The sequence below is a fragment of the Acanthopagrus latus genome, chromosome 11 (assembly GCF_904848185.1).
Source record: "Acanthopagrus latus isolate v.2019 chromosome 11, fAcaLat1.1, whole genome shotgun sequence".
In the NCBI taxonomy this organism is placed as follows: Eukaryota; Metazoa; Chordata; class Actinopteri; order Spariformes; family Sparidae; genus Acanthopagrus; species Acanthopagrus latus.
Window position 1 is genome coordinate 28,343,256 of NC_051049.1, and position 72,089 is coordinate 28,415,344.

The 72,089-nt window shown below is 42.9% G+C and overlaps 2 protein-coding genes and 1 long non-coding RNA gene across 3 annotated transcripts; 1 reads left to right on the forward strand and 2 right to left on the reverse strand.

Annotated features, from left to right (window-relative positions):
- Window positions 1-433: 433 nt before the first annotated feature.
- LOC119028851 lies at window positions 434-1,252 on the reverse strand. The gene is made up of 2 exons (XR_005077824.1): window positions 974-1,252; window positions 434-626 (listed from the first exon to the last, which is right to left on the reverse strand). It is a non-coding gene; the product is annotated as an uncharacterized LOC119028851 (long non-coding RNA).
- Window positions 1,253-15,996: 14,744 nt separating this feature from the next.
- On the forward strand, window positions 15,997-18,771 carry igfbp1a (insulin-like growth factor binding protein 1a). Its single transcript, XM_037114789.1, has 4 exons — window positions 15,997-16,535; window positions 16,683-16,852; window positions 17,152-17,280; window positions 17,601-18,771. Exons 1-4 carry the CDS (start codon window positions 16,154-16,156, stop codon window positions 17,709-17,711), a joined length of 792 nt encoding a protein of 263 aa, XP_036970684.1. The 5' UTR covers window positions 15,997-16,153; the 3' UTR covers window positions 17,712-18,771.
- Window positions 18,304-41,026, reverse strand: igfbp3 (insulin-like growth factor binding protein 3). The gene is made up of 4 exons (XM_037114790.1): window positions 40,454-41,026; window positions 36,227-36,471; window positions 33,487-33,606; window positions 18,304-22,528 (listed from the first exon to the last, which is right to left on the reverse strand). Exons 1-4 carry the CDS (start codon window positions 40,815-40,817, stop codon window positions 22,403-22,405), a joined length of 855 nt encoding a protein of 284 aa, XP_036970685.1. The 5' UTR covers window positions 40,818-41,026; the 3' UTR covers window positions 18,304-22,402.
- Between the last annotated feature and the right edge of the window lie 31,063 nt (window positions 41,027-72,089).

The following is a 72,089-nucleotide window of genomic DNA, read 5'->3' on the forward strand; positions in this document are numbered from 1 at the left end:
CCTACTGGAATTTGGACACTGGAGCGTGGGAGGAAGAACACAGCCCCGCTGCTTAAGTGCGTGTGTGCAACTTGTGCGTAAGTCTTGATATTTATTTGCATGCATGTGTGTATATCTCTGTCTGTATCCAATAAAGTGAGTGCATTTTTGTGTGTGGGTGAAGCCAAACAAGCGGTGAACTTGCAACACCAAACGTGGATTACGTCTGCAGCATGGACCTGAGAACAAACTTATATTTCATAACATTAAAACCCTGTGTAAACCCTTGTTATCCCCGATATCAGTGGCTGTTAAATGGTAGTCATCATCTTGTTGCTAATGCTCGCACTCCGTAGGCGCAAATGAGCAGCTGGGCATCGGACACTGTAATAAACAAGTGCTGGATCATATTTAGAATAAAGTGCGTCTGAAATGTCTTTAGCATCATCAATTGCGTTGGCTGATGAAGTCACACAAGCTAGCAAACATTCACTCAGACAGTTTCTTAACATTGGCTAGCGCAAACCAATACTAGCTTCAAAGAGCCACCCCACCACCACCACATTAGAATAGGGCTGAGATGTCACCACTGGGTTTACCTGTGCTCCACACAGACACCACGACCAATGGGCTAGATAAATAATAAACTAAGGAAAATATAAACACAGCAATTAAACACAGGAAGCTACAAAGACACTATGAATGAAAAATAATAAATGAAATGTCACTGTACAAACAATGTCCTATGTAAGTAAAAATCCTGACTGCTCCTTTAATTATGCTCAAGGTAGGGTGAGCAGACAGAGCAAAGCCGAGCAGCGTAGACAGAAGAGCGGAGATCACCAGCGAGCAGACGGCTCAGGGTTGGAGATAAACCACCTGCCGTGGTTTACAGCTTGGCCTACAAGCGCACTAAACACACTTGAATTATGAAAACAATTGCACTTGAATTATTAGGGGAAAGGTAAATTGAAATACATTCTGGAGATTTTACCTTATAATCCCAGTGGGGAAAACACGATCCGACACAGACAGCGTCTAAAACAACAACACCACGCCACTACGTGGAAACCAGGCTCCGTATAACAGGGAAGCACACCACATGTGATGAGGAAAACGCTCACCTACATTAGGTCATTTTAAATCATTCAAGTTTACATCATAAAAGTTTGACCATTTTTGATAAGGTCAGATATCTCAGCCATACTGGCAACATGAGCTGTGTCAGGGAGTTGGCATTTGGCTGTAAATATTTAGGAACAGCTAATCTCTATGTAAGAACCAGTTTATGTGGTGTTACCTGTTTTGATTTAGTGACCTAGAATGTTAAAACTCATGACCGTTTCATAAACTAACTGATAAACTCCGTGTAACATTCCTTTGTATCGCTTGTTTTGATGATTTGAAACGGTTGTTTTGTTGTGAAATCTTACAAGCTGTTCTAGATCTGTGATCTGGATCCAGATCAAGTTCCGAAGACAAACTATTTGCTCCACTCTCAGTCTCCCAGGACCATCTCACTGTCAGCCACAGAGCACAGTGTATAGTCGAAGAACATAAATCATCTGGACGGATTACATTTTATTAAGTCCATATGGACGTGCTGAGCTCTCAGATGCTTACAGTGTTGAAAGTGTTCTTCCAAAACATCTGGTATCAAAACAGAGCTTCTGCAAGGCTGTGAAACACAAAACAATTCTTAGAGGTCTTCAACAAGAGCCAAAAACAAAAACTCTGATTAGTCGAGAAAAAACATCCTCCCACAAGATTGTTTCTCAACACGGATTTCCCCACTGCAGGACTGTTATTCTGTGTCTGTGTGTTATGTTTTCCCTGCAAGCACATCAGCACAGCTACACACAGGGTCAATGAACTGAATGTTGTGTAAGAACAGCAGTGACCCTTACTAACCTCCTCCTGCTGCTCCTGCATGTTTGGTCTCTTCTGAATGTCCACGCAGATGGAATGTGACGAGCTGAGAGAAAACACCTTCAAACCTGTACAGAATGTCATAATAACCGCCAAAACAGAGCAGATCATGGTGACATGAGGTGAACTGATACATTCTGTGAAAAACAGACCAGGACAACAATACTTTGACCTACAGACTGACGTCTCTGCATACACACAGGACGTCGAACTGACAAAATCATTTTAAAACTGTTGACATCATGTTAAGTTTTTTCATATTTGTCTTTAAGGTTTCTGGCTTCATCTTCATACAATACAAGAACTGAAAATTACATTTGAAAAACATATACATCTGTCTGTCTCTCCTGAAACAGCATCTTGGTCACTCAGTATAATCAACTGACCTGAAAAATTAGTCAGGCGATCTGTAGATTACCAGAAACTGGGTCATATTTTTTTGTAATTAGAAAGACAGGTTTCCATTTAGTCTTGAAATGTTTTCAATGCCCTGATAAGTGTGGTGGGACAAAAAGGAGAAGTTGGGGTCAGAACAGCAGCTCAAGAGACAAGCTAGGAGGAGTTCCATGTTGTGGGTCCTGCTGAATAAATGGAAGTAACCTGAAATCCTGAAAAAAGAAACCTCAATCTGTTGGTATTTATTATGGGAAAACACGTAAGAAGCGGAGGGAAGGCAGCAGGAGTGTAAAAGTTTTGTTTTCAAAACTCGATTCGTGGGAAAATGACGACCGATGGTGGCGACGCGAATGTTCCCGGAGAACAGGCTCCCCAGCTTACAGTTAACCCTCCTAATCCAGCTCCAAGCGCAATGTTCACGATTCAACCTCCTGAAGCGTCCGACTTCTCAAAACCCCAGGCCTGGGAGAGATGGATCCAGAGGTCTGAAAGATTCAGATTGGCTAGTAACCTGCATCTTAGCTCTGAAGCCAAGCTTTATCCAACACACAGAGACAACAATACAGAGCAGTATAAGACTCATTTGAAACATATTTTGCAGCTGGATAGATATTTGACCTTGGAAAAGGCACTAAACATGGCAAGGCAGTTGGAAGTGATCAAAACACACCAAACAGAGGGAGAAGATGAAGATGAACTAGATGCACTGATGGCAAAACACAAAAAACAAAAGCAGCCCACACCAAAGACATCTTTTCAACATAAACAACTGGCAACAAAGTCAAACGCACCAACAGATCACCAGCAATGCTACAGGAGTGGAAATGCCCCTGCACATGAAAAATGGCAGTGCCCAGCCAAAGATGTGACATGCAACACATGTGGGGAAAGGGAACATTACAACAAAGTGTGTAATACACCTTTGTTTCTAGGCTCAGTGGATGTAGGCACAGACCCCTGGTACACAGATTTGACTATCAGAAGCCATAAAGTGAGGTTTAAGATAGACACAGGAGCTGATGTCTCAGCCATTCCAGCCCAGACATACTACACCATCGCTGATAGAGTCTCCCATCTAACTGAAACAGACAGACCACTGTTTGGCCCAGGTGGTACACCACTCTCTGTCAAAGGCAAATACACAGAGTCAAAAGGTAAGGGTGAGGAGGTGATTCAGGAAGATGAATATGTAATAAAAGACTTAAATAAAGGTTTGCTAAGCAGGCCAGCTAGTGTTTAACTGTTTAACCTGCCCTTCGGCAAAGCTTCAGCCCCAGAACATTTTCAGTGGAGGATGTCCATGATTTCTTGATGGGCTGCAGGGAGTAGTCTGCCACATGGTTGATGTTCTCGTGTGAGGTAAAGGCCAAGTTGAGCATGACACCATGCTTTATGCAGGGCTGCACAAGCTCTAGGAAACCGGTGTCACTCTAATAATGGAGTGAGCTGATCAGACACCAAGTCAAGTTCCTTGGCCACATCCTGTCTGCTGAGGGTCTGAAGCCAGACCCGGACAGCTGTAAGAGACATGAAAGAGCCTTCTAACACAGGTGAAGTCCAAAGCTTCCTTGGAATGGTTAACCAGCTGGGCCTGGCAGAGGAAGACAAACCACTGAGAGACCCTCTCTCCAAGAAAAATAAGTGGATCTGGAGCTGTGAACAACAAAATGCATTTGATCAGCTGAAAAATGACCTCACCTTACCTCCAGTGCTGACAGTCTACGACCCCAAGGAAGAGCTAAAACTGTCGGCGGATGCATCTTCATATGGACTCGGTGGAGGACAGTGGAGGCCGGCTGCATACGCATCACGTTCAGTGACAGAGACTGAACAGAGGTATGCTCAGGTGGAGAAAGAGGTGCTAGGATTAACATGGGGGTGTGAAAAGTTCAGAAACTTCCTTATTGGGAGACATTTTTTCCTAGAGACAGACCATAAGCCACATGTTAGCCTGTTAGGTCACCAGAAACAGAACTCTCTCCCAGAATCCAGCAATTTAGACTTAGACTCAGGTCTAGACTTAGGCTCATGAGGTACAGTTACTCTATCTCACACACACCTGGCAAAGATTTACATACTGCAGACACTCTCTCACGTGCACCTGTCACCACTAGCTCAAGTTTGTAAGACACAAACATCTATGTTGATGAGTTAATCCACAACTTGCCAGCCAGCTCAACATGGGGGATCAATTGAAAGAAGACAGTGTTTGCTCAGTAGTTATGTCATTTTGGCAGAAAGGTTGGCCTGACTCACAGGTCTGGTGAAAACCTACTGGTCAGAAAGAGCTGTACTTACTGTGCATGATGGACTGTTACTTAAAGGCTCCAGTCTTGTCATTCCCACAGCAATGCGCAGCTCTGTCTTAAAGGCTCTTCACAAGGGACATCAAGGGATGAAAAGATGCAGATAGCGGGCTGAGGAAACAGTGTGGTGGCCTGGCCAGAGCAGCCGACTGAATGAACTTATGACAAGCTGCGCCGCATGCATCCAAGAACAGACCAATCCTGTTGCAGAGAGAGCTATTTGTGGAGATTGCTAAGCTAACGCCAACACGTTCAGAGGGCGTGACTGTGCACCTGAAGTCTATTTTTTTCCAGACATGGCATCCTAGAACTGTTTTTCAGTGACAATGGCCCACAGTTTTCCAGCCATCAGTTCACAGACTTTTCATCAGCCTATGGATTCAAACATGTCACAAGCAGCCCAAGATTTGCTCAAATCAGCTACGGTTTCAGAGAAAGAAAGAGAGGGAAGATTAAAGACACAAAAGTATTCAACAAGAGACACCGTGTGAGGAATCTACGTCAGCTCACACCGGGACAGCCTGTGTGGTTTACTCATACCAAGACTCAACCGAGATTTCAGATTTCAACCCACTACACACCCCGTTCATATGTAGCAGACGGTCCCACAGGCACCATTAGGTGCAACAGGCATCATCTCGTCCCCATGCCGGAGCCTGTTCCTTGGGGTCAGACATCGTGCACACCCACTCAGCCAGTTGAGTCTGTCCGAAACACACCAATTCACTTTGAGCCCCCAAATCAGGCTCAAAAGACATTAACACCTGTCCCTACCAGGACTAGGTTTGGTAGAGTGGTGGTAAAACCTCTGAGACTAGACTTCACAAGTGGATGAACTGGGGAAAAGTTTTCTTCTGAAGAATGCTTGAGAGTTTAGTATAGTTAGATATAGATATAATTTGTCTCAGGCCCAATGTTTTTAAAAAAAAGGAGATGTGGTGGAATCGAAGATGTTATACATGTGCTTTTATTTCAAAGGACACGTTTGAGACAAAAGGTCGGGGTCAGAACAGCAGCTCAAGAGATAACCTAGGAGGAGTTCCATGTTGTGGGGTCCTGCTGAATAAATGGAAGCAACCTGAAAGTCGAGTCTGTTGGTATTTATTACAGGAAGACACAACAAGAAGCACAAACTAAATATATTAAGCTCCATCTTCTCTCTCAGTTGCTCTTTACAAACAGAGAAAATTCAGCAGGAAGCCAACACACACTGTGGATATTCTCACTGCTAAGGGGAGGACAAGAAGGTGTTTTCACCAGTTATAAATAACTTGATAATTGACCTGATGAATGTATTTTTCTTTATGGGAAATGTTGAAAACCTTGGTCTTAAAGTGAGACTTAAGTGAAGATTTTTTGTGTTTGATTTTGTTTTGTTTCATGGGATTTTCTCAACAACTTTTTATGAAGGTCTTGCTTGCAAAAGACATTTCAGGCTTGGCTTTGAGACTAAAACTAAAACAATTGAGAATGCATCAAAGGTCTCAAATCTAACACTTTGCCTCTGATAAGTTGAAATGTTGTGGGGTTTTTTTTCCATTTAGACTTATGTTCACTTTTGTGTTGTGTTCTCCTTGTTCTTGTGTGGGTTTTCTCTGAGTGCTCTGGCTTCTTCCACATACATCAAAAACATGTATATTGGGGCAGTTCTCTGGTCAGTGCTTCCCACCACTCCTGGGGGACGAGTAAATTGCAGAGATCAAGTTTAAATATGTTGCACTTAACGTGAAGGATAAAGTTTCATCTTTTTCCGTTAGAAAGTATTCTCTGAACATTAAAATGATACTGACTAGATGTCATAATGAGAGCAGACAAATGCAGGAGACTGCAGACAGGCAGATCAATTGAAGAACTTAATCCCAAGATCATGGGTACACAAGGAAGAGGCAAACACAATGAAATATCAGGAACAGAAAAGGACAACGACTAGGTCAGGAAATTCAACAGGATCAGGGAAACTCAGCAAGATCAGGGAAACTCAGTAAGATCAGGGAAACTCAGTAAGATCAGGGAAACTCAGTAAGATCAGGGAAACTCAGTAAGATCAGGGAAACTCAGCAAGATCAGGGAAACTCAGCAGGATTGGGTAAACTCTGCAGGATCAGGGAAACTCAGCAAGATCAGGGAAACTCAGTAAGATCAGGGAAACTCAGTAAGATCAGGGAAACTCAGTAGGATCAGGGAAACTCAGTAAGATCAGGGAAACTCAGTAGGATCGGGGACACTCAGCAGGATGAGGGAAAGTCAGAAGTATCAGGGAACCTCAACAGGAACTCTAGGAAAAGGTAAGGAACTGAAAGGCTAGAGAGGACACTGGAAACAGGGCTGGGTTAATGAAGGAGATGCAGTGCAGGTGTGGAGGAACAAAAGACACCACACAAACACACAAGACAACACAAACAACACACAACTTTTTTTCCTTTCTTTTTTCCCTCTCTTGGGCACAATGAAGTTGAAAGTGAACTGAGGCTGAGCCAAATAGAGTCTTAAGAGACTGTAGCACTTCCTCATTGTATACGATCCCTCAGTCTTTATTTACTTCACTGAGCTGTTTGATGAGGATGTTCTGCACACACTGTTTAATTGTAACTGAAGAAAGGGCCATCACACAGGTTTGATGGGAGGAAATGGGAGGAGGGTGATTAAAGTTTGGATGGAAAACTAATTTTTCTTGCTTGGGGAAATAATAATGGTAAATCCTACCAACACAGCTCCCCTGACCCATTCATGGGATTCTTTCCAGTTAACTTTGCCAAGTGCAACCCTCTGGCTCGGGACGTCCTCCTACTTCTCATTAGAGCCACGAGAGAGAGAGGGAAGCACTGCAACTAAACACACACACACACACACGCACACACTCAGAGAGAGAGAGGAGGAAACTAAACACAATGGATGATGGCGCATGGGAGCCTGGATTTCCTGGGTTTCCCACACACAAGTGTACAATCACAAGCTCACAAACATATACACTTATTTGCACATATACACACTGTCACACACACACACACACACACACACTTGAATCATCATACAACATGCCAAGATGCTGCGGTCTAATGAATAAATCCATGTGCTCATTCACTGCATTAAAGCAGTGAGAGTATCCCGAGACTCCTTCACCATGAATGACCCCGGCTCCGTTTCAATGTTTTTCTCCCAGACCTCGATCTATGATCAGCATTGCCTGTTTAATAAGACATGGATTATCCGATTAAGGAAATCTTGTGAGAGGGAGCGGAGAAGAAAAAGAACAACTTTGCTGGGGATTAGCGTCATTGTGCCTACTCACATCACATTCCTCGCTGCTGATTCTCAGCCCTGGGAGAGGACACTGGTTAACCAGATCACGCCACCGACGTGTCCTGGGACCAGAAACAGTGCTGGTTCACTCACAGGGACCACAGTTCCCATTTGCACCAGGACACCAACTTTAAATGATCCATATTACTTATATGGAAGTGTCTCAGTGTAAATCCTAAGACGTTAACACAGTGCAGGCCAAGTTGTCTGAATCCTGTTTTTAATCCTAACCCATAAACCGGTCCAGTGGAAAACGTTTCTTTCAGTAATGAATCTTGTGACGCCTCAGGAGAATTGAGAATATATAAAAGATTAATAATGGCAACATATGCTTCATGACAGTCTAAAGATGGCTAGCAAGCCATTAAGAAGGATGTTTTTTGCTCTTGGCTCTTTAATTCATCATGAACACCCCTTTAAAACACCAATATGTAACTTTCTGGAGAAAGATAGCTGATTGTTGTGTCACATCCCATGGTAATTAGATACTGAATCTTTAAGATGCTGTTGGACCCGATGCAAAGCAAAGCTCTTAAGCATAAGTACGAAAGTATACTGTAAGCATAAGTCAAGGTATCCATTATGCAGACTGGTCTATTTCAGAGCAATATCTTACATATTATTGAATTGTAGTTATGTCTGCTTTAAATTGTTCATTAAAGGAGACATTAAAGGCGGGACTACTGACGATGCAGTTCAGGAGCAGTGTTTTCTGTTGGACAGTGGAGCTTCTGTTAGTGCAAACTTTGGCTTGTTAAACTTTCAAGACAATGTACATGCACAAGAACATAGAGTATATAAAACAGTGGAGGAAAGATGGGTAATTAAACACATGTTTTAAGTATAAAAAGTGTAATATTCCCTCTGAAATTAGCAGAAAATGGTATCTCAAAATTGTACTTTTTACTGTTACTTTTTATGGCTATTAACTGCTGACCTGATGACTCATTATAAAGTGCATCATGAGTTTCTAACTGTTGCATTAGCCAACATGCTGTAAGTGTTTCTAAGTTATTGCCATTTCATTACATGTTGTAATTTATATCACAGGCAAAATGTTTTGTAAAATGCTCTGAAAAACTGAAATATGAACATGTGAAGTTTCATGACGATCTGGGTGAACTTGAACTACGGAGGAAACGATTATCTGATGTGATCTAAAGCTCCAGAACAGCAGATCAGTTAACTCCATGATGAGAATATTTTGAACATTTAACTCACAGCATACAAACCTTTGTGCAATGATTTATGATTCTGAAGTTAACACTGATTGCACAGTGTACTGGCTACAGAAAAATGACACCATCATCATCACCTCCCCAGGTAACAGTGGAATGACTGGAATAACTGTGGAAACGCCACACTGCAAAAGAAGAGGAGGCAAAGAGGGCGACTAATATAAGTTCTAAGTTCTGTATCATAGGATATTGGATGTTTCTGTTTCTTGAGGACATTTCACCTCCCATTCAAGTGGCCTCTTCCGTTCTAACTAATTTGCGGGGAGTTGCAGGCTTTTAAATTCTGTGTGGGAGTGTCCTTAGAAAGTCGTTTAGGTCACACGCAAACTCTGAGTTTCAGAGTCATTAGGGTCACTTGTTGGTCATTGACCCAACCGGCCTTCGTGTGGGCTGCTAGAGCTAGGTGAGCCCAGGTGTGAATGGCTGTTAAGCTGCCTGGGGAGGGAACTCAGTACTGTATTGTAGGTGGGTGATAGGTCGTGTTGTAGACCTCCTCCTCTGTTCAAAGACAGTCGTTCCAGTTTGACATAGATATATTCCTTTATTCCTCTTCAAAAACATCTTTCTTCTCTTGGACAGTAGAGTCTTGACCTGAGGAGCTGGCCCTCCTGTGTTGTGCCATTCGTTTATGGAGAGGTTCTACAAATGTACAAATCTGTGCGGTCCTGGCTACACTGAACAGCATAAACTACAATACTCTGTTTATGCCTGGGTGTTCTGTCCTTAGGATGGACAAGTTACAGCCTCTGCGTGCTGGATGTTTTAAAGTGAACCAGGATATGATGTTTATTGAAGATCCTCCTGTGTTTCTTAGATATTCCTACAACATAAGGAATTACAATGTTTTTAGGTTTTTACATCTCTTCCTCTCTGTCTGCTCTGGATCTTTTAGAGGTTTTGACAACATCTTCTTCAGTGGGTGCTGCACAGTCCTCTCCTACGACATCTCTCCCCGTGAACTTGATGTTATTGTCCACAGCATTTATATGTTCTTCCTTTGTTCTGATTTTGACCCAGGTGTCATCCACATACCTCACCCAGTGTCTGCCATCTTGTTGTTTCTGATGGCTGACTCTGTTGCTGCGATGAGGTCTACTACCAGAAACCATTCTAAAGCAAAGTCTATGCAAAGTTCAGTCCTTTGACTCAAGGAGTCTTCAAAGATTTGATTTGAGCTTTCTGTTGCTATTATGCTGCGAACACAGGAGGGGAGAATGGTAACGTTCTCTGTTTCTACTAGTCTACTTTTCACCACTGCTAATAACTGCTGACCTGATGACTCATTATAATGAGAGTCATGGGGGTCTTACTGTCGCGTTAGTCACAGGTTGTTGAGTTGTACATTTTGGCAAGATGTCAATAAAAGGTTTCTTTCACTAGTAATCCATCAAGTCTGCAGCTATAAATGTTAGGACGTTATTTTGTTTGTTTATGAGCAAATATTTAGCTTGACAGTTGGAAACAGGACCTGACTAAAAACCTCCATTCTGGTGCTTTTCAACACATGATCCTCCTCAGCAAATTGTAACGTTTCCATAGCCAAGAATAGACTTTTTAAACTTTTAACATGGAGGAAAAGTTCAACAACTGCTCAGGAAAACTGATAATTGAATGTGTAAATTTCACGTCATCCGGTTTTAACTTCATCTGTTGCAGAAGATGTGATGATGTAATATGACTGAAAGCTCCTTGGACCTTTTGGTTAGACTATTTTGCAACATTAAGACAAATAACACATGAACAACATGTAAACATCTTTAAACAAAGTCATTAAAACGTTGCTCCGCTACCTGTAGTAAAACAAGCTACACAATCCTTTTATCTAATAACCTCTGCTGTGTAACACCTGACTCAGTTGAGCCTCTCCTCTGAGTCACAGAGCTGGTTCATATATACATATGTTAACCTCAGAGAGCCTTTGGGCTGTGTGGTATTCATGCAGGTGTGCATTCTTTCTGTGGGCGTGATTTCAAACAACCCTGTTTTTCTGAGCTCATCTGTCGTAGATACCCCCTTCTGACGCCCACCAAAGGGCAAGGTTTAAATCACCATAAATGGAGGGCGAGGGTGTGTATTTGTGTGAGTCTGCGTGTGTGTGGGTGTGAGCAGCTCCCGAGACAACAAGCATGTTTTTCCCAGTGCTCTTGTCAAAGGTAAACATTCCAGTCTTGGGACGTTCAATGCCAAGCGCCGTTTGATCTGCATCATGTGACATCTGAAAGACATGGAAAATCCCTGCTTATCATCGCACTCCCGAACACAAACCCTGCAGCAGCCATACAGGGGCTTTGTGGTTTTTCAGCCAGGGTCTCGGGGCTCTGATGGAGCCCGCTGTGTACATGTGTTTTTGAAAAAAGTAGGTCTGTCCCTGACCTGAGATAACTCTGCTCTGTTTGCCCACTCTGCCTCTCTGATCCGACGGCACACGCTCAAAAAAAAAATAATCTGTCAGCTACATCATGTGGCTCTTCCATGAGAATACTTTATGTTTTTAATCCCTCATGTCTCTCCATCTTTACATCAGCAGGCTAATTACATAGATGATCCCATGTGATTCTTTACCTCAGAAGTCAGTCAGCCATATGAGGCCATATCATAAGACGTTGCAGACAGTCGGGCCTTTCACAGGCATGTAGGCCTATAAAAACTATTTTTATATTTGTTTCGGAGTTAAGGTTAAATCTATAAAAACTCCAGCTGAACATTCGGGTGAAATGAAAATAAACGTCCTGCTTCCCTCTAGGGAACATGGAGTGCCGTTCAACTGAGGACACACTGAGCCAAATGTACCGCATGTACATCAGGGAACATGTGACTGCAGCTGTAACCTGTCGACTTTTAACACTTCAATGACTGTGCATTACTTACATGATACAGATACATGGGTAGTGCTCGAACAAGTACTTAGATTATTTGAGTTAAGGAAAAGTTCAGCAGAAACATTGCAGTCGTTTTCAGCTCACCTCCTAAACACCTGAAACAACTGGAAACCTGTTTTAAAATGTAAGATATCTAAAAAAAAACAAAACAAAAAAAAACCTAAATGGCTCTATACAGCTCATCTAGTATAATCAAAAGCTCCATTCATACTTCCTTTTCAAGGCGGCAATATTGTGCCATTATTCTGCCTCGCCATCTGTGTGAAAGACGCAGACGGTGGAATGGGGGACAGTTTTGTTCCACCTCTGATCCACCGGCGGAGGTAGTAACAGAGCCACAACAGAGGTGAATCAAACTCAGGGCCGGATAGGGGTGTGCCACTTTGATGCCGTTAATAGTCAGAACTAAAAAGATCCCGCACTCGATATCGCTCATTTTGTGCTTATTATTTAGTTGTTGCGACGTTGTTCTTGTAGACATGACAACATTTTTAATTTATGGACGAACCGTCCCTTTAAGTCAAATACATGTACTTGAAAGTGCAGTACTAGAGTAAACAACTTTCCATCATTGTAAGTCGTGGAACAGTGTTTTCATGATGAGAGTGGGCTTGTTTCTTTATGAATTAAAGGACTTCCTGTTCAGCGAGAGTGAGAAAAAACAAACAGTGGGACATCCTGTAAGACATACTGTATGGGCTACACAAGTGCACACGTGACATGTTTTATTAATAGGATGGATTAAATTCAGCCTGTTTCCTCTTAAACCCTTGAACCTAATTGCGCCGTCGGTGGGTCAGTAATCACAAACTCACGCTGTGCAGCCAAACGTTGGTCAGAACTACTGAACTTCATTCTACAGTTCAGTGGAGATTATAAATAAAGATTTGGGGGGAAACTGTGTGTAAAACTATGCACAAAATATTTCCTTTTGATGAAATGGTTCAAAGCACGCAGTCTGTTTGAATGTTTCCTTCAGCGTAAAAACTTTGCATAGGTTGAATGAAGGGCTGGAACAACGTGGTCCAGAATACACAGGGTTCGATACTGTCAGGCAGTCGAGGATGAGGTGTGTTTTTTTTTGTACAGCTACTTAAAAGAGGGACATTGCTATTAAGTAGGGTGCAGGATATCCAATTTGCAGATACTTTCCAACTCATTCTGGCTGATTGCAGATGCTGATACCGATATGTGCACAAGTTTTTTTTACAATATGATTGCAGAGCACATCAAGTCTTTCCAGTAATGGAATTAACACACTATGTCTTCTCTTAACCTGATGGCCCACCGGTAGATGCAGACATATAATGCTTTGTAAACCGGAAACATTCACTAGACAAGATAAGAAAACAACTAAGTTCATAGATCGCCTTGTGCTTTTAAACGTAATTAAAGCATTACCTTAGTGGCCTGCCAGATCAGCAGAAATGTTCCATTCGAGCTGATATTTAAATTCAAAGCCTTTATCTGCTGGCACTGGTGATAATGTTAACTTCATCATGCATCTCTAATACTACAGGGTAAAGACATAATCTGTAGTCTAAGTGGCAAAGAATTATAAAGAAAGACATTTTTGGAACCTGACACCACCCTGACACTAGCCCTTCTGAGCAGCTAATAACTGATATGAGTTTCTTAAAAGCAGTAACACCCCAGTGTTGGAAAACTCTGTTGCAAGAGTAAGAGTCTAGACGACCAGAAGCAGTAGCCTATCAGCATTTTTACGTAATAACAAGTGCCCAGACAAGCCCCTTTCAGAGAGAGATGTTAACAACAGTATGCAAATGTACACAAGTGTTGGTCTCAAGGGTAAGTTTATGGCACTTTTACCTAACTTGGGCAATTAAATTTTATGGCTCCGTATACTCTTACCTCAGGGCTATAATTACTAGTTATTTGCTGAAGTAAAAGTACTCATAATGCAGACCAACCCTCTAGAATGTAACTACAGTAAGTACATGTGCTTTACTTGAACATCCAGGTACTTTTACTTAATAATATCAATCTCATGCTACTTTACGCCTCAACATCACTACATGTCAGGGGCAAATATAAGTCTTTATACTGCACTACACTCATCTTACTTGCTAATATAAGGAGAACAGTTTACCAAATCAACAATCTATCTATCTATCTATCTATCTATCTATCTATCTATCTATCTATCTATCTATCTATCTATCTATCTATCTATCTATTACTATTAAATCAAGGTTATTAAGAGGGATTTTACCACTTATTTATGATGGTTATTATGATTCACTGATTCAGAATAATATGTTCATTTATTTTTATAAAGTATTTATATTCAGCAAAATATACTGAAACTATGAAAAAATAAAGTACGCATTATGTAGATGTCCTTCAAAGTATCAGATTAGTGAATATACTTTATTATTAGGCTTCTGTTATTAATGCATTAACGTGCAGAGAACATTAAAATGTTGCTGTTTAATTCAGTTGGAGCTCATTTGAACTACTTTATATATTGTCGAGGGGTCACATCTATAATGATCATCTTTAATAAAATAATCAAATATTTCTTGTGAAAATGATACCAATAGTAACTAGCTGTCAGACAAAGTGGTGTAAAGTGGGGATACACAAGATAAGTACTCCAATTGGGTAAATGTACTTAATTACTCTCCAGCAATGTTAATAACCTGCACTGTGGGTGTGTAATTGGACTGAATTCACCCTCTAACACTGGGATGAAGCCATCAGCATGCCATGGAGGGCAGTAGGTCTAGAAAACGCTCTGGTGCCTCTTCAGATTACACTAAAAGCTTTCTTTAGCCCGGAGCTTTCAGGAATACAAATCTGGGCATCACGTGAGAGCAACCGTTAACACCAGTTGACAGATGATGCAATCCTATCAAGCAATTGCGTGGAGCCATCACACAGTGGAGTCCCTTTGCCTCAGAAAGTGATATAAGGAGATAATTGATTAATTCGTGTGGAAATAGATCAACAAAATAAAGGGGCAGTGCCTCGTTTTTGTTTTTTGTTTTTTTTAAAGTTTCTTTTCAGATCCGTTCTCACATGGCCATGACAGGACGTCAACTATCCTGCAGAGAGCCGTGAAGACGTGCATGTTGTCCACTTGGACCATTGATGCCCCTAGAGAAAGAGAGGGGGGCCAGGCAAGGGACGTGTCTGCGGCCATGTCAGCGCAGCCCCCATTCAAAGCTTTGGTCTATTATTGTCACAGGAAATTGGTAATTACAACTGGACATCTCCTGGACGGATCCCAAAGCCGCTCCATGCGCGCCAGAGGGACACAGAGCGGTACCCCGTGAGTCCCGAGTTCCTGACTCACTGGCGTAAAACGGTGTTGCTCATTTGCGCAGCTATTTCTGAAAGTTGGACTGATTGTCCATCTGCGGTGCACGCACGCTTCCCTCGTGTCACAGTACAGCCACCGGTTCGCCCTCAGCGGGCCCAAGGTCCCTGCGCAGCGTGGGCGTGCGTAATTTGCGCTCATTATTAGTTTTTTTTGTGTGTTTGTTTGTTTTTTCTCCCAAAGTTGTGTAAGAAGTTTGTAGCTGACAATTCATGGTCAAACTCTTGTGAACAGAGCGTCGCTTTTGAGAAGAGGAGCTTGTTTGGAAAACAAACACGCTTCACCTGTCAAACCAGCTCCTCGGTGAAGGTTTGAAAACGGACAGAATCAAACTCTCCGCCTGTGTGTTTGTAACTGTAGTGTGGCACCAGGCGAAGTAACGTAGCTCAGTCGCACCGGGGTGAGAAAAAGGCGGGGGGGTCCTTGTTTGCAACATCAAACACTGGTGTAGTCACTCGGCGGCGATACGTGCCGGCGCTGCCTGTTCCAAAATAAATATTGACGTGATGTTGTATTCAAATGAGCTGGCTGACCGGACACGGGCGGGCCAATCAGAGCCCACCGTATCATCACACCTTCTTTTCAGAAATCATTCATAACGCCGATGCGTCAAACACTCTCAGAGGACCCGGCTATAAATACGGCTGCGCGCAACGCACAGTTAGACATTTTCCCAAAATCAAACGAAAGACACAACTGAGCAAGAACCGGCTTTCACCTCTCATCATCATCCTCTCTACCTTGCTCTACATTTTATATTCTATATTTGGTATCCAGCTCACTATGTTGGCCACGGGTGGATTATATTTGCAGCACGTCGTGGTGGCAGCGGTGTGCTCCGTGCTGGCCACAGGGACGCTGGGGTCCCCGGTGGTGGGGCCAGAGCCGATCCGATGCGCCCCGTGTACTCCGGAGAAGCTGAGCCAGTGTCCAGTGGTAGCGCCCGGTTGCGCCGAGGTGCTGCGGGAGCCCGGCTGTGGATGTTGTCTCGCCTGCGCCCTGGCGGCTGGGGAGCTGTGCGGGATCTACACGGCGCCGTGCGGCTCTGGACTGAGGTGCACCCCGAGACCCGGCGACCCCCGGCCGCTGCACTCCCTCACCCGCGGACAAGCCGTGTGCACGGAGAGCACCGAGCCCGAGCCGACCCCCGAGCCCCAAACACAAGGTAGGCCTATAACCTCGACATTTTACATCCACATCCAGCAAAATCCTCTCGAACGCAACACCGCAACCCTTGACTGATGCATTTTGGAGCCGCTTACAGTCACATCCAGTCAGTCCAACTTCACATTCACTCAATTTCCTCCTCCAGATCAGGGAGAGCCAGAGGCTGAGGTGGAGAACGCAGCCATCGTCTCGGACCCCGGCTCCAGCCACTACCTCCCCGGCCACAGTAAGCCCTACGACCCGCGGGCTGCTGCCGACGCTCAGGAGAGCATGAAAGCCAAACTCGTCGCCATCCGCAAGAAGCTGCTCGAAACGGTACGAGCCACTCACTGTATCTCTGTATACTACCATTGAGGAGTGAAATCCTCTATGTGCAGTTACTAAAAGTTTTTGTGGAGATTTTTTTGGGGGGGGAGGACTGGTGCACCGCGAGGGGGAGCTCATGCGCCGTTCAAGTAGATGATGGAGAGGGAGGAGAGGATGGGGATGCTTGTTATTACAAGTTTTACATGCAGTTTGATGTCAGCCCACGTGTGTGCTGATAATAAAGCAGTGTGGATTATTATTTCTGTGCAGGGCTGTGTTAACCCTTAACTCACCCGTCTCCTCTACAGGGGCCCTGTCACGTGGAGCTGCAGAGAGCCTTGGACAAGATTGCCAAATCCCAGCAGAAATTAGGAGACAAATTAACCAGGTTCTACCTCCCCAACTGTGACAAACGTGGACTTTACAAACCAAAACAGGTTAGTGTCTTCAAGCTTCGTGTAAGTGTGTGTCTGTGCGTGAAAGAATCTCACCAGGTTGTTTGTGAGAGCCAAGATTATGTCAACCACAGCTTCAGAGTGATTGTGTGTGAGTGTGAGGGTTGCAGGCAGGGATTTGTTCAGCACCTCAGAGTGTGTGTGTGTGTGTGTGTGTGTGTGTGTGTGTGTGTGTGTGCGCGCGTGCACGCTTTTGTTTGAGCGTGATGGCACCCAGTCAGTGCTGCATGATCGTACATGTGTGCATCACACCAGGAATGAAAATGAAAGCCGCTCAGTAAAAGGCTGATGTGTCTCCGCAGTGCGAGTCCTCTCTGGATGGACAGAGGGGTCGATGCTGGTGTGTGAACTCCTGGAACGGCAAGAAGATTTTAGGATCCACCGATTTGCCTGCGGATGCCGAGTGCCCTTAAAGAGATCAACCACTGATGCAGATCTCTCACAAGAACAGAAAAAAGAAGAAACAAGCCACTGATTTTTTCCTTTTTGATAGCTGTTTATTTATTGATCTTGTCCATGGTGGTGTTTAATTCAGGTACACTGTCATTGTGGGGCTGCTGGTCCCAACCACCCTGAACCCCTCCCTCCACCTGTCCCAAAGAGAAAAAAAATCTATTTTTGTTTTTCTGAAAAGAAGATTTTAATATTGATGCATTTACTTCTACTCTTCCGCCTTATTTATTTCCATTTTATTTCTTTTTATTTGTTATTTGTAATTATTTTATGAGTATTTATATATTTTTTTTGCCTTATTATTGTTATATTATTATTTTTATGGGTGTATAAAGTGTATATATGTATCTTGTATCCCTGAGTAACTCCACTGCTGAGTTGAGCTCGCTCTACCCTTAAAGGAGTTGTCTAGAGGTTTGGTTTTTGTGACAAACCAAGCAAGAACAAAAGCACTGAGTGACCAAATGTCATTTAGAAGTATTTTCTAAATGTTGTTTTTATGATTCATTTTCATTATTGCCATTGTTATGTCTTCTTTCTTTTGTTAATGTCTTTTTTTTTTTTTCCTGATGTGACACATGATCAGCTCTTGTCAGTAAATGCAAAACTCTCAGTCTGGAATCCTTAAGCAGTCTCAGAAACCATTTCCCATGATTTCATGGGGTTACAGATAACATGACAGGCGGCATCTCCCTGCGCCGCCTCTCAGACGGGTATTTCTACATTAACCTACCTCCAATATTTATGTGTCTGTTGTCCGTTGTGTTAATGTATCTGTCAAAAGTAAATGCTACTTTACTTTACATGTTGCTGTTCTCTCTGACCAAGAACACATGACCACAAGGAGCGAGTCCCGCAGTGAACCCGCTCTATCCACATGCTGCTGTTGGAGAGAGAATTATTGTTTGTGTGAGTCTATTCCAAAGTGACTAACTGCTCACTTGTGCGTATGTACACTTTTGTAATTGAGATGTAACGTAAGAAAAAAAGGTGATATATTTAATAAAAACATTAACCTCAGCTATGTGCTTCCTGGCCTTTAACCTCAGGCTGGTATGTTTTTTTGGAATCATAACATCAGAATCATAACAGCTTCATCAGGATTATGAACGTGTGTGTAGATGCACTCCCAGACCACATTTTTCTATATTGGGTGTGTGTTTGTGTGCAGTGTTATCACGGCGATCTAAAGTGGAGGTTCTTGTCTAACTTTAGACGGATCGTGGGGACTTGCAGCTCTGCGCTGCCTTTTGACCCGCTCTCTGTTTGCCTTGGTCGGGCACAGGAATTCGCCTCAACCTCTCATGCCCACTGCCAGCCTGCCTGGCACCACCAGATTTATTTTTATTCTTTACAAATTGAGCCTTTGCTTTATCCTTATTGACACTTTCCAAGACTGAGGGGAGCCTGATTGCATTCAAGGACTTCAACAAGAGCAAATGTTGTTTCCTGATTGCAGAAGTGAATTTGCTCTGTTAGCTACTGCTGACAACACAAGGAGAAAACACACACCTCGGAGACGGCATTTTAAAATGTGTTCACTTTTTATTTAAAAAAAGACATTAAATACAAATTATACTTCGAATCAAAGTCATTTCCTTTTCTCAGAAAATAATAGCTGTGTGATTTCTAGTTTAGTATCATGAAAAGCTTGAATCAAAGGATAAGCTTGAAATGAAAAACAAAAGTACATTTACCCGTGAACAGAGAGATTCTTTAACGTGACCAGCAGAGAGAAAAAAAAATAATACAAAGTAAAAAGTGACGTTACAGAAGTGTGACCCTGGCTCTGCACTAACAGACTTGAGGCGGGATGGCTGGGTGTGCATGGAGAGAAGTGACTTACTGAGAGGTGAGAGGTTCACCGGCCTAAAGGAGCAGTGAACTAAGATTACCAGAGACCTGAGTGACAGACTGACATAGATTTCAGCCCCGAGGCTGAAGCTCGCCTGCTGGGCACGGAGCTTACAAATGATACTGCTGAGCAACAGAAGGAAAAGGTTCATTAAAAAATAAAACATTCATTAGTGATTATATTCCCCAAAATACACTTAATCATATAGACTTTGCTGTGCAATCGGTGAGTCACTGAATTGTTCATAAGAAAACCTAGTTTGGATCAGCTTATAGTTCTTTCTTAGATAAATAATTTTCATTTTTAAGTACTGTACATGATGTCTAGTCAGACACATAGCTGGCCAGGAAATAAAAATAATAATAATAATATATATATATATATAAAAAGACACACTTACAAATATTAGGGAGGGAATAGCTTAAACATATTTATGTATGTTCCTCCCCGTACATCAAGTCTTTGAATAGATGGGATATAGCACCAACAGGCTGGTTGTAGGTTGCTGATGTCTATTAAAGGAAGTGTACGGCCGATTTTCATGCTACCGAGCTACTGGGCAAGCATTCTTTGTCGGCACTCTCTCTACTTTTCAAGTCTTTACACAGGATGTGGGAGAGCATCGGGCAGGAAGCTCGTTGGGGAGGACCCTGCCTCCTCCCTCAGACCCCCTACCACTCATGTGAATGCATATTTGGTGCTGTGTCCACCTTGTGGAGATTTGTTGGCATACGATCATACAAGCATTTTTCAAAGAAACAAAAACAACAACAAAAAAGAAAAAATAGTTGCATTGAACAGAAAATGTCTGAGGGGTGCTCGCTAGGTTCGCTGTCAGAAGTCCTGGTGTAGCTTCGTTTTTTTTTCTCTCTCTCTCTCTTTCTTTTTTTTCCCTCCCTGGGTTATTATTGTTTTCTTACAGTATCACACTGTTTCATCTGACATTACCTCAAAGCAAAGGTATGCAGATGCAGAAAGGACCAATTGTCTTTAACTGCATGCATTGACGAGTAGCGGCGCAGCTAAAGTGCTTTAAGTGCTTGTGCTTGTGCTTGAAGCGTGCGGGCGGCCGTTCACACCGGGCTCGCCCCGTTCAAACAAGCCTACACCAGGTTTGCACCACTGACAGGAAGAGGACCGGAGTGGAGCTGGTCTGGAGTGGGGCATAACAGCTCGGGTTAGTGGGGGGGACACAAGGACGGGATCAGGCACACAGACAAGGACGCTTCAGACAAGAGGTAAAGACATGTAGGACCTCAGCACTGTAGCCGCATGAGTGCACAGGAGAGCAGGTTAGAGGGACAGGGACGCCGTACAGACGGTGGTGGGAAAGAGACAGAAGACACACTAATCTAACCAATCTGATCCCTAAGACTGCAGGACAGCGTGTGAGCACCTCAAGACGAAACCGAAACATCTGTCTGTCGAGTAGTTTCACCTCCTGTGAGCTCAAAAAAGTGGCTCAGCAAAGTTTGTCACTCACTCTTTCTTTCCTGGCAACTTTAATTTACGGCGGTTGCACTGAATCCAACTGGCCAGAGAATGTGAGCAGTTTCCTGCGGGACACTAGATCTACTTGAACCAGGAAGATTATTACAAGAGGCTAGGAACCATTGTAATTCGGCACATGTTGCACCTTCATCCACTTCTCCACTAATTTCTTTCAGTATGTTACAAATACTCAGTACCTCATAGCTGAGAATGCACCTAAAAATATTTTGTGAGACGATCAGTACATGGATCAACATTGAAGACGATGCCTTTAGATGTTTCTATGGATGTTTTCATGCTGATTTTGCAGCGTCAAATCTATAGTAGCCGTGGCCATCAACCAAAGTGTAAGATACAATTTTCCAGAGCCATGTTTCAAGGCTAGGGGCGGTGAGTATCTGATAACCAAATGGTAGATAGTGACGTGTCCCATTAATCGAGGACTACGGAGGATGAAGGGGGGGAGGGGAGGCATGAAAAGGTCTGTTTTTAAGGCACTGTAACTGGCTCCATTCCCTTCCCAACAGCAGGACAAGGGACAAGCCAGAGGCAGCGTGGGGGGTCCTGGGCGACGACTGTGCTGGATAAGAAGTCAAAGCCCTGCTATGCCATAATCCTTCACTTCAAAATGGACCCTGAGCCAGAGAGCGTTTATGTTTGTATTGTTTAATGGAGGAGAGGCTGAGGACCGCTAAGCTCAGTTTAGAGACACACAGTATTTACATAAACACTTTTGGGAGAACGCACACTCGCACGCCATCTTTTACAGACATGCAGCTGTGCACACGGACGCTATGCAGGTGCTCACACATGAAGACACACACGCGGACTCACGGTAACACACTCACAGACAGACACACAAGACAGAAAACGGTGGTAGTGCGGTGCGTCGGGTCACAACCACAAACAAGTCCTCTTTAAAGTGAGTGGAAAAGTCCCTCCTTCCTCTCTCTCTAAAAGAATAGTGCAGATGGTAGGATTCTCTCTTTCTCCTCTCTCAGCTTTTAGCTTAAATGTTTTCTTTTTTTAAAGAAAGGATAGAGGTTCCCTAAGCACAGGACAGATAGCTGTGATGGACAGGAGGCTTGGCTGGTCGCAGAAGCTGAGCTTCACCCCTCCCCCCTTGTTCTCTCCCTAACTCTCCAACAGAAATGAGACCTGAAATCAAAACGTCCAGAGCCCCTTCAAATTTTTACATAAAACTACATGCAAGAGAAAAGTAGGCTCTCTTTCTTTCTCTCTCTCTCTCTGTCTTTCTCCCTCCCCCTTCTCTTCTCCTCGTCCACTCGTCATCCCTCCGTCTTCTCATTTGCTCTCCAGGTTGTAGCACTGCGTCTCGCCCCGCTCCCTGCCATCAAAGCCGGGCAGAGGCTGCCCGTATTTGTCCACACACCAGCAGAAGCCCCGCCTCCTGCCTTTGGATGGACGGCACTGCAAAGAAAAGAAAAAGAAGTGGAGGAGAAGAAGAATTAGTATGCTGCTTGTCGCGAAGATTAACGCGCGCAGCCTTCAACAAGAGGGATCGAACAGGTGGCACAGGACGGGCGTCACCAAAAATCAGTCTGTTAACTCTGACTTCCATCAGAGCAGTGAAGGACTTATCACTATAAGACACACTGTGAAAACAGATTAACATTTCCAAGGAGAGGAATTACCCTGACACGGCTTCATCAACACCACCTTTAGCGTGCATGTGTGTATCATAATACGACTCCACCTCTCTCCGTTTGCTTTTTGATTTTGGATGCTTGTCAGGAGGCCAAGCATGCCTCAGCAGAACTCTAATAAGACAAACATCTCATTGATCACGGAGAGGAATGCCCGGCTGTCTGGAGCTGTCTCTCGGTTTTTATGTGCAGAAACAATCAGAGATAAACACTGCAGATGATGCAGCTGCTCGCCTTGTGAAAGACGATAACGAATGTGTCGAGATTGGAGCGGGACAGGCTCGCTCAGGCATCCTCGCGCAGGCAGCACGCCGCTGCTGTTTGCCTCGTCTATGAGTTTATTTATCGGGCTGATGTGCTCCAGACCAGTGGGGGTAAAAAGGCAGATTATTTTCAATAGAGAAAGGCAGGAATGAGGAACGCACTGATTGAGTGAGAGTGAAGGAGTGTAAGAGTAAACATGGAGTTGCTAAAATATTTGCCAAGGCCAGTTGGAGGGCTGCAAGGAAACCAGCGCTGCTATTCTGGGAAGCTGGCGAACGCTCAAAATCATCTGGAGCTGATTATGGCCTGCGCGCGCACAAGCGCACGTGCTTGTGCACACATAAACACACATCAGCAAACATGAAGGCGCACACAAACACGACTTGTATGTACTGTATGTATACATACCCCCACCTGCTTACACACACATACAGACCCTCACACATTTGTGCAGTAATATCAGATGTCCCACAGGGGGCCGGGCTTTGTAGAGTGGCAACTTTATGAGCTCCATTCGGGGTACACATGTGGAACAGACAGAGCGGAGAGCTGACCAGCCAGGGCCGAGACACACCTGTCTGCCTGTCTCACTGGCAGTGCAGTGAGAAAGTAGTGGACAGTATACTGTATATTGCCAATAAGTACACTGGATTTTAAGTGAGACAAATGTTCTGAGGGTACACTGGTTACTTACCAGTTGTTCTGCATTTTTTAAAATGATTAATTAATTTGTTCATTATTTTCACAATCAATAATTGAGAAAAAAGGAGAGAAGAAAGAATAGAGGATGACTGGTTGCTCTGTTTTACAAAACTGAGTCAGGTGCGCTCATAAGATTAATTATGAACAAAATCCAGGCAACCAGAAAAGCTAAATCCTCATCCTCATGTATCCAGATCTAGTGTATTATATGCTCCTCAACTGTGATGTTAAGCTGTGTAAACATATAGCTCCATATCCCATATAGTGCAAAAAAAAGCCATTTTAAAGGTATTGTTTCATGACATGTTACAGTTTGTTTAAACATGTTGTGGACATATAAAAAGAAGAACATGGCCAGAAGAGTGTGTTGCTATGGACCTCAGTGATTACTGTACAAAACAAAACTTTAATCACAGATTTGGGTGATTATGGGGGAAATGTTTTCTGGGATTCCCTCTGCTGTCTTCACAAACAGATAGCTTTACCTGTTGCTATAGTAACAGCTAAGAAACTTTCAGAATGGGACAACAGACGGCCTCCAAGAGCATCGATGGAGGCCAGCTGGAGTAACAAGGTCATTTATGGAATTTCCTGGTAGACAGATATCAGTGGCTTTGTTGCTGGGTAAGCGGCCCATGCTGACATTGCCCCAGGTTGCCAGGTTTCAAACCTGATAAATAAACCACTTTGGTATTGTGTTCTCTTCATCAAATTGACTGTTACCTCGGAGGTCGTGTTCTCGGTTTCCTGTCTTTACGGGAAACACGTAAGTATGCAGAAGCAACTACCATTCCCTTAGCCGTTTCAAGTAAAGGATGCTAAGGGGCAAATCAAGCAGTTCTTGGATGTTTTTCAATTGATTGAGTTTAAAGGAAAGAAAGTAAAATATAAGTAAAAAATATTAAGTAAAAGTAACATTTTGAATGGCCTCCATGCTGCTTTCTACCATTTTCCAGTGTGCTCATGACGTTGAGCGAGACACAACCAGTAAAAAAAAAAAAGAGAAAACTCATCCTCTTGCAATTACAAATAAATTCATTTTTATCAGGTTTAGCTGTGTTTAGAGTACAGACATGTGTGTGCTAATTTTGTCATAAAAATAACTTGGGAGATACTAAGAGAATGTAATTATGCTCATCTGTGACCACAGCTTCATCTCCAACTCCATCTAGGTGGCATATCCCAAATTTACTCATATTGCCTGAGGCATGTGTGTAAACAATTGTAAACACAACACAAGCAATGTAAACACAAAGTGAGAACAGTTAGAAGGTGGTTAGAGGTTGTTAACGATCTAGAACTAACCCTAGTTAACCAGCTCGGTCCAGACAAATGATTCTATGAAATGATTTTATGTTCTGGTATTTGCCGCGCTTTCCCGTTCCGGTTTTAAACTATTTTGATTGGTTAAAACAACCTTCCTGTTTTACGTTACATCGCCACCTATTGCTGTGGCATATGTATTACACGTATATTGCATCACTTGGTGGTGGATTTACGGTTGCGTGTGTACAGAGTTATTTTTATTACACCCCTCCTGTGGATGCTTTTTTTTTTTTATCTAACAAAACCTTGGTTGCAAAATTAACCGGGCTGGTGTGGACAAGGCCTCAGACACTCAGGAGTGCAGGGCCAAAACTTAACTCATGGTCTGCGCTGTAGGCAGACAGACAGCAAGGCAGACAGAGAGACAGGCTTTAGTTTAGAGTGTGACCAGGTGTCTGTTTCCGGTGTAGTCACATCCACGTGCAGCCTGAGTGCATGATCAAAGGCAGCTTTATAGAGACAGAGGCCCATTAAAATACCACCAACTACTGCAGCAGTCTGGGGGCGAGTACACAGCCCGACACGCCCCATTCTCACACACTAACATCATCGAGGGATTCTTTTTGGAGAACTCAACCCCTCTCCTTCCTACCTTCCACTCTTCGTCTTCCTTCTCTTCTGTCTCACTTTATTTTCTGTCTGTCCGTCTGTCTGTCTGTCTCTGTCTCTCACTCTCCTCTCCTCCCTCCTTTGCTCCTCATGGTCTGAGTCTGCGGCCAGCTTCTATTTCAGCCCTGACCCAGTGGATGAGACCGCGGAGGGGAGCTTAACATTGTGTTCCTCTGGTTAATGATGATGGAGTCCTGGATGTGCCTGCTCCGTGTGTGTGTGTGTGTGTGTGCGCGCGTGTGTGTGTGTATGGGAGAGTTGAAAAGCCAAAGGAGAGGCGGAAGGGAGAGGAAGAGCAAAATGTGCATGTGTGCATTCCCCTGTTGCTTGGCTACCTTTGAATTTCCGCTCAGTCTCTCTTTCATCTGTGAACTATTAGCAGTCATCTCAAGCGATCCTTTCTTTACTGCTTCAATCTCCACACAAACACACACACACACACACACACACACACACACACACACACACACACACGTGTTGAAGACAACCAAACATCCAGGCTGAAGACTGGATGTCAGCTTACAGCTAAGACAGAATTTCAGCGTTTCATTTTTGTTGTAAACATTAATTTTGGCATAAGATAGTTAGTTAGTCAGTTAGTTAGTTAGTTTCTTTCTTTCTTTCACTAGTTTCCTAATCCTGGAAGTTTTAAGGAATACTCCACTAAAAAAAATCAAGAAACAGTCACCACCTGTTGGCTTGAATCATGGCTTTGACAACATTGTACATTGCTATATTTCATGACAGCTACAATAGATTCCAACTTTATAGAAGACACTTTTTTTTAATTCACTTTGTTCCAAACTGTTTCGCTAAAAAATGACAAAATATCCAGTGTCCATTCGTGGCCAGAAAGTAGCAGTCTACTCTCGAGATAATACACTAAACAGCTAACAATAGTAGTTCGTAGACAGAATGTGTGTGTTAAGCCATACCTCAGCATATTATGGTGAATGTAAACAAACGTGCCAAAGTTATTATAATCCATCCATTTTGTTTGTTTACTTATTATTAGCATTCAAGTACTTTTACCTCAAAACTGTACTCAGTTGCAGTACTTCAGTCAATTTATTTACTGTAAATGTTTTGCGTTGTTTACATTAAACTGCCATTCACTGTTTAATGCGTCATGTTCCTCGTAATAGAAACTCAGTGTGTTTAAGGCCCGTTAGCTATGTTAGCTGTTAGCTGTAGAACACTGCCGCCCACCATCCGCCAACAGCTTACTAGCTCCCCTTGACTTCAACATGAATTTGTTGTTCACAAAGAAGCACTATCATGGAAAAAAATAGGATGTGTCATATTGATGCATCATATTTTTGGCAGGGCACGCAGTGATAGTGACTATGGTAACTATGGTAACAGCATGAGTAGATGGCAACCATTGTAGTCAGTGCTTGGTTCAGTTTGTAGTTTGCTAGTTATACATACCTTACACACATTCAAAAAATATTTTTGTTTCAGAGTATTCAGAGGAAGATCTCCGTTTATCCTAAACACACTAACTATCACTCCTGTGATGATGGGATGCTGTTAGTCTCAAGTCCTGTTCGTGACCCGTGTTAGCAGAGGTAATCACGAATAGCAAATGTAAGCAGCTAACTATGATAGATACCACACATTTTGGTGAGAATTTAAGTGTGAGGAAGCAGCACCCAGCCAATTTTAAGAGCGTAAAAAAAATGCAAATCAATATTACAACCATAACACAGCAGTGGATATTTTGGCAATTTTTCTCAAACAGATAAAAGCCTTTAAAAAATATATTTTAATAAAGAGCTGCTTAATCAGTTATTTTTCAATAATTGTAACCATGATATACAGTGTGGGTGATATCGAAACAACATGTGAAGTCTCTCTGGCGACTCTGTTTCGTATTTACTACAGGCATGTCTTTTGAATTTCTGTGTCAGGCTCTGCTATATCTTCAAGTGGTCTTTAGCTGGTGTCACCCATGAAAAGCACAGTGAGGAGAGTAGCTGATACTCAGGATATAGTTTTTGTAGTTGTATTCCATTATGGCCGCCCGAACAACCGAGTCTGAACCTCAGCTCAGAGGTCAGCTCGGACCTTGTGCCCCATTTTCTCAGCCTTGACACTGGTCCTGCGTGGTCCACATGGCCTTCACTAAAAAAGCACATTTCATCCACCTCGCACATTCATAATGCTACCTTTATGGGGTGTGCATGCGCATGTGTTGTGCGTATGAATGCGTGCTCTTGTGATGTCGCTCTTTATGGCTAATAGCAGCGCCGCTGGGCTTCACGGACATTAAAAAGAGCCCAGTCTGGCCACAGGATAAACACAAGTGTGTGTTGCAATGTGTGTGTGTGTATGTGAGCACACATAAATGCATTTGTGTAAAAGAGGGTGCATCTGTGTGTGTGTTTGCAAGTGCATTGGGAGTAGCTGCAGGATATTACTTTTTAAAAAAAAAAAAAAATAGCTCATGAGAGTCCAATGAATTCAACTGCAGAATCATTCCTTTGGTTAAGAAGAATGGTGCAACACAGACTTTAAGTAGGATCCTAAATAATCAATAGAAGTAATGAATGGATGTGGTGAAAGAGAGATCGAAAGACAAGCGGGGAAGAAGAGGACAATTTAAACAGCACATTTTTAGTTGATTAAGTTGATCAGCAGACAATCAGTGATTACCACCTAATTTATTTATTCATTATTTATTTCACGCTTTTTTGCGTTTTTTAAAACTGAATATCTTTCTACTGATGGTTAGTGTGATACAGCTCTTAACATTTGTTTCATGCAGTCAGCCGGTGTCGTAAGAAGTACCCAAAAGTCATATTTAAGTAAAAGGAAAGACATTGTGTTAAAATATTACTTTGGTAAAAGTGAATTCCATGCATACGAACAGTACTTGATAGATACTAAATGCACATAATAATTCAAAGTAAATATCTAGCAATAAATGTACTCAGGTATAAATATTACAGGTAAAATAAAAATGCACATATATTTGAATGATTGTAGATACTGTTTGCTTTAAACTCAACCAATTATAATGTTCAGCTTTTTTCAGACTATCAATTTTTTTAAAATCTGATTGCTGATAAAATAAAAGATATATTTAAAATGTGTTACTTGGCTCTGGTGAAGCATACCATCTGCATAGTAACTGGTAACTTGTGTGTAAGTTGTCAAATAAATAAATAAGTATTTTTTTGGCCACTGTACCTAGGACACCCGCTCTAGCAACTGAACTAATGGGCATCCCTGTGCTTGTATCTTTAATGGTAGGCCCAACACTTCCCTTTATCTGCATCAGACTAGATAGTTACCATCCCCCTAAATACACCTGATTATTTCATCAACAGCAAATGCATTGTTATCCATTGACAAACCAACCAACCAAACAACAAACAGACTAAAAACATAACCACCTTGGTGGAGGTAATGATTATTTCTTTAAGCCATACACATATGATGACAGGGTATAATACCTTACCATGCCTTATCGACTTCCTGGTAACTTATTCTTGAATATTTCCAGATCCCAATCATAACTTTTATGTGTTACGTCCTTGCACAGTCGCTTGTGTTAAGACATTAAACACTGTTGCTTGGTAATAAAAGGGTTTTTTTTTAGATAATAATCATAAGTACAGAAGTATAGATTTGTTATCAGCACTGACTAACAGGTACCATACTGGCAGAGAAAATGACATATGTGACTCGCCTCTACATGTTATGCAACAGTCATGGCGAAGAAATGTCTATATCCCCCAGTGGGAGGGAAGGCGAGGTGGATTAGAAATCCAGGGAGGGAAAAGAATGAGGGAGAGAGACAGAGTGAAAATAGCTGTCTGGGTCCACGGAGGTTGGCCAGTTATTATAAAGCCATTGTGGTTGGTGTGTACGTTTCCACAGATCCTTCTGAGTCACGCTCAATAAGTCAGCCCTTATGGGCCCTGGCACTGTAAGGACCCAGCTAGGGAGGAGGGATAAGGGTATGCAGGCACCTGGCTCACATCCTTAACCCACTGCCTCTTCCTCCTCCTCCTCTTCCTCTCGACACACACTCTAAACTCTGAAAGAGTACACAGAGAGAAGCAGACACTGTCGTCCCATTCAGAAACCGTCTGCGGGGTGATTCCTGGCCAAACAAGGAAGGAAAAGCCAGGTGGGCGGAAGGGCAGGATGGACAGAATGATGGAGCGGGCAGGGAGAACAAAAGACGGGTGGAGGACTGTAGGCAGGGCACAATGCGGGTAATGATGGCTCGGTGAAATGATGAATAAGAGAGAGCTAGTCTGAGAGAGAGGAGAAGTTAGAGTGAGAGAGAGTGTGAGACTTTGTGGGGTGTAATGAGTGGGTCAGTGTTGGGCATGCATGGCCTGAACTGGGATACTGGGCCAATTCATATAACTGCTGCTAAAAATAGGTTTCTCTGTAGCCGAGGTAGCCCTAACACTGCTCAAACTTCTCCCGTAGCACCGAGGCAGTCTCAGATTACCACTAACACACATACACTGAACACAGGTAGCTGATCTTTAAAACAGTATTCTACCCAAAATCAAACTTGCTGGTGTCAAAATGTACCCGCTGTAGTTTTAAAAATGGCGAAGTAAAAAGTGATGCTGGCACTTTTGTCTTTCACAGAGATCAGGGGTGGCACTGGGATGAGTCAGGTTGGAGATTGCTACAGAAGAGCTGCAGCGACTAGTATAGAATGATGGATCAATAAAAATCTGTTGCCAGCAATTCTAATTACCAGTGAAGTCATTTCCTGGTTCCAGGGTATCAAATTCTTGAATGTGAGGATTTGCGGCTTTTCTTACACAGAATTAAGAGTTTGTGAATTCTGAACTGTTTGTTGGGCAAAAGAAGTGATTTGTAGAAGCACTTTGGGCTCTGTGTGTCATGGTCCTGTTGTTTCAGTTTCATTTTGTGTGTTCTTGGTTTTTGTTTTTGGTGTCTTTTGCTCTGTTCGCCTCCTGTGTTTTGTTGTGCTCCTTTTTTCTCTTTTTTTTTCTTTAAATTGTTGACATTTTATAGACAAAAATAATCTGCATATTAAACACGATTCAAACAATATTTTGTGTAGCCCTTATTCCAATGGTGACATAATTCAGAGTGAACAAATGTCACATATTTAGTGTAACTTTTCAAGACCAACAGTCAACACTTCTTCACAAAGCGTTTTTGATCAGGTGTGTGGAGGTGAGAAAGTATTGCTTCTCATCGTTCTCCATGACGGCTGAGTCTGCCAAGCCAAGAGTCACAATTGACGAATGAGTGTAGCCCTACAAATGACTGCAGTGTCCGTGTTATATTTCAAATTTGTGATATTTTGGCTGAAAAATTACAGATTGCAATATGCAGAGTATGTGATATGGATAGTGAGGGAGAAAATATGCTTTGGGATTGGTTTCAGATGTTCGTATGGTCACTTCGCTATCTATCATGATAGGAATCCATGAAAACCAAAATAAATTTAATCTCACCACAGCTGATTTTAACTGGAACTCGGAATCTTTTCTAGGAACTCAACTCAACTCTTTTTTTTCTGCATTTCAACCAGATTAACCTGTGTCCACCCTCCCCAGATATCCTTGCTTCAGAGCTCAAGCTCTGTGGTGGTGAGGGAGTCCACAGTACACACTGGTCTATTTAACTTCTGTACTGTATTCACTATGAATGGGAATTGATTTTGTTATAATTACTGTAACAGATGTGCCGCATGCATTACAACTAGCACTGTTGCCATCTTTTTTTAGTAACACTTTGGACTGTCTCTTCCTCTCTGCAATGATTCCTTCTTCTTGCAGTGTAGAACAGTTTAATTCATGTTTTGCTACTGCAACAATGAGAAAAACACACAGGCATCAAAAAAAGGAATTGATAACCTCTGAGGCACTCAGTTCTGATGGATTGGAACCAGTTTGGAACAGTTCTGGTTCTGAGAATTATTTTGAAAGTACAAGGTGGCTGTACCACCATTGTGAATAATGTAGCTGAATTCCTGATTATAGCCTGAAAACGAGGACAGAAAATAAACACAGAAAGTACTCAGCAGATCAGCAGTATTTGATAATCAGTGTCTTGCCTTTCTAGCATTATAACAACCCTTACCCCATGAAACATCACACTGTCTTCTAACAGAGAGGAGAAAACAAAGAACGAACCAGCCCCAAACTGTTTAACCTGGTTGCCTGATCTTTCCCGGTTCCTCAGAAACTACAGAGAGAGCTCTCCTCTTCTACTCCTGAACGTGTCATTCAATGACTCTATATTGTTTGTGTGAGAAAAAAATGTTGTTGTTATCAATGGTTATCTGATCCATTATCAGTCTAACTTGCCTAATCAACCCATGGTTCGTTAGATTCAAACATGAATGATCAAAAAGCACTCGTTTATATTTGGTTATAATATTTCAAGTTCCTGTTGATCCTTCCTTCCTGGAACTATGTGGCTGAAAAGCCATGTTAATTCCCAGTACTATTTGATGGATAAGGTCCATATGAAAGAGGAAACCACCAGCATCTCCCAGCCCCCTTTCAACCATTCCCGACCATCTGATATTAAAAGATGTGTCACTTTTAGATCCTGAGACAGCTTAAGCTCATGTGTGGTTATGCGCTTTCCCCTCCGTGCAGCACCCCCACCCCCCCTTTACAGTATTGTCACCCTAGACGGTTCACACAGTCTCCTCTTCGCTGTGTTTCCGGTCATAAATCTCTGCAACACACTGTGAAGGCGCGTCCCATAGGATGGATTTAACACAACACCCTGCACCCAACCGAGGGAGGAGGGTGACAAGGGCTGAGCACACACACACACACAGACACACACACACACACACACACACACACACACACCCTTAGACCAGAACTTTCCTGGTTGATATTTCTTGATGAAATCCAGGAAAAGGCGGAAGAGGAGTCTGATTTTAATAAAAGCAACAATGCAACCACACTTGGGGTTTGGGGAAAGAGTGAGGTAAGTATATTAGAGTTTGATTTTTATTTTATGTGTGTGTGTGTTTGTGTGTGTGGCTTGAGCTGGTCTCTGACTCACGGTGCTAGTGGGTTTTTTTTTCGGTGACTCATCCGTTTCTCAGAATGGGCTCGAGCTCCGTGGAATCCCTCTGATAAGACACCCAGCCTCAGGAAATTGGATGGTGGTGTTTATTCGACAAGCTGTATGTCTCAGCAGTGCCTCACCACCCCTCCTATCCATCCACCACCTTTCCGGTCTCGCCCCTCCCCGCTTCAAGGCAGAACATCACTGACCGAACCTCTCCAACGAATTTCCGCTTTTCCGTCTTTCAAATGAGCAGGCCATGGGTGGCCCGAGTCTGCTGTACCACGGACAAGAAAAACTAAACCAGTGACGGCCTGTTTGTTTTTTTTACCTCACCAACAGCACCCCACACCTACACACCCTCACCAAACTACCGCCATCAAACAAGCGCCATACATACACTCCCCTGCCGCCGCATCTACCGTGCCACACACACTCCCAGACCACATTCTTACATCCCTACCCCCCACACTCTCCCACACCACACACCCACAAACACACCTGACCGACTTCATTTCCTGTGAGGCATGAGTCAGACGGCTGCAGTGCATTTACTGGAGTAATACATGGTTATTAGCCATTCTGATAATATAGTGTTGATGTGGCTGTCAAGGCAACCCGCGCTGCACAAAAAAGGGGGACTGTGCATGTGTGGGTGGGTGGGATGAGTCTGTGAGGATTCTTCGGAAGTGTTCAGGCATGCGGTGAGTCTATTAGCATGTCTGCAGGTGTGTGTTGAAGAAAAAGAGAGATGGAACAGCAGGGAGAGCCATTCACCTGTTTTTTCTTGTAGAATCCCTTTCTGTCACAGTTAGGTATGCGGAAGCCTCTCGGGTTGAGCACGTTGCTGATTTTAAGACTGCTCAGGATGCTCTCCATCTCCCGCCGACATGGCCCCTAGCAACACGGCAAACACACCCCAACAACACCGATATTACACACTCATCCTTACACAGTCACAGACATCAAGCACATTTGGAGTGTTCATGCAATTACATGCATTTATGGTGAACATCAAAGTCTATAAAAGTTAACCTCCCGAACCTCCATTGTCCCATTAGCCTTCCCATAAAGCAGTTTTGAAGTTAGAAAAACACTTTCCCCACACTGTATGATCATATCTGCTTGATTTATCAACATCATTTAGAAGGAAAGATTCAGCCAAAAATAGAAATTCAATCTTTATCTTGTCGACACTATGCTGATAGAGAGTCAGGTGAAGTTTTGAATACACAAAACATTTCTGGAGTTTCACAGCAAAACAGTGTTGCAGCATACTCCAAAAGGACTAATGTAAATGTAAGTTACTATAAGTTAAGTTACTATAAGTTATGGGAGTCCCCAGCTCCTTTGGTTGTTTAGGAATGATGCAAAACTGTTCTACTGTGAAGCTCCAGAAATGTTTTGTGGACTATGAAACTTAGCCAGATCCTCGATCAACATGAGGGTGAAGAGGTATTGGCTGAATCCTCATTTTTGGGTGGACTGTTCCTTTAGGGGATGAAGCTCTACAGCACATGTGTCAAACTGATCCAGTAAAGGGCCGCTGTGGCTGCAGGTTTTCATTCCAACCAAGCAAGAACACATCTGATTTGGATCAGCCAACCAATCAGCCAACCAAGTAAGAACACACCTGATTTGGATCAGGTGTGTTCTTGCTTGGTTGGAATGAAAACCTGCAGCCACAGCGGCCCTTTACTGGATCAGTTTGACACCGCTGCTCTACAGAGATACTCAGAGGATGGTAATTTGATGCAACATCACATTCATATTATCCTTGTATTCAAAAGTTTCCAAAACTCAGTTTGTTAGTTTTGGAAACTTGGAGATTGTGACTACGATTTAAATGTTTATCCTGCAGAAAAAAAAACATTTGTTCTATCAAACATCGAGCTGCAGTGATGATCCCTGTGTTAGGTCCAGGATGAAGACATTCAGACCAAAATTAGATGACAGCTTTCTGGAAAAAATGGTACCTTTCCTTACAAAATGTGTGATGGCACATAACCAAAAATGATTTTGTTTAAACAACAGTGGGTTACTTAAAGGAACCCTATGGAGTGTTTGGCCACAATCTGCTCTGTAGATCAACATTTTAATGAGAGATTCCCCATACTGTTTGTGTCTTGTGGTTTTCATGCATGAGGCTGCTCATACATACCACCTACCACCTAGGTTGACAGTGATATGCTTTCCTGCCAGCTGCATACATCCATGTGCTAATAGAGAACTAGTAGTTTGTAGGGTTCCATTCAAACAAACTGGATCATTTGACTGATGAGATCTCCCACTGTATTTGGGTGCTTATCAGTAGGTGGTGTCTCTGGTAAAAATACAATTAAAACAATTCAGACTGATTTGTCCTGGTGACCTCAGAGATAAGCCTCATCAACAATAGCATCCCCAATTCCTGTCTCTCTCTTCCCTGAAAGACTGCCACTTCTCTTTAATTAGCACTTAAACCAGAAAAAAAAAAAAAAAAATTAAAAGCTGCAGATTGAGGTCTGATGATGATGCCTATTGACAGAGGCTGGTGGTAATGAGGGAAAAGAGATGTAGTATTATAGAGAATACAAGGATACTGACCATGTTCATATGGGTACCAGATAAGGTGCTGAATGTGTCCAAGGGTATTTCAAATTAAACACAACACGTTACCTTTAAGTAGGTGTCTGGGATATATATATATATATATATATATATATATATATATATATATATATATATATATATATATATATATATATATATATATATATATATATTAACTTCCATAGCAGTGGTTCATAATGACAGTTTAGTGACTGATTCTAATAATTGTTTGAAAGCCCATTTCAAATAAAAGCAGCTGTCGCTGTCAAACTATTCCGACAAGGCACAAAAGCACAAGGTAGCATGAGGTAAGTCCCTCTGAACAGCTAACAGTCGTGAAAGCCTTTGAAAGGTCAGAACTTTGTGAAACAAACCCGAACTAACAGAATTAAGCAGACAAGCTCACGAGGTTAACTTGCAGTTTTCACACACATTTGGTCTCACATCTAAATTTGGCTAAATTTCTGATCATTAGTAGCTTGTGAGATTCATGTGATGTTCAATATTTCAGTTTTTGATAGGCTAATTTTTATCATTCTAAACAAAATACATAGCAACCTGAAGACAAACTAGTTAGCTTAAGTAAGCCCAACCTAGCAAGCTAACATTTTGCAGCCACTCAGTGACAAACTCCGTTCTGCTTGGATATATTTGGCTCACAACTTTTAAAAATATGTAGACAACATGTTTAGTAGAAAAGCAGCTCATTTATTTCATTTGATAGGAACAATTGACAACACTTAAAGTAAATTTTACTTTTTGATGTACTGTTCAGAGTTAGCTTGAAGATAATTTTAGTTTGCAGTCATAGTGGGGTCATGGTCAACATCTGTCTTTATGAACCTCAGCCCTCACTGATTTTCCTCCAAGTAGCACCACAATAATATTTTCAACATAAATGTCATTGCCTCTGGGTGTGACTTACATACTCAGTCTCCCTCTTGTTCTCCAGGGAGAAGTTGTGAATGTCCATATTGGCTCCTCCTGACACGGACTCTACCTTGTAACTCTGAGTCTTCCTGTTCTGATCTTTCTGGATCAGTTTATTGTGCAGTGGAGGCCTGGTGTCCATTGAGCCACGACTGTGCCCGCCCTTCACGGTCGCAACGCTGGGCACCACCGTCATTGTCGTGGTCACGTTGGCACAGCCTTCTTCTACTTGATTTGTATCTGTACGGAAACAGGGTAAGTCATCAATTCTCAGATGTTTCAGTTGCTATCCAAGTTGTAGTTTCCTATTCAGAGGATAATGGGGAGGATAAATTATAGAAGTCGGTGGCTTAATTTTTGTTTTTTGTAGTTTTTTGTGATATAAGTGTCTTATAGTGCATGAAACATACTTACAGACTTCTAAAACCTTTATTTTGCACCTTTTTCACAATTGAGACACAAAACCACGCTCATCAAATGTGGACTAAATAGACTCCAGAGACAGATGAACTGTACTTAATGAAGCTCAGCATGAATTCAATCAGGAAGACTATCATTTCATTCACCTCTCTCCCTGTTCCCTCCATTCACCTGACATTCACCTCCTCTCTATTCAACCAACCACATTCTGCCATGAACACTACCGATCTCCTCTCTGCTGTCAGCTGTCATTTCGGGTATTCATGCGACCCTCCTCCACCCATTCATTTCTGGCTCTTCATCCAGTGGGTAAGTCCTCCTCACCAGAATCAACTCCCTGGTCGACAGATCTCCAGGACCTTCTTCCTTCATCACCACCACCAGTAACTAGACTCCACTGAGGGTTTTCCTATTCTATACAAGGCTTCATCACCTCCCCAAATATTACCTCATCACCCGCCAAAGATGTTCTCATTGTCTTTGTACACATGGCAATTAAGCTTCATGTTCACTCAAAAAAAGTCTCTCCTGATGTCCCTCTTATGTGATGTGAATGCTGAAAAAGCTCGCAAATGACCCTTTCTCTATTTTCATAAAGAGAAAACGGGTTTTCCAACTCTGAAACTGTGTGTAAAACAGCAGCTGGAGTCCACTTGTTGATCTAATCCAAGTTTGACAAGTGTCAGTACAGTCATTTTTAAGTCACAACTCTCCTTATGTTGTGATTTGATGCAAAAAAAATCTGTGTAATTGCCCTTGTACCAGATGATGTCTGTCCCTGGGACTTCTCATGGATAGAAAAAACTATTCACATTTCTTATCTTAAAATTAGGTATAATAAGCCTTAAGGCAAGATTTTATTAGCGTACAATATCATATTATGCAACTTTTATTTAATCCATGTGGTGCAAAAATGGGAATCAACTCCTAAATATCAAAATATTTTCCCTTAACTTCCTATAGACACTACAAATTGGAAGCTAATGGAAGTGTCATAATGTTGTTTTAGTCTTCAGTTGTGACAAAACATTGTAATACAGGATGAGCTCATGAAAGCCTGCTTCTCTTAATCCAACAGAGGATTCTTGACTGTCTAAGAGAGGCCTGTTTGAAAGGAACAAAATAAAGTTAGCTCATTGCCTTGTGGGCTGTTTGGAGCCAGTGATGGAGCCAAGTAATAAACAGAAACATGACGATTTCATATCCACAAATTTCCACAGCATGCCGACCAAGAGATAGAGCCACAGAGAGGAACTGAGTGTAAACAAGACTTTTTAAGGACGCTGTGAGGCAGAAAATGTTGTGTATGTGTTTATATATGCAGGGTGGGGAACAGGGGATTGGGGCTAAAAGAAGAGGAGGTTAGGGCAGTAAGAGGCCAAGTGGGAGATGAGGGAGCAGACATATTAATAGCCCTTGGTGCTGGCAAAGATTCCTGTCAAATCGTTAAAGGCAGAGTGGTGACCATCTGACGGAGAGGAAGAGGGGTGGGGGCTCCAAACACTCCTCCCTAATATAGGAGAGGACCAAACTAGCCACCATGTGCCACCCGGTCGACCACGCCACCACTAACTAACTGAGCTTGGAGACGTCCCGACGAGGCAGAGGGATGATGGGAACACACATGCAGCAGCTCACACACACCCAAACACAGTTTTAAACCGTTAACTCGAAGCAGATTTTGTGTTGGAGAGCTGCGGTGAGGGTGGCAGACGGGCATGTTGGGGTGTAGCTCATGTGGGCAGGCAGGCTGGCAGCCCACCCTTTCTCCCTGACCACCTGATCAATTAGTGACGTGGTGGGGCTCCGCAGTCTCCCAGGCTCTCCAGAACTCGGAATAACAACATGGATGTCAACAACAGCATCAACTGGAACAAGCCAGAAAGCAGCAGATGCTCTTTAACCTGAATCAACCTCCACGTGGTTTTTCTGAGCGTCTGTAAATGTCCATACAAGGACAAGAATATTGAGCCCTTTTTTAAGATTCCTGCAAGCGTTAATTTTAATTGTCAATATAAACTTTTATATAACCTTCGTAGGAAGTCTGGGGCGTTTTAGATAAACACATTACGCAATTTGTTTGTATAATGGCACAGGGGTAAATAGTACAAACTGTGGTGAGGAGAGCTTGTTAATGTCTGGGAGGAGAGGCTGCTCTGGAGCTGGGGACTGATGGTGGTGGAAACCACTGGGCTGCACTTACACACTCTGACCAGCAGGGGAGCTTGGGATCATTTCCCACCTTTTTTCCCCATCTCCAGGAGTGGAGACACTATAATGAAGTAAACACTGATACAGTCTCACTCCTGTTATGTATTGTTCTCTGCCTTACAAGCCTCAGAAGAGGCACTTATCTGCTTCCAGGTGGGAAATAATTTTAATTTAGTCTCAAATCAGAGGCTGCAAAGTCATAAAGAGAAATAAAGGAAGGAGGAGAGGTAGAAGGAGAGAGGGAGAAAGACAGGAAGTGAAAACGTAAGACGACTGGAACAGTTTGGGCAAGTTGACGATGGTCTTAGAGTGTGTGTGGACGCATAAGCATGTGTGTGTCTGCAGTGTGTGTGTGTATGACAATGTGACTGCTGAGTGACTGCACACCACGCATTACTATGGCCAAAGCAAATAACCAGGAAGAAGAAAACACACACACAGAGGCTCCTGGAGGCCTGACGTCAGCAGTGCCTAAACACACAACAGTGTGTATTCACACGGAGGTGGCATGTGTGCCGTTTTGCCAGTGTGAGCAACGTGCCATCATTCAGACACACAACACCAAGAGCTCTCAATATGAGCTGAAATGGTGGCATGTAAAGAGGAATTATGCAGCTTGGGCTCATTGATATTGACTGATAGAGAGTGTGTGCTTGTTGCTTAAAGGGAATTCAGAGAAATCCCCCCCCCCCCCTTGCCACACAGTCAAGATGTGTTGGCCCACATCCTGGACCAGGAAAGTAAGCACATATTTTCATGCTGTGTACAAAAATCCAAGCGCTTTACTTGAAGGAAAATAAGGACATTAGAGAAGACAAGGACATGGTCTGCGCTCAGCCTCAGTTAAATACTGTATACTTACAGTATGTATGTGGCATTCCTTAACTATTGGTTTGAGGGAGCCAGGCTGTGTGTGTGTGTGTGTGTGTGTGTGTGTGTGTGTGTGTGTGTGTGTGTGTGTGTGTGTGTGTGCTTGTGCATGAGTGTTTGTTAAAAAATAAAGTAACAGAGCAACAGGAGAGACGTTATTTTCTTAAAATCAACCATCTCCAAACCACAAAAGACAATCTCCTAATTTCTTAGATTGAATCTGTGAATTTTACGCATGGTGATCCAAGGCTGGAGGTGGCTAAAGTGGCCGCCTGGTGGGAAAGCGACGATTCATCGCTGCGTAAACCTCCAGCCCATAGCTGGTGTTATCCACTCACACTTGCAGGAGTCTATGGGGTTTTGTTTAACCCACGGGAACACATCCCTGTGCAATGTCAAAGCCTCCCCTCTAAAACCCTGCGGGCTGGTGTTCTACGCTGTGGCAGGCTGCAGAACAGCACAAAGAATAGATTTTGCGCACGTTTCTTTGCGCCTCACATCTCCAGTAGATCCATCATAAGCAGCTTTATCTCACCCACTATCAATACAAGGCACTTGATCGGTGTTTCCACGAGCAGGGGAACTCCCCAGACCAGGTCAGCACAGAGCAACACCTCCCGAGGTGAGAGAGAGCGCCTGTCACAGCCAACACATTACAACACACAGGGGAAAAAAAAAAAAAACTATTTCCCTACAAGCACACATTAAAGCAGCGCTTTACCTTGTTTTTGCGCCGGTATGAGAATGCTGTTGAGTTTTTTGGACGCGGCGCTGGAGCACACTCCCCGTCCCTCCAACAGAGCTTGCAGTGGCCGGCTCTCCCTCGGCTGGTGCTGGCAGGTCAAGCCGGAGCCGCAGCGCGCCGTGTACACTCCACACGCCTGTCCCTCGCCGAGGGCGCACGACATGCAGCAGCCGCAGCCGGGCTCCCTCACCCGCTCCGCGCAGTCCTTCGGCAGCGGCTTGCACAGCAGGAGCGCCCCGGCGTCGCAAGGCTCGCATCGGACCACCGGCCCCACCGTGCCGGCGAGCCGGACGAACGCGGCCAGTGCCGCGGCGAGACAAAGCACACAGAGACCGGGCATTCTGCTGATTATGCTGGTCACAAAGGGACAGTATGTGAGTTGTCACGTAGGCTTAAGGGGACTCTCTGTGACACAGCGAGCCGGCTAGCCTTCTCCATCTGTATTTTCTTTTACGCGAACTTCTCGTTTTATACAGGCGGAAAAAAAAGAGCCAACAAGTCACTCCCTCCTCTGTATGAATAATGTAAACGGAGAGCCCCGATATGAGGGACCGCTACATCCAGGCTGGAGAGAGAACTGCTCCAACATTCAACTCTCTTAATCCCTTATAATAATGAACAGAAGACTTTGTGCAAAAAAAAAAAAGGGGGGGGGGGGGGGGAATTAAAAGTGTTTGTTTCCATCTGGATATTTGCTTTCTTGTCCCAAAACAGATGGGATGTAGCTTAAATGGTGGTTGTATTTCTCTTCACTTGCATCAATCTAGCTATTCTTTATGTTAGAGATAAGATGCATGTCAGAGAGAGGCGCGGGCTGCACCAGGGAGGGTTTCTCCTCTGTTGACTGTTCCCAAACCTCTGGAGGTTTCCACACCGCTGGCCACATCCCCTGCTGGCATCAGTGGTATGTGAGTGAATGCCATTGGTGTTACCCCCCACATGCAACACTGATAAAACATTCCTCTGGGCAGGTGTATAGGTGGCCTCCATATTAACCCACTAAAACAATAATTTCTTTGCATGTAACCTCTGCCTCTGTGCGACCACACGCTCAGCGGTGGGCGCAGCCAAAGAGGTATTGCTTTACTGTTGTGGGCCGTAGAACACTGCAGCGTTCGGATGCACATGTCAGTCAGAACACCAGCCACGGGCACCGTGCACGTGCAGACCAGACTGCATACCTGACCCCTTCCCCAAATAGCTTGTGAAGCAGTGCTCACCTTTCACATAGCCCGAGCAGACCTGGATATCTGGCACTTTGTCCGAGCCCCCACGGGCAAGCATCCAGACCCCCTGCACCTTCCCTCCCGCGTGTCTCCCCTCAGCCCCACAGGATTTCAAATTATTAGAGGGAAAATGTTCAGATTCTGCAGGCTCAGCATCGCCCCCAAGTCCGGCATATCCTCCTGTTCTGCAATAACAAACGCGAGAGGGGGGTACACACTGAGAAAATAAAGCAATCAGTATCGGCCATTGTGTGATTTCCACCTCAGTAGCAGAAAAAGTGTTGAGACTGCATTATGAAAAACAAGCAGTGGGTAAAGAAACACCCCCGGAATAGCAAAAAAAAACGTCTCTGGCTAAGATTAGTTTTCTTATTACTTGACATTTTTTCTTCTGCTGCATTTTTTCATGCTTGAAATATTCAGCTTCTGACCTTTGGCTTGTTTATTGTCCAGGGTCTGATTTACCTAAAGCGCCCTTACAGTTTAGACCAATTCAGCAAAAAGACATTTTTGGGAAACTGTGCCCGCTTTGTGTGAATCTGGTTTATTTTGTTGTACTGTAAAGGAGGCAAGGGTCATCCTCTTGTGCTGTTATTGTTTCCCCAGCTAAACCGGCCTTGAGACAGTATATATACAGCCTGACATTCTCAAGTTTTATCACATTTCTGCTTAATCAGATATCTCGCAGCGCAGAAGTGATAATGGAGATGTGGTAAAGGTCAGCCAGTCAGGACAAAGCCTAACATTCACTTTATCCTGAACATCCACTGGGATCCTCCAGATCTCAAGATGTGAGTGTCTTGTCAGTGTCTTGTAATTTGCCTTTGGACAGTTTGGGTTTCATAAAGAAGATAAATCAGACAAATGCTGGCACCTGCACATCTCATTTTCCGAACCATATGTTCAGCCACATCTGTGCCGCAGTCTCGGCGAACTCTAATAAGAGACAGTATTTGTCTTACTCAGTGATCTTGTCTTCACGCACCTATGTCTTTCACCCCCTCTGTCTTCTCCACCTTAAGGAAACTGATATTCTCCCGTTATTAATCTCTCCTTTGTTACAGCATCTGTCTCAGGCAACATTCCTCTGCATTACATTCCCACAATGCAGTACATTTCAGGCCATAAATCACTGATTGGAAACTCAAAGCCGATGACGGTCCTCAGTAACACTGGCACAATGCACTTTATAATTTGAGGTTTTGTGGGAAAAAAAAGGATTTGGATAGATTTATTTGTTTCCTTCTTCCACATGCGATTCAAGCAGAAAATGATCTCGCTGTCAACATATGCTGTCTTCATATGTGAGCTTTACCATCAGTATGCACTGCACTCCCTGACCACTTTATGACGTGCATATCACTTCATACATAAAACAGACATTTTACATGCTACGTGCTCTGGATCATGTTGACGGCACTGTTATTTAGTGTTTTGTAAGTTGGACAACTTTCAAGCTGATGACAATGCACTGTAGTTGGTCCCTATGCTGTATGGTATGTTTAAAGTCAATCTTATCTCCGTGTTTTTCACTGTCGTATCAAGACTTATTATCTCTGTGCGACTGTCAACAGACAAAAACTGTATTAATTGATTAATTCATAGAATAATTAATAGTAATAAGAATCAATTTCTGGACGTCGCCACAGTTTTTCCAAACATGGATCCTTTTTGCAATTCTTCACCATCATTTCTATCTTTGAACAAACAAACAAAAAGTTTTAAAAAGGAACAATTGCAGATTCTTTAAATGCTGTGTCTGGATGTCCCTTTTACGTAATCTTTTATTGCACAGAGAAACTTTGCGCTCAACTGTGACATCAAGTATCTGTGTTCAAGGTTACTTATTTTAGGGATATTTTTTAGGTCCTTCATGCTAAACAAACTACTCTGACGAAATTCACACTGTTATAAAGTCGATAATGAAAATGAAAGTTACAACTCTAATATGTGCCTTGGCCAAAATTTTTTAAATAAAATATTCCTTCCCACAATGGGATTATTTGCATTATTACAGGACAGCAATAACAAATAAGTAAAACATCTGAAGCAGAACAAAAAAACTTTTCTTGCACAATACATTATTCATTAAGGTTTTTAAAACTACTTGTCTGCTTCTTCATATGCTTTCTTCTAAAAACATTTTCTTTGAAGATCCAGCACCAAGGGCTGACAGATTTGAAATGAATAAGCATTCCTTTAGGCAGTCAAAAAAAAAAAAGAATGTTACGATGATTTTCAGCTTGGTAAATATGCGTAGAGCGCAACCCAAATGCTTTGCTGCTTTGCTATCAGGAGAATGATTAAAATGTGATTCTGTTGAATGATGTTGACTGTGGCTTACGGTGGAAAAAGCATAAATAACGTGCGCTGCCAGCTTCGTGTTGAGGAAAATCATTGGGTGCTCATTAACTCAGCCGGGGTGCTGACAGCGAAGACAGGCCTCGTCCGTCATGGGGGAACAAGAGGATCGGCTAATGAGGAGGGGTTATTTCTGCAGGCTGATAATTGCCTCTGGGTTGTTTTGGGGCTTTTAAACCAAAAGATTCAGCATTTAGTAAAATCCAGCAAAATTAAAGTGGAACAGTTATAGGGATTAGTTTATGGTATCATCATAATCAGAAATGATATTGGCATTACCACCGAATGCTTTCATCCATTCTTTTTACTGTAGTACAGCAAAGAAGATGGGATGTGACTGATGTTGGATGCCAACTTGGGTGGTAGACATCTGTCTTTGTTAACCACCATCCTCAGACCCCATTAATTTGGCTGTTTTGAGGTTAGGACTGACAGTGAATGGTTTTCCAGAGCATTCAAGGTCTACAGTTGTGTTGTAACTGTATCTGAAATGCTTTCTCATTAAGGTCTGTGTGGATATAGGATGCAGGTAAATAACTGTGTCACTAAGGTCCTGTTTAGGTTTTATGTGTTTTCCAGCTCGGATAATCCTGAAAGTTTCCACAAACTCCACAGCAGCCATCGCAGTGACGTTCTTGAAAAAGCACAGGCCTGACTTCTGAGTAAACTTTCCAGAAATGATAAGTGTTGTTGTTATAATGTTTGAGACTTCTGCAGCACAGGTTGTCACCATTTTTTTTTTTTTTTTTTTTGGGGGGGGGGGGGGGGGGGTAAAATGGTGCAGCTTTTATTGAAATCTATTAAATGCCACGCACACTTTTAAAAAGAGTCATTCTTTGCTGTAGTAGGGGATGCTCTACGGGAATGAACGCTTCCCGTTGTATCTGTTTTCAATATATTTATGGAATGAACTTGGCCTGACTCTCTGTCACTCTCTGCATGACATGATTAGAGAAACATCTGGAGACAAGAAGAGGGAGACAAAAAGGGGAATGTGCAGAGCTAGAAAGGTGAATACAGAACCAAAAAAAAGTTAACTAGCTGAAGGTTTTTAATCAGGGCAGCTGTGGGAGCAAAGAGAAGCAAAGAGGTTATGGTTCAAGCATGTGTTATGATGTGTTTGTGGTAAAGTCTGTGCTGTTTGTTTGGGCTGCAGTTAGATATGCCTGGCAGCTCTCAGCAGGAGGTCTGAGTCCTGCCCAGCAGAAGCTCTCTCTAATTGTGTTATGATCAACGGGGGAAACCCAGAGGCTGGACTCAGACTCAGAGCTGGAATGAATCAGAAAAAGGTTTCTCATGGAGTGAAGGATGATGAGGGCAGTGATAGTCAACGCTTAAATTGCATCCATGTTTTCCACACCATTTCCACACTGAGGGAGCAGTTGTCTGAAGTCACGCAACAATGGTGGCACCAATGAGGAGGTGGAAGTATGTATTTTATATAGATGCCAGTATTTGTATTTGGCCAGTGAATCAAATAACAATAAATATTTCCAAGTATGAAAGTGTTGTAAAATAAAATGCATGACTGCGTCCGTTGCCATATCTGTTGTTTTTCCTCATACGTTTTGTTTAAATATGCAAGAAGGCTGTACTGCTGAGAGTTCAACTGTGTGCTCACTTACCAAAGAGAAGTAATTTTGTTACAGACAGCCAAGTTTGTTGTTAAATTTTAGCAATGTGCACCTGGAATATTTGGAGGAAGGATCTTGGAAATTTCTGACTTTGTGTAGATTGACAGACTTGGTCCCTTCCATCAAGGATGCTTGGAGAGATGCAAGGAAACCATGTGAAGAAAAAGTAATTAAGGGAAAGTGTAATCAAACAGTATTCAGACGTCCTTTCCTCTGAGGTGTCATGTGAAGTGATGTTCGCTGTCTTATTCAAATGTGCCAGATGCAGAAGCTGAGTATTTCTACATTGTGGAGTTCAGCTGAAAATTTTAAAGAGAGGGCTGGTTCTGTGTATCCTTGCTCTTGGCTCCTCAGGTTTCCCTCCTGGAAGAGCTATGGGACAGCCTGCAAGATGGGTGACCATCTTACCAAAGTGTAAGCAAGGAGTGAAGAAATGCCAAGTAAGAGACTGGAGCCTTGTTTCCAACAAGAAGTCTTGTTCAGTTCCTTGCACATTTTTTTCTTGTTTCCAATATCAAAAGTTGTGGGTAATACCAAAATAACTACCCCATGCATTCCTGTTTTTCATTACTGTACTGCTGAGGTACCTAGCTCACTGATTTGATACTAAAAGGTGGCGACAAAACACTGCAAACTATTGATTGGTCAGTCAGAACGACCAGTCTTTTTGTTGATGATGCTGACGTAGATTTTTCTCGTGGAGAGTGAGTGTGTGGTGAGGCAACAGATAGATAGGCAGAAAAAATAAATTATTGGGAGCGAAGCAGAGAAAAAAAAACATGTATTTGTCTATGTCACTGTATATCAGTTATTGAATGCATCAGCATCTCAAGAGTTAAGACCTTGTCTCCGCTTCTTTCTTTTATTTTAAAAAAAAGTACTGGAAAAGTGAACAAGGTCACTGCTGAAGCCTTGGTAACAACAACATCTAAGAGTGAGTGTCCACTGTGGAAAAACCTTTAGGTACAGTTACCATGAGTTACATACAGGTTTGTATACCAAAATTACTTTGGTGGAAACAAGGCTAGGATATGTACTCAGTGATGTGAGTCTGGCTGGATGAAGCTAGCCTGAAAGCTAATAGAAGGGCTGACATGACGACTGGTCTGCAGAGGTGAGTAGGAGAACCGGCAAGCCTCCAGTGAACCTGTTGCATAGGAATACAAGGTTAGTTCCACGAAATCAAAATAACTTCAAGTCAGTTTTTATTTATATAGCCCCAAATCACAATCACATTGCCTCAGCAGGCTTCACAGTGAATGAATGAATGACATCCTCTGCCTGGAGACCCAGCAACCGGAAGGACTAAACTTTGAGTGGATTGCAGGTGTGTGGATTGGAGCAGGTGTGAAGGCGGGACAGGAGCCACGGCCACATCTGAGCCACATACACAGGGAGCACAGGAAACACGGGGGGATAAACTGGAGGAACAGTCATGACTGTGACAAATTTGTCAAACAGGCAGTGTGGCACCTTGGCTTGAACTCATGCCTGGAGGCCAGGTACAGCGTACTTGGCAGCATACTGAGGAAAGATCACAGTCACGTGCTCACAGCAACCAACTGTCTTTAGGTCAGCAGTCCTCCCACGGCTGGCCGGGTGGAGGAGGAGGCTGCTATTGGAAGGAGATACAAGGCTAGACAATCTCGCCTGGTGCTCTCGGGTTGACCAACTCAAGTGACACTTTCCTGAGTGTGGGCCAATTCCAGGCTGCTAAGAGGATCAGTTTCCCCTTCCTGTCCTGACACACATACCCAGCTTGAGCCACACAGAAGTCCTCAGGCCCGCTGCTCACCAGTGTCAGCCGCTTGAACACACCTCCACACCAACTTTCTAAAAGCCATGCGGCCCTGTAGCATGGACAGGATCAGAGAGTGTTTCGCTGCAAAGACAAAGTCCTCACTAAGAGGATTGATATCTCGCGACTCGTGCAAAGTCTAACTGTAACCGCAGGTAGGCAGCAGACAAACGGCAGCAGTGTAGTTTGTAAAACTTAAAACAGACTAGAATAGAGAAGGGAAGTTTTCTGTAGAATGCATTGGGGTTGAGACTAAAGTGCCTGAAGCAAGAAGAGCATAAAGAAGAAAAGCATGACACACTGGGGGTAAGACACAGAGAGGTGTCTAATCTTGGATTTTGGAATGGCGAAGCTTCCACCGAGTCACATGTAGTGATGTCACCTCCGGAGAGCCGGCCTTGTGTTCCAGGTAAATAGATCCTATCGAATAATCTAAAAATGGACGCCTGGGATAGAGGATTGAAGAGATAAACCAAAACCACTTGTTCTTTTGAGCGGAAACATTTACACCGGGTGAACCCTTGCATTTAATGGACTAAATCCTTGCTCAGTAACCAGCAGACAATCCAAATCTTGATCAGAACTTGCAGTTTTCAGCATGTTGTTTTCTAGCTCGGAGCTGGTTGTTCTTTCACACAACTGCGATGGCTATGAACTGCTGTTTGAAATAGTCGACCAATTTGATGCTTATACCCACAGCCTACTTCATGTGAATTAGACTAGATTACATAAAAACACAATGAATTAATACAAACATACAATTGAAATCACAAGGTGTTGCTCTTGGTGACAGACACAGAGATTTTTTATGTTACTCTTTTACCCATCAGGTCTGTTTTGATTTCATGGATTTACACAACTTCACTGTTCTGGTTAACCCTCACTGTTCTCATCATCAGCAATTCAGGCCATTTCAGTGAAAAATGCCTGATTAGCCCACTTCACATGTTTCCTCTGCAGCACCAAATGGTAAATAGACAAGGTTAGCAACTACCTGGTGAATGTAGTGGAACACTGAGCAGCTAAAGCTAAAGCTAATTCAGACCTGATCAAGTGTTGCCTGCGATAAGAATTATGTCTTGGTCATGTTCAAAGTGGTCACACTGGTATGTCCAGTCCAAGCAGTCCAAGTTGTGTGTGCGCTGTTTTGTAGAAAATACAAGGGAGAAAAAAAAATATATGACAGTGAGGATAGATTAGGATGCATGGCAGCAAGGATTATTTGTGTAGCTCCCTGCTTGTATTGTTGCTCACAGCAGCGAGCCCAAATTTGCATCTAGACAAAACATATAAAACCCATAGGAGAGTTGAAAATCAGGGTTAAAATCTGGCAGTGTGATTTTGGCTTTACTTGACTACCTTGAGAATTGAAAGCAAACCCATACAGTGCAACAGCTTTCAAGAACCTAAAGATTTGTCACTTCACTTCAACTTGCAAACATATATTTCAAAATTATTTATTTGGCATCTGGACAAACCGCCCCTTTAAAATGTAATTACAGAGAGATGATGAAAAGTAAAGGGAGCTTATGGATTTGAAATCAGAAGATGAAAGCTAAAGAGAAAACAGCCTTTCTGTCTTTCTCCCTGATAAAGGGACAGGTGTTAGCACTTCAGAGAGCACTGCCAAAAAGGCCAGAGTACAGCCTATTATGTATGAATATAACCCCTGTATATTCTGACACATGTTGGAGCCTGACCTGACACTGAGCAGGTGTGTGAATGGAACGGGCTAAAAAGGCAGCATGTCCTGCACACCAGCTGCAGAGTGGCTCTGGCTGAACCCTGCTGTTGCTAAACCTGCGCGCCTGACGTGCTGTTTGGATTGCGGGTGACTGATTAGGTCGTGATGTGGAGCCACGACCACGATGCATCTTAGCTGCTGCACTCAGGCAGTTAACAGCTGCTCTGTGCAGCACCTAGCTGTGGTCTAATGGATGGGCTCCATGTCGGACATGTGGAGGGGCTGACAGGCTGTATAGGAAATTTTAGTTGCGGCCATGATGTACAACATATAAGATGGTGTACGCAGCAAACTCTCAGTACCCCTAATTTATCATACTGAGCTGTTAAAGTAATGCTCAAGCAAAACCGTGGGGTATGAAGAGGGCTGCAGCTAATAGTTTCCTTTAAGATTCATTTTTACAGTGTCAGTTATGGATGATGCCAATTTTCAAATAAGATGAAATGTTTATTGCTCTTGTTATCCGACTAATGCTGCATTCTGATGGATTCAGGCTAACGGACAACACCTTCTGGATGACACAGGAGAAACCAAAAATGCACAATGATATATTGCTATATTGATGTCATATTGGTTTTTGTTTGTTAAACTAACGTTAGCCACTGTTGTTCTTCCTCTGGGAGAGAAGCACTGAGACAATGAACTCAAGAACGCACATACAGTGTTGTGTAAAATCCAACCCGAGTCCTTCACAAAGAAATCCACAGGCCAGCAGCATTAAACAACTTCAGTGAGTCATCCACAGGCTTGTATAGTCAACCAAGAGAAAGGGTTTCATGTAAAGTTACTATCTGCTCATGCATGGGCAAAAATAAGTGATAGACACATGTAAATTAAAAACTACACATTGTTACACAGTTAATAGTGTTTCATGGTCCAGATCATGTTATTTTTCTCATGTGAGGGGACTACGTGACATCAGGTTGTAAATTCCATCATGAAAGATGACGCCTGCAGTGCTGCCTACCATTAACATTATTCTCTGCCAGCCTCACCTTCATGTGAGTGTAGCCGAACAAAACTAATCTCACAGATTTTTCTCGCGTACTAGGACAAAACAAACTAAAACTTTCCATGACTGACATGTAAGTAATCAGAATATCAGCTACATCACCATCTTCATTGTGTCCCAGCTGCTGGGTGAACTCGAGCCATATGTTGTCCCTAACTGAGTTGTTGAGGGAGTTGTTGTGGTGTTTGTCATATAGTGTTGGATGCTGTGAGACCAAATGAATAAGGTTTTTATAAATTTAAGTGCAATTTTTTCTTACAAAAATCCATACTTGATGTGAGAAGACTTTAAATCATCATAAACACAGGCTTCTTTCATTCGCCAAATTAATTTATCCACTACAACAGTATACAGTACTTAATCTTTGTGGTCTTGGATAGAAAACTTTTCAAAGCACTGCAGAATAATCCAGTCCTTCACAAGTTCTCTGCACGGCGAGGATATTCCAAACACTGCCAACATAATGCCAAAATATGGCTGAACACAGCTGCTGTCAACCGTGTGTGTCCATTGGTAACGACTGTGCATGCTTACTTTGGTCAGAAAGTTATGTATTTAGTATTTTGGTCTAGTATTCTAAATATACATAATGTATACAATGTACACGTATATGGTTAGAACATACTGCTTTTAATCATATTTCCACCACAATTTGGGAAATTGTACAGCTTTTGTTTGTTGCTGGCACGTTCAGTGTCAGTAAACAGCTAACCAAGTCAGCCATAGAGCTGGTTTAGATTTGATTTCTTTGAATGTTTGAAGCCAAAAAATAGCTTTTCTGTAGATGATTTATATAAATTACACGGTATGTGTGTGTGTGTGTGTGTGTGTGTGTGTGCGTAATGTATATGCACACTTACACACATGTAACTGTGCTCCTCGCATCGGTGATTCTGCAAAGGGCATGTTGAGCTCTGCAGATTGTTTAAGTGAAGAGAGAGTGAGGGTGTGTGGGGGAGAAATTAATGGATCCCCCTGCTTATCGCTTAGCAGAGAAGTGGGGGGAGTGAGGCTGTGGTGGTGGTGGCAGTAAAGTAGGTTGGTAAAGTAAATACTCCGTGCTCCTCTGTCAGCAGTGGAAAAAGACAGAAGAATGAAAATGTAATCGCACTCCAGATTTTAAATCTGTCTCCCCCGCAAGACCTTGAGAACAACACGTTTCCCATCAAACGGCAGATTAATCTTGTGTTACTCATGCACGGTCACAACCCGGTCCTCTGGCAGTGCTGGGAAGGCTGCGTGGGAGATCGGCGGCAGAGGGGTGGGTGGGTGGGTGGGGGGGGGAGGAGGGGCGGGAAGAAGGGCTCAGTGCGAGCATCATATCATCTGATTTGTGGGGAGTGTGGAGGGAGAGAGCAATAATGAAGATGCCGGGAGTGAAAGCAATATCGTTGTCTGGGCCAACATCTCTCTGAAGAGCTGCCTCCTATAGGTCATGTTTCCCTGCCACCTGCTCTGCATTACGAGGCTAGAGAGCTGCTGACGGGGAAGTCTGTTGGCTGGTGTTCAAGCAAACCTTGAGAAAAAAAAAAGAAAAAAAAAAACATTTTCTGAATGAGATACCAGTACAAACAGATACTGAACAAGTCATTTTATAGTGACTGAAAAAATAAACCTGAGCAGACTTGAAGACACAACTTCTAAAACATGACACTTTTCAGTATTTTACAAAAAAAACATTCAAGAATGTCAAATGCATGTTGAAGTCCATAGTGCCCCAAAAATGCTGAAGTGCTTCTGCTGCAGTTTTCAAGCCCTTAACTGAATGAAGGTAGAAAATCTTGACACCACAAATCATCCAGCTCATCCTGTTTGTAATTAACGCGGGGAAAATGAGATCACCTTTTTTCCCAGCTCAGCAGACTGCATGAAGTAGCAATCTTGAATATTTCCATATGAACACAAGTTGTGCAACTTACCATGGCCAGACAAACAAAAGAGGTAAAGACTCCGGATGATGAAATGTTAAAACGAAGCGTTCATCCAAAGCTGTCACGTCTATGCACTGTGAATACTGATACTGAAAATATTGTCCATGTTGTACTTTTAGCTCGAGTGACAGGATAATAGAAACAGCGTGCAAAGCTCAAAACAGCATGTTATGTTGCTCACAGCTGGTCAGCACACTTGAATATGAAACAAAAAAATCAAGCTGATTTTGTCACTGACGCTCACTCACTCTGGTTAAGATTCTACAAGCAAAAGAAACATAATGTGTGTGTCGAGACTTGCTGTCTCACCCTTTATACACAAACGTGCTTACACTCTGTAACTACCTGCATCTCCGCCTTAAAAGTGGAGAACAACAACGCCCCCCCCCCCCCCATTCCGTGTTCATACTTTTTATACAGAATGAGGATGTAGTTTCAGCACAATGTTTCTGCCTTGAACAAGCTATGTTCAAGGACTATGTTGCTCTGTTCGGTTGTGGACACAAAAAGTGAGAGGAAGTTTTGTGAAGAATTAACATGAACATTTGAGAATAAAAGTTGTGGGAGGCAGCCTGACTCCAATTTTCAGCCTCTCTGGAATAGATTTTCAGGAGCTATTAACGCAAGAATTCATCTTTCTTTCTTTTTTGTGTTTTAATAATAAAGGTCCTAGACACAGTCCACAATGAGTGAAAATGAACTGCCCAGCTTGTACACGTCAGATTCATATTTCCTGACCATATAGTCTAATGTATTTTTGCCACGACCGCCTGTGAAATTCCTCATGTGAACTTTATTTCTGACACAAAATATTTGGGAGCTACTTGACATAATGAAGACGAGAAAGTGAGTGAGAGAGAGAGAAAAAAAAAGCACACTGTAATGCACGCACATGGCTCATCAAGGCTCACACACACACATGCACACACACACGCACATACAAATCCTTTCTTGGAAAGCCACAAGTTTCTAATTATATCCTGGGTTTCAAATAAAAAGCGTTTACAGCCAATTCGTTTGCGTAAATGCCATTCCTGTCTATGTGGAGAGATGTAACCATTCCTACCCCCGAGACAATAAATAGTTTATTGCTTTTATTTGTCATGCCTTTATGTTGTATTGCCAAGCCCTTAAAAGAATAGAAAAAAAAAAGCATATTTTCCCACTAATGACTGTGTGTGATTTATATTGCCTGTCTTTGACATGGGGGTGTCTGTGCTTTCAAACCGAGCATAATTAGACCTCTGGAGCGGCATGCAGCGCAAAACACATTCGACAGAAGCGCCGTGTTTCCCAGAGTGCCTCTGCTGTGTGCGGTTTGGGTACAGTGCTGAGCGGACGGCGCGTGAGAGAAACGCCTGGAGGTTTCCCTTCCAAACACACGCACGGAGCCGCGCACGCACACAGAGGTCAATGATATCTGAAACAAACATAATGATTGGCTTTGACACACTTTCAGAATCAGATACAAGGGGAGAAGAAAGAGCATATAGATTGGCTCAGTGGGGATCCAAAGAGTTAGTCAAGCATGAGCTGTTCCCTGCAGAGTGGAGAAAGAACGGATTCCCCTCCCTCCTCCGTCCTCACTGACCCTGAATGCTCACCAAGTGATTTTAACAGTTCACAAAGGAGCAGGAGTTCACACTTTTTTGACGCCCCTCACCCCCTCGCACTCCTCTTCTCTCCTTCTTCCTGTCTCTCTTTGCCTTTGTCTGTCGCTTTCCTTCTGTGTGTGGATTAGAAGAAAAAGAGCGAGAAGAGATGTTTCTGTTTCGTGTCCCTGTCAAGTGATTTCTAATGACACACTGCTCTCGTACCCGCAACATGTATTTTAGAGTAAATGAATCAGGCAGTACATGGCCTCATTAAGTTGAAAGTGCCGCTCTCTGCCGCAAAAGTACATGGTGCTTTGGAGCCGGACCATTCACACCAGGAGGCTGGCAGAGCTGCAACTGCAACATTACACATGTGCAAATAGAGTTTGTCAGTGTGTGTTTGGTCAGTTTGGTGGTGTATTCACGAGAGAGGCTGGAAGTGTGTGTGTGAGTGTTGAGCAATGGGTCTAACCAGTTGAGACGTCATCAGATGAATTCAAGAGCTCACTTTAAAGCCAAAGCAACGCAAGTTCGGTTTGTTTAGAGCTCAATGCACAAAACCGAAAATCACATGTAGTAGTCAATTGTCACATGAATGTCTTGTGGCGATGACTATGACTGCAGTTGGCTCTTACCACCGGGTGTTTGGCTGCTGATGTTGCTGAACAAGAGGTGTCTGACATTGCTGATTTTCTCATTTCTTTTTTTCACTCTACCGACTTCTCATTTCTGTTTACGGCAAAGAAACAGAGAATGTGCTGAATATGCAAATGAAAGCAAACAAAGCAAAACATTTCTAGTCTCAGCTGCAAGTTTTAATCAAACATGTTTACTAATGTTAGGGAACAGCGTGTACGGGCATATCAGCAGACAGCTAACCATCGATTGTGACATCTAGAGTGTATTCAAGTTCTGATTTTAAACATCTGATAAATCATCCTTTGGTTACATTTTGTCATTATTTTGTCTTTGAATTGCGCTGTGTCCCTCTGAGGGAACTACAGAATGCCTTGTTGAAGGTGTAGGTTTTTTAAGAAATGGCCAGAATTAAAGGTCCCATATCATGAAAAACACATTTTCTCTGGTGTCTACATAAATAAACTGGTCCTCCCTAAACCTGCCAACTCCCAGAATGAGGAAGGCAAACAAGTCCTGCATGGTCTCTGTAGCCCACACACTGATAAAACGGAGCTCCAACAGGCTGTTCAGATTCAGCTCCTTTCATTACGTAACAAAAGGAGTCATTTTCATAGACCAGCCTCCTCTGCGCAGTGATAGGAGATATCCGGGGCGGCATTCACCCCTGAGGTGAAGTACTGTGTGTCCAGTGGTAAGAGAGCAGTGTTTCGCAATGTCATCACTCAGAGCTAGACATGCAAATTGCTCTGTTGTTGGTTGTATAAATCAACATAAGTGCCTATATTCTGTCCCAGCTAGAGAACAACAGAAGCGACAGTGGTTGCATTTCATTTTTAATGTCAATGTGCCCGCTGCGGTTCGTGTTAGTGTGTGTGTGCTAACCACTTCACAATGGACTGCTTCAGTAACTAGGGTCAGTACAAAGCTGGCTTTGCCTCGACACTGATCCTCGTAAAAGGATCAGTCCCAACCATACCGGACCCAGCAGCTGCACCTGAGTCACAGGTTAAGTGTCGCCATGTTTTGATAGTATTAACAGTGGCCTACAAATATGGTGAAGTCAGCTGGAAACTGGCTAACTAGTTAGCTCTGCTTTGGTCTGCTATGCAATTGAGTTTGAAGCAAGTTTAATGTTAATAATATTACGATCAAGCTTGATTGCCACAGTAAAAAGTCTGGAAACATGTGCAGACTGGAGACAGAGGCGAACAGTGTCCAGCAGTTTGGAGACTGTATTGGAGACAAACACAGCTTTTGCTAGCTGTTAGCCATTAGCTACATGGTAGTAAATGTAACAACACATACGATCAAACTAACTTTATTCAGACACACTAACCATTCTGAAATTTCTTCAGGAGCCTCTCCTGCTGAGTCTGATTCTGGGTCAAACTGGCATGGACAGCATCTCGGCAAGCCATAGCGATACATCCACCTTAAACATTAGCACATGCTACCACTAGCATAAGTGGCATCCTCTGCCTGAGAGGGGCGTATAGCAGGCAAGGCAGGCGTTTACAGACGGAGTTCATTAGCATGTACAAGTGCAGGCACAGAAACAGCCTGCTCTCAGTAGAGCTCACTTGAGCGACTTTTAGACAGCTGAAATTCAGGACCATGGATGGGTTTGGGGCAATACATTTCAAATACAGTGTTGCTGGACCTCTGACAGCTGTGTGAAATTGATGAAAAACAGTATAATATGGGACCAGCTGTTTCCTGCGACTCACTATACTCTTTGCTGCAGTTGTTTTTTGCTGTCTGCCCATAACAAGTGGACCCCAGACTGGGAGTGAACACAGACTCTGAGACAAGCTGATGCCAATTTGAAGACAGGGCATAAAGTACAGCGGTGATTTACAGCAGCTCTGACCAGGATCATGACTCCGGAGACGAGAAGACATGGCAAGCATGGACACGAGAGACATGAGGATTTATTTTTGACGAACCAGAAGTGACTGTGGTACTGCAAGATTACCCAAGAGTGTGTTGGTGTGTTTTATCTAATTTATGTTGAGTTTGAATAAAGTGTGTTTTATGATAAGTTAATGAGGCAATTACAATCAAAAAACTGGAATCGGGAACAGGTTGGGGCTAGCTGGTTAGCATGAAACCTTCAGGGGACATCTCTCAAACATGGTTCATAGACATCTTTGACAAAATGTCAACACTGTTATAATTTCACATTCTGTTGATAATGTCAGTTCACTTTTTGAATATTTTGAAACTTTTAACCCTTAGGAGTCCAGGGTATAATTGGCCGTTTTTGACTACTTTTGATTTTACCATTATATTTCACCTTAAAAACTACCTTTACCTTGCCTTGTTTGGTGTCATTATTTTCACATGGGTGAATCTACAGTTATTTTTTCATTTTGACACACTGTATTAACACAATGGACCTAAAATCACAAAAAAGTCTTAAAATCCGAGTAGGAAAAAGTTTGATTTTTGATTGTGAAAACCACAAATATGTTTAATGAACCAATTTTATTACTTAGAATGCTAATACAAATTGTTTTTTGCTAAAATTGTGCATATGTTTTTAAAATTTACAAAGTTATAAGTAACTATTTACATTTAAATGCAGGTGATGCCTCAAGCTCAGGGCTTCTCAGCTCTCCTGCCTGTTCCACATTCAGCAGTCTCCTCATTGTTTTGACTCACAACACAAAAAAAACGCCTACACTACACACTAAACACACTACACTAAACACTATATGACACACGAATTACACACTCCAAACACGCTATATGTCACAAATCTCTCAACTCTCACAACTCGCCATCTCTGTCGCTGTCTCCATCTGCTGTCTGTGTCTCTGTCACCGTCCCTCCAACAGCTTCCCCCGTTCCGCAGCAACCAAATCACGTGATTTATCATATAATTTTGTGATTGGTTGGTGTGATGTCTTTTTCCAGCAACAGGAATGTGTTTTTTTGCTTGTAAACACTTCCTGCTTGCGGACACTTTCGCGAGAGCAGCCCGTTTTTATCGCTTCTTCCTGCGCCAAATGCGCAGCAAACGTGACGGCATTGTTAGCGAAAAAACGTGGCGGATAATATTGATCATAACTCCGGTTTTCCTTGGCCTATCAACACAATTTAAAAAGTTGTATATAGTTTAAAGGTCGCGCCAATACATAAAGTCAGAACCGAGATTCACCGAGGCTCCATCTCGGTGCTACGTCATCTTAAATCAGTCACGTGATTTGATCAGGCCGGCGTGATCGTCGACTCCTAAGGGTTAAAATACTGGCCAGATCTTACATAATGTACCTTTAGCTGCACAAATGGCTTTTGCTCTTCCTAGCTGAATATGTTTAAAACATGTTAATGATCTTGTATCAGTACAACAGGACTCATAATTAAAATTGCTGAATACAAAAATATGATCCAGGTTCAACACAACAGGTACAACACTGTTTTAATTTGTTAATTTATGAAAGTATTTGCACAACATCAGGTCAAGTGACTTTTACGAGTATCAAAATACAAAATAGTATGGAAAGTCTAATTTCTCTTTACTTCAAATATTAGTAATTTTCAGTCCACACCTAGTATGTTTAATCATGTTGGAGAATGAGAGACCTGAGGACTGAGGTTACATGTAATTTTCTGTGTGTGTGTGTGTGTGTGTGTGTGTGTGTGTGTGTGTGTGTGTGTGTGTGTGTGTCAGTGCAGAAGGGGATAAACACAGCATTAGGTCTAACTAACACAGATGTCTAAATGTGATAAAACACTGTCTATGTTGTGCAAGAAACCACAAACGCTGCAGAGCCAGGATGTGATGACAGACACTACACATCACCCAGACACAGATACATACGCACAACCCCCAAACAGGTGGTGAAGTCATTGGGTTCATTTCCCATCAAGTTGTGTCACAACAACGTTATGTACTAACGTTGTGGTACTTCTGCGTTATTAGGCTTAGTTCTGCTGACTTAAAAGACAAAAGAGGAGAAAGATCATATGAAGACATTTCTGAGCCAGATTGAAATTAGAGACATCACAAACATGCAATTAATGCCTCAGCAGTTCTTTGTACTGATTATATCTGCCCAATAATAGTCACGAAGATTCATTGTTGAGCGTTAAAAAGAAACACAATCTGTCTGGCTCATAATTGGTTTGATCTAGAACTGCGTCATTACAAATCTAATCTGAATAAACCCAAACAAGCCAGAGGAGGTGAAATTAGGAGAGAAATAGGAACAATTTATTGCATTGATAAATTTCAGCTTGCCATTAGCGGTGGTCCTGCTGATTGTCAGGACAGATTGATAACATTGATTTTGCAGCATGTCACAGTCACCTGACTGGCGAGGACTGGTGGAGACAGATCAGGAGGTTTCAGCAGCCAATCACAGCTCAGCCGTGCTGTCTGTCAATCATTTCACCACAACCAATGGCCTACCCTGCAGCTGGGCTAGAGTCCTGCCTCCTGAGCTGTGCAGTCAAAGGGTTAAATAGAAAATTCACTATGGTCAAATCATCTGGTGGCTTCATCAAAAGCAACGTGACACAGAGAGGCTTATTTCACCCTCTGTTCTGTCACCCAAAATGCAATATAGAGGACTGACTAAGGACACTGACAGAGCATCATCTTCAACTATATTCCTCAATATTAGGTACAGCATGTGCTTGTTTATTTTATTATTTTTTATTTGACCAGGATAGCCACATTAGATTCATTAGATCTCTTCCTGAGTTGCAACACAGAATCTAAATAATAAAGAGGAAAAACAATGGAAAACAAGGGAAAACGTCTTTAAAGAAATACAGGAAAGGTAAATTCACATTTGTCTTTATTATATAGCATTTATTTTTTTCATCTCATATTTTTCACAGAATTTCTTGTTGATATTGAATCCTCTCAAGAGTGTCACATAAAACAATACAGAGTCAAACTGCAGAGGAGGATGCAAAAGGCATCGAAAAAGCCTGGAACATACTTAAATGGAAGCCAATGGTAGCTTGAATGGTAGGGAATAGCATTCATTTATTTGAAAATCAATTTAAGGTCCTATAGCCTGCAAAAATCCAAAATGCAGTAGCATTAATTTGTGTAACCATAATAAGGATGGTTGCTTGTGATCCCTTCTATTGTGGCCAAAATGGCAGGATGCCTCTATTTCACAAGGTAGAACAAACAATGCCACATACACAAAACCACACATGACCACAGTGGTGGGAAAAAAGAACATAAAATACTTTTAAAACGTATTAAACACACCATTTCCTTAGTTTGATTGTACCAGCTTAGCACAGACACAAACAAAAGGGCTTTTCCTCTCCCAGTTAGCAGCTCCAGTTCTCCCAGTATGAGGACGGTCGAGGCTCTAGGCTCTGATAAGATGATGCAACTCCTCCTTGTGCTTTCATCAGGCTCAGCTACCTGTACTGCAGCCATCGAAGGGTTAAACCCCCTGGCCTGAGTATATACGTGCAGTGTACATGCACACATCATTAAACACATGTTAGCCATGCACGCATTTACTCCACGTCCCCTCTAATCCTGCACCCTCCATGTTCTTTACATGTCCTTATTTTAATACCCCTCTCCCCTCCTGTCTGCCCCAACACCCCCACCTCTAACCTAAGTGGCAGGTGGGACATAAAATGTTGGGAGGTCTCGAGCTCAGGACATCAAAAGGATGCATCATGGGTGAGTCACCCCCACTGGCTCCAGATCACTGCCCCGCATCATGAAAGCAGAGCGGCTCGTTGGCGGTGAGGAGAATGGAAAGTGGGCTACGATTGGTCACAGAGGAATGTAATCATTGTTCGTTTTATTATGTTTAGCAGCAGGGCCACAGGACACTGCAGCCCTTACTCACACGTCATTCCATTCAGTCACTGTATGTATGATGCAGGCTTGCTTTGATTTTGGAGTGTGTGTGTGTGTGTGTGCGCGTGTTTTCAGATGAGTGGGCACGCATTCCTCTCATTCGTTGCATGAGTGTGCTGCATGCCTGCATGCTTTTGAATGGTTTCCGGTAAGAGGATGCCTGGACCGCCGTGTGTAGCATTTGTCATGTCTAAAGGACACTTGAGAGAGAAGAAGAACCTCCTTCAAAATCGAGCTGGATTTGTCATAGTGCAAATTAAGAAAAATCCATGGAATATCTAACCCCAAAATTAAAAAAAAAAAAAAAGTTTTTAGAGTCCAACACTGTAAGATCGAGGTCAAGATGTATTTGAAAAAAAGTAGTTGAGAAGGTAATATTTTTGTATGTTTGAAAGTGCTTGTACCTCGAAGCTGGTGACAAATTATTGTTCGAATGGCTTTTCTATACAAGTGCTAGCCTGGCTTGACTTGGTTTTACTCAGCACATCAGCCAAGTGCATCTGGGATTTGGGTTCCAGCTTCAGGGCTATCTGCTTGTAGGTGTTTTTACCTATGAAGCGCTTGTCTTGACCAGTGGTCCAAGGTGCGACTGTAAATACTTGCCCACTCTTCAGTATTATGGCAGAATCACCATGAACAAGGCTCTGCTTATTCAGAGATAAACACATTTCATTTTCTATAAAACATCTTAACAGTAAAAGTCCCTCATAATTAGTTATTTAGAAGCTTTTACTATGAAGCAGCAAGATCAGAAAATGTTGGGTTTTCAGCCGCAGTGTCTTAACACGACTCCCAGAACAGCTGAAAGTGAACATGAAGAAACAGTAAAATTAAAGCAGATGTCTGAAAGTACAAACAGGAAGGCAGGAGAGAAACTAAACTTGAAACCAAAGAGATTCAGTTTAAAGGTACAACGATAGTGAGAGCTAAATACAGAATTTTTTGAAGATGCCCATCTCTCAGGTTTCTTGCACCGACAAGAGTTCAGTCTTGCAACATATATTTATTTGTGGGGCATCAATGAGAAGCTCATGCTTGTGAGATGTAAACATTGATTGTGTACTCATCAAGCTGAGCTGTAACATTAGCTATCTTAGTTAGCTCATGAAACTTCTCACAACAAGGTCTGTGTATTATCTTGAGTAACCAGTCATGATTACTGTAAAAAGACACTGTTGTTGAGTTTTTCAAATGTTTTCCGTTTTTGCCACTTTGAGCACTAGAAGTTCCATTGCTCTCTAGTTCCATTATATTGAAGAGAAGGCAAACATCTCTTTGACTGATATCTCCAAATCTCGGCTAATCAAACCAAAACAATCTGAATGGATGAAAAATATGTCTTTTTTCACGAGTTGTCCTTTTTACACAGTAAAATTTGATCATCCCACTGACATGAGGGCAGGATCAGTTATGTCAAGTGCAAAAAATATTTTGTTCAGCTCATCCAGCAAGAAGCAAAGGTCTTGGACCATCCTTCTGTTTTTCTTCCTCATGTTTGGGATTCATGTAATGCTGAATAGAGCCTTTGTGATAACAGAGAATGTGAATCACAAACATTTGTCACACCCGTCTCTGATATTCATTAAGGGTGGTTAAGCATTTTTTCCACCCTCATCCTCCAAGATGTTAGTCAGACAAAGTTGAAATGGTATGAGAAAAGACAGGAAGTGTTTCGGGGGAACATTTTGGTCGGAGAGGGTGACAATATGTTGGTCACCTTTCATGGCAAGCTGGGGGGGTTGAGCCAGCTCTACCAAGCAAAAGAATGAGGTAGGAGGAGGCTGATATGGTAGGAATTCATAAAAGCCCAAAAATGTAAAAGGTTCACCATGACTGAATGCCTGTACACAACACCTCCTTTCCTCTGCAAATCCACAGTTAACATACTGTTTCAGACATACACATGCACTCCCCTTCCACAAATGCGATGGACTGCCATGGAGAAATGGAGGAGGGCGACAGAGCAAAAGGGAGAGAGAGCAAGCACAGGGGTTTAGACAGTGCCATTTATAAAGCATGGCCCTCTGCCTGCCTCATAAACTGTGCATTATTCTGGGAAAGCAGGAAACCAGCTGGACTTCAGGAGAAAAGGAAAAAAGAAAAAAATATAAACAGAGCGTTTTCTCTTTGTTTCTTGGTGATACAGATGGTTGTTGAGATGGGCATTAGGGCAATCCACTGAACAGCCTGAACAAACAACATCTTTAATGCCCTTTCCCCAAGTTTTGTTGCCATTGAAAGTACAGAAAATGGCTCCAGTAATTTGTGTAACTTGGTTAGGCATGGTTGGGCAGCAATTTGAACAAACTTATTTTTCAAGCATAGCCTCAAGGATGCTTCCCTTAAGAGGTAGGGAAGGGATCCCCCAAGATAATAACCAGGACATGACTGCTGATAAGGACATCTGGGCTATGCTTCTACAGGCATGTTGGATGGTCAAGCAACAGCAACAGTACAAACTATAATTTTAAGCATGTTCTTGCACTAAGGATTCCTCATTTAAGAGGCTTTCTTAGCTCATCCAAATGGAAGGATATCCAAGGATAGACCTAGAACACACTCAAGAGACTACATATCCCATCTAGACCGGGAACATTAAAGGTCCCATATTATACTGTTTTTCATCAATTTCACATAGCTTTCAGAGGTCCAACAACACTGTATTTGATATGCATTGCCCCAAACCCATCTGTGGTCCTGAATTTCAGCTGTCTAAAAGTCGCTCAAGTGAGCTCTACTGAGAGCAGGCTGTTTCTGTGCCTGTACTTTTAAATGCTAATGAGCTCCTTCTGTCAACGCCTGCTTGGAGAGCCCTGCCTGCTGCACATCCCTCTCAGGAAAAAGATGCCTCTTACACTAGCGGTAGCATGCGCTAATGTTATAGTGGATGTATATATATGTATCGCTCCAGACATTTGGACACTGTTCACATTGTCTCTGTCTCCAGTCTGCATGTTTCCAGACTTTGTACTGTGACAACCAAGCTCCCTCATGATATCATTAACATTAAACTTGCTTCAAATGCCATTGCATAGCGGATCAAAGCGGAACTAACTAGTTTGCCAATATCGAGCTGACTTCACCATACTTGTAGGCAACTGTAAATACAATCAAAACATGGCGACACTTACCTGTGGCTCGGGTGATTTTGCTGAGTCTGATATGTTTGAGACTGATCCTTTTTACAAGGATCAGTGTCGAGGCAAATTCAGCTTTGTACTGACCTTCGTTATTGAAGCAGTCCGATGTGAAGTGGTAAGCACACACACACAAACTTACACAAACTGCAGCCGGCACATTGTTGTAAAAAAATGAAATGCAACCACTATCTCTTCTGTAGCTGGGACAGAATATAGGCACTAATGTTGATTTATACAACTAACAACAGAGCAATTTGCATGTCTAGCTCTGAATGAAGACATTGCGAAACACTGCTAGCTTACCACTGGACACATTGAACTTCACCTTGTGGATGAACGTGCCTCCTCTTGGATATCTCCTATCACTGCGCAGAGGCCTCCTATGAAAATGACTCCTTATGTTACATAACGACAGGAGCTGAATCTGACCAGCCTGTAGAAGCGCCATTTTACCAGTGGGTGGGCTGCAAAGACCATGCAGGAATCACTTGTTTTCCTTATTCAGGGTATTGGCAGGCTCAGGGAAGACCAGTTTATATACACTATATTACCAAAAGTATTCGCTCACCTGCCTTTACTCATTCTATGAACTGAAGTGCCATCCCATTCCTAACTCATAGAATTCAATATGATGTCGGTCCACCTTTTGCAGCTATTACAGCTTCAACTCTTCTGGGAAGACTGTCCACAAGGTTGAGGAGAGTGTTTATAGGAATTTTTGACCATTCTTCCAAAAGCGCATTGGTGAGGTCACACACTGATGTTGGTCGAGAAGGCCTGGCTCTCAGTCTCCGCTCTAATTCATCCCAAAGGTGTTCTATCGGGTTCAGGTCAGGACTCTGTGCAGGCCAGTCAAGTTCATCCACACCAGACTCTGTCATCCACGTCTTTATGGACCTTGCTTTGTGCACTGGTGCACAGTCATGTTGGAAGAGGAAGGGGCCCGCTCCAAACTGTTCCCACAAGGTTGGGAGCATGGAATTGTCCAAAATGTTTTGGTATCCTGAAGCATTCAATGTTCCTTTCACTGGAACTAAGGGGCCAAGCCCAGCTCCTGAAAAACAACCCCATACCATAATTCCTCCTCCACCAAATTTCACAGTTGGCACAATGCAATCTGAAATGTACCGTTCTCCTGGCAACCTCCAAACCCAGACTCGTCCATCAGATTGCCAGATGGAAAAGCGTGATTCATCACTCCAGAGAACGCGTCTCCACTGCTCTAGAGGCCAGTGACGGCGTGCTTTACACCATTGCATCCGACGCCTTGCATTGCACTTGGTGATGTGTGGCTTGGCTGCAGCTGCTCGGCCATGGAAACCCATTCCATGAAGCTCTCTGCGTACTGTACTTGGGCTAATCTGAAGGTCACATGAAGTTTGTAGCTCTCTAGCAATTGACTGTGCAGAAAGTCGGCGACCTCTTTGCACTATGCGCTTCAGCATCCGCTGACCCCTCTCCGTCACTTTACGTGGCCTACCACTTCGTGGCTGAGTTGCTGTTGTTCCCAAACGCTTCCATTTTGTTATAATAGAGCTGACAGTTGACTGTGGAATATTTAGGAGCGAGGAAATTTCACGACTGGATTTGTTGCACAAGTGGCATCCTATGACAGTTCCACGCTGGAATTCACTGAGCTCCTGAGAGCGGCCCATTCTTTCACAAATGTCTTGTTTCACAGTCTGCATGCCTGAGTGCTTGAATTTATACACCTGGGGCCAGGCCAAGTGATTAGAACACCTGATTCTGATCATTTGAATGGGTGAGCGAATACTTTTGGTAATATAGTGTATGTAGAAACCAGAGAAAACATGTTTTTCATAATATTAGACCTTTAAGGTATCCCCGAAGTTAATCACCAGAGCATGGCTGTTAAGAAGGATATCTAGGCTATTCACATACAGGCCATCTGGACACTCCAACAAAAGAACTTGTTGGATTGTCAAAAAGCATCTTAAGCCACGCCCCAAAGCAACTTCCTGACTAACTTTAAATGTTTCTCCTTTCTTTTTTGACAATACCTAATCAATAAATCTGACCCATTTGATGCCATCTTCCAGAACTTGCCAACGTACAGTATTGGTACCTTAAAAGGTTGATAAAGGTTCGCAGCCATCCAGGTCATAGTAATCATAACAAAAACCCAACACTACTTAAAGCAGTTATCATTTCTAAAATTGAGTATCTTTCGGTATTTCTCACTCATTTCAAGAAACAAGATTGTAGTGAAATGAAAGACGACTTGATCAGATGGAGATTACACAGTTCAAAGGAGGGTGGACCTTCAGAAAAATAGGAGTAGGAGTTTAGGTCATCCTATCAAGGCTGGAACACAGCCGTGAAATGCAATGCAACAGCCCAATAAAGTAAAGTGAACTTATAAATGATGACAGGCTGACAGGTAAAAAGAAAGAAAGTTGATCTCTCCTTTCCCTTTTTCTTTCTCTTAATTCCAGTCTCCTTCGTCTTCCCCCTGTCCACCAGGAGGTCTATGTTTAGACAGGATAGAGTTCTCCAGGGCCAACATGGGTAAAGCTCTGTCTTGTCTCTGCATGGCGAATGTGTCAGTGGAGAGAGTTATAAGCCGTGCCCCCCCCTTGGCAAGTGGCAGTCAGTCAGCTGATTTGTGCTGCTGAGGGGATTTGGTGTTCCACGAAGGCTATTTAAAAAGCACCGACACCTCTTGCTCCCTCTCTCGCTCTCTTTTCCACTCTCTCACTTTTTCAGTGTCTTGTGCACTGGCTCTCTTACAACCGCACCACATACCCCTCACCCATTCCCCTACATTGCTCTCTCTCGCTCCCTTCCCCCATCCCCCTTCTTTTCAATCTGTCTTTTTCTCTGCTCTCTCCTGCCTCGATGTCTATTGCTGCATTTATTCCCAATACTGTATCTCTCTGTGAGTCCAGAACCTCTGTACATCCTCTGCTAGAGTTTATGGAAAATTTGAAATGACAAGTTGAAAGGTACATTGATGCTTCTTCATCATATGGAGGTAAAGGGATTGAGCTATGTTCAGTCTGGGACCGATATATAAAGGGATTGTCATTTAGATAGATATGACTATTTCCAAAACAACATCAAATGAAGATTTGAACTGGTGTCTTTTTGCTTCAAGACTAGTTGCCTTTCAGAAAATAAACGTACTAGGTCAGAAAAGATTGCTTCTGTGTTAAAATTACACTATCTGGAGGAAAATGGAAATGAAAAGCAAACCAGTCACAGTCTTACTTATCAAAATCTCACAGTCAGCCAAGAAAGTATGTCACACATCAGCTGTTATTCTCATAAAGCCCATTAATTAAAAGTATGTAGAAGAAGCAGTCAAGTAAACAGGGAAAGGAAAAGCAATTTTTTCAGATTTAGAACCAAAGGTAACAGGGAAAAAGGGAAATTAGTTATTTATTTAACAGCTAACTGAGGCTTCAGCTCCACCACACCCTGATCCTACTTCTTGTTCCATTATTCCAGTATTATTCAAATAATTATAATTAATAATATTTACACAATAAAACAGATAACTGTACCAAAGAAATTCAAAATTGCAACATATCTGTGGTTTGCAGAAACTTAACAGTGTGCGGCCCTATTGAATCTGTTTAGATTATTATTATTTTTCTTCCACAAATTTAAGCCCAGTTTTGGAGGCCTGAACATATCCCGAAACTCAGCAAACTTGGAATGCATGTCACATCTGGTGAAAATTGCTATACTTCACAGCATTGGCTGTAGGTGGGGCCATGGGACTCTATAGCACCCCCTGCTGTAAATTTCTGCGTCTTACATGTATACATTTACAAAATTCGAAAGGGATATGTATCAGGACCAGATGCACAAATAATTTTGCTGCCATTTTGACCCATCACATTCAATCAGTATCATCCTCACACCTTGAAGATAAAAAATCATGAAAAGCCTCCAATAACGTTATACACTGGTAAAGCAGCCTCTGGACAGTCTGCAGTCTGAAAGACATCATTTTAGATCTTATATCCGCCAGTTCCTGTCCTTCTTCCTCCATTGGTAGATGAGCTGCAGCCCTGATCCAGTGCTGCCCAGTCCAGAAGAAATCCACAAGTGTTTCTGGATGTCATCGATCAGGCTCCCTGGTGGAAATAAGGCTGTGCCACAATGTTGAACTGGCCAAGTAAACTAGGACTCATCCCCCGTATGACAGCTGAGACTGCAGCCATTGCCATTTAGGCAACTGCACACCCACCTTCACCACTACACCCTCCCAGCTTTGCTGTTCAAAATCCGGATCTCCCAGATACACCCCGAGCACCTTCACCCCGTTTCTTTTCTACTGAAGCCCCAATGAAAGATTGGGCATCCTGCCACAGTACAGAGCCTTACAATTTGCCAAGTTGACCTTGGCAGATGAAGCTCTTTCATACAAGCCAAGGCTGACTTTTAAAATACATCAGCTTGCTCAGCAATAAAAATGTTCACGTCATCTGCATAAGCAACTACTGTAAGAGGCATGCTGAGAAGGCTGTTGGGCAGATGAAATCCCCTGAGTTTGTTCCTGACGTTGCACAGAAAGGGTTCAATAGCTAGGCTATAAAGCTGACCAGAGAGGGGACAGCTGTGCCTTATTCCCCTTTCAAACTTAAAACGCTTACTCAGCTTCCTACTTGCTTATAACTTGGTCCATGTGCACCATCATGTGGGGCTCGAGTGGCTCAAGTCTTATGTATCAAATAGGTCCTTCTCTGTGTATCTTGGTGATTCCTGTTCCTCTCTTGCTCCCCTTACTCCTTTTCTCCATTTACATGTTACCCCTGGGGAGAATCATTCAAGGGGAAAACATTAATTTTCATCTATATGCAGATGACACCCAATTATTTATACACCACTGAAACCTGGTTCTTCAGATGTTTCCCATATTCTCTTTTGCCTGGCAGATATAAAACATGGATGTCATAAAACTTTCTCCTGCTAAATGATTCAAAAACAGAGGTTATCCTTTTCCCCCCCATCTAGCTCCAGCACTTGCATTCCCGACAGTCTCCCCTCTACCCTTGGTTTCCAGAAAGAAGCTCGCAATCTTGGTGTCTTGTTTGACTCATAGCTATCTTTTGATTCACAGGTAACTGAGGTAGTGCAATCCTGTTTTAGGCAGCTGAGACAGCTAACAAGAATCTGTTGTGTCCTCTCTTCTACTGACCTGGAGAAGGTCAGTAGAAGAGGTATCTCTTCAAGACTAGATTACTGTAATGCCCTGTACCCTGGGATCAGCAAGGGAAACATCTGTAGATTGCAACTTATTCAAAATGCTGCTGCCAGGCTTTTAACAGGTACAAAGAGAAGTGACTATATCTCCCCAACCCTTGCTGCACTCCACTGGCTGCTTGTGAGTTTTAGATTTGATTTTAAGATTTTACTACTTGTTTTTAAAGCCCTGAATGGTCAGGCTCCTGCCTATATCCATGACCTGCTTTTACCCTACGAGCCTGAACGCTGCCTGAGATCCACCGGCACAGCTTTGCTTATGGTCCCGAGGTCTCGTCTCATTACAAAAGGTGACCGGGCCTTCGCTGTCCGCGCTCCACAGCTTTGGAACTCCCTGCCCAGCGATCTCAGGCAGGCGAGCTCAGTGACTTCTTTTAAATTTAAATTTTGTTTTATTCTCGTTGCATGATTACCTTGTTGAGGATGTGTGTTTTTAAATTTCTAATGTTTAATTCCAATTGTATTTCTTGGCGGTTTTATTTTGTTTTATTTTGTTGTTGTCAGTATTGTATTTGGTATGTTTTTATTTCTGTTGTACAGCACCTTGTAGCAAGCTATATAAATCAAGTTATTATTATTATTATTATTATTATTATTATTATTATTATTATTATTATTATTAATGTTCAGTATGAATCTGTTGGACAGAGCTCTGAAAAGTATTTTATAGTCTGAGCACAGAAGTGCCACAGGCCTCCAGTTTTTTAATGATGGCTCAGCTCCTGGTCAGTGTCAATGCTCGCTCCTTCGTTGAGCTGAGGAAGCCCCTGCAGAAGCTCTGCAGTACAGAGTTGGTCACATTCAACAGCCCCGAACAGAGAGGAATAAAAATCCACAGCCTGCTGTCTCAACTGACATGGATCTGACATCATCATCAAGGCCATGAGTTTTTTCCTTGCCTCCTTCATTTCAAGGTTAAACAAGAAGGCAGTTAGAGCATCCATTTCCTTCAGAGCAGTGAAGCAGGATATCACCAGTGCCCCCTTCACTCTCTCCTGTAAGAAGGCACTCAAGTGTCTTTTCTTTTGTTTTATCATCTCCTTATTCAAAATGGACATCAATGTGTTCTATTTTTTTTTTTTTTTTGGCTGCTTTAACCTTGGCCGTGGAGGGAGATGTGTAATCACCCTGATTTAAGCTTTACCAGTTTACCACCACTTGCCTCAAGACTTAAAATCATCCTTCTTTCCTCTCCAGTTCTCCCAAAAGAAAAGAAAGTGTTGGCAAAAGGCCTTCTCCTGCATGAATGTGTTGTTGAAGTGCCAATAAGATCATTTTCTTTCCATGTGAAAGGAAATGAAAGTTGCTGTGATGAGGTGGTGATCTGTAAACCTATTGGTGTTATGGAGCTGTCGCTGAGTGTTGGTCTGAGGCTGTGAGAGATGTAAATCCTGTTTAATTTGGCTGCACCCACTGTGTTGTTTTAACTCTGAACCAGGTAGGCTGTTGGTCTCTTGGATGCTTTAATCTCCAGATGTCACAGAGTTCCAGATGACCCACCAGGCTGTTCAATAAATGGAAGACTTTGGATGAGGCTCATCCTATCCATGGTAAACGGTAGTGTGCAGTTCAAGTTTCCACCCATGATGATGTTACTGAGTTTTACTGAGACCTCAGTGCATAGAGCCCATTCAGTCTCATTGTCAGAGTCAGAGTGTTTTTCCTGCAGGAGAATCACATCCAACTGTTCAAAGAGTTGTTTAGTTACTGCTCTTTTCTTTCTACCCCTCCCTCCGTTCATATTCAAAGAAACCACCCTGAGCCCATCCATGGAATAAGAGATAGAAAGGAGCAGCAGCAGACAGTAGACCGAGATAAAAACACCCTGCGATGCATGACGGTAATGTTAACCTTCATTTTGTTAATGGTTCTCTTCCTCAGAGTCGCTGCCGCTACATGTTTTTTTGCCTGATAGGGTTTCTTTTCATTCAGTGCTACAAATCCAAACAACTTCTGCAGAATTGCAGCAGATCTCATACATGTATCTGTGTCCTAAAGTAGCCTTTTATTTTCCCAAATTTCCCAAACGTGTCATCCAGAAGGTCATTAATTTCCTCTAAGGAGTAAAGATCGCTGTTCAGCACATCAGAGTCTTCCCCCTCTTCCTCCTCCTCCTCCTCACTCAACACTTGGCTGTTGGATAAGCCCTTCCTGCTTTGCTCACTGGGACATGGCTCAGCCTCCACCACCGCTCCCTCTGCAACTCAAGCACCCCCCTGTCACCTACAGCGGGCAGCTGACTGACCTGTCCTCCATCAGCATCCTGCCCGGCTGCGCCCAGTGCTCTGTCACCATCTGAGGCCGCTACAGGTGTCTTATAATTGGCCGTGCGGGCAGCGACAATGCCACCGGCAGAACATCAGCGCTCCCCGGGCCAGGGCGGCAGCCGCCAGGGTGGGGGCATCAAGGGTGGGGGCGCCAACCCCGTTCTGCCAGTGCAAACACAACACTCGCTTGTCTCCAACATCACCGCACTCAAAGCACTTCATGAGCCCTGCGCTGGCATAAACCATATAGAACCCCTCACTATGTTTTAGCCTAAATGACACATCCAGACTCTGTGTTTCCAGAAACATGAATACCTGCCGTCTCAGAGACATCACATGTTTTAATTTATGGTCCTTGCAGCCCAGAGACACTGTTTTAAACCCGCTGGCAAACTTTCCAAACCTCCGTACTCCCTCTCCAGCACTTCAATCAGGATGAACTGGGGACACCGGACACGGTTACTCTGGATGATGGCACTGACACCTGAACAAACATTTCCTCAATAGCTACCCCACTCTCCACCAACACATGTACACACCGCTCATCCTTCACAAACACCATCACAGCTGTTGTTCATTCTGGAGGCACAGACGAGCTGATCATGTCCTACCATTTCTCCCACAGCCAGCAGTGCCACCTCCACTGGCACAACGGGGCTGGGGCCAGCCTCATGTCGTGCTGGAGGGACAGAGACGCTATCTCAGTGGATGCCATCTTGTCCACCTCAACGCTGATTTTTGGCTCAATTTCTGACTTTTTTAATCACTACATAATGAGCTCTTACCTGACATGCAAATAGAAAGAGGACAGAAAGAAAACAAGGTTTAGAATAAAGAAAGAGAAGATAGAAACTCTCTGCCAACCTTACCTCGTGCAGCCTCACTCACTCTCAGAGAGAGAGAGAGAGAGACCAAGATATCATTTATAGCCATCCCTATATATTTGTAAAGGCCTAGCCAGGTGAGCACCTTGCCTTAACAACCCTCCCTGACTGCCAGCTCCTGCAGGAAGTGATCAGCTGCATCAGTAGCCCCATTCACACTGCCATTTGGATACGGGGATCCTGCGCCAATTCTCTGCCTCCGTGTGAATGTCTCAGAGGTAGCAGGTGTGAAATTTTACTCCGGTGCTGATATGCCTCTGGAGGCACAGTAAAGGTGAGCCGAACTAGTGTGAAT

Coding starts and splice junctions, on each gene's coding strand:
- igfbp1a (XM_037114789.1), top strand. CDS start 16,154: ATGTTGGCCACGGGTGGATTATATTTGCAGCACGTCGTGGTGGCAGCG. Junction 16,536..16,682: donor CCCCGAGCCCCAAACACAAG/GTAGGCCTATAA, acceptor TTCCTCCTCCAG/ATCAGGGAGAGCCAGAGGCT. Junction 17,281..17,600: donor GACTTTACAAACCAAAACAG/GTTAGTGTCTTC, acceptor GTGTCTCCGCAG/TGCGAGTCCTCTCTGGATGG.
- igfbp3 (XM_037114790.1), bottom strand. CDS start 40,817: ATGCCCGGTCTCTGTGTGCTTTGTCTCGCCGCGGCACTGGCCGCGTTC. Junction 36,472..40,453: donor CATACCGGCGCAAAAACAAG/GTAAAGCGCTGC, acceptor GTTTCCGTACAG/ATACAAATCAAGTAGAAGAA. Junction 33,607..36,226: donor ACAAGAGGGAGACTGAGTAT/GTAAGTCACACC, acceptor CCGTGTTGCTAG/GGGCCATGTCGGCGGGAGAT.